This window comes from Grus americana, chromosome 15 (genome assembly GCF_028858705.1).
Source record: "Grus americana isolate bGruAme1 chromosome 15, bGruAme1.mat, whole genome shotgun sequence".
Lineage (NCBI taxonomy): Eukaryota > Metazoa > Chordata > Aves > Gruiformes > Gruidae > Grus > Grus americana.
The window spans coordinates 5385397-5446344 of record NC_072866.1 but is presented as its reverse complement, the minus strand read 5'-3'; the positions used below and the strand labels follow the sequence as shown (position 1 = coordinate 5446344).

The following is a 60948-nucleotide window of genomic DNA, read 5'->3' as shown; positions in this document are numbered from 1 at the left end:
TCCTCAGGTCTGTGGCAAACAGGGAAACATGGGTGTGATATGAGTCCTGTACACGTGTGGGCAGAATGGGACAATTTAACACTGGCTTAGTTAAACAATAGTCAGACAGCAGCCATAAAGACACGACTACTTGGTCCCAACCATGATGATTTCCAAAGCTGCGAGGAAATGCGAGGAAAGGGACTAATACTCAGGTCCTGGAGCTGGGAATAAGCAGACAGCCAGGGTTCACACTGACAGCAGCATGGAAGCCTACCCCGCAGCAGGCACGTGGCAGAGGAGCAGGCACTCCCACCGTGGCAGGATTTCAGAGCTATGCATCACAGGCAGGCACGGGAGGGTAGCTGACAGGGATCTAGTGCAAGCTGGCATGCACGTACCTGTATGACACCGCAGTCTCATGTGTCTATAGGCCATACTGTCATAAATGCATCGGTAGGGCTACATGAGTCTCTGAATTACCAAAGCCAGCAAAGAGAGATCCATATATCCCTCGTTTCATATGCTTTGTAGTTCAGACAATAAGAAATAAATACCGCTCTTTTCTGAAGATAAAGATATTATTTTAGAATTCAGGTCCCAAAAGAGACTCTTGGATTATTATGGGTGAGAAATAAAAGACTCCCAAAACTCATCTTAGAGGGCCTGAACCCTATTGCTTCAAGTGGAGGGCGGTACAAAAAGCTGTAGAAAACCTTCCTGTTCAATACCAGACTGCAAGATCAGCTATTTAAACTGCAGGATCAAAGGTCTGTCTAGCTCAGCAGCCTGCCGATGGCACTGGTCGACACGTGATGCTGAAGGCAGGCTGCAAGGGCAGGCAGATCCTGAGCAGTCTCCCTCGTGTGCTGTCCCCCTTCTAGACAGTGCTCCTAACTTCCACCTCCCAGCAGTTCAGCATTTTCTGAGCCAGCAGTTGCAGCCTTCAGACCACAACAGCTAATATGCGCTATCTGTATGCTTTACGCATGCATTTAAATGTCATTTGAACCCATTTACAAATGGCAGCCTCAGGAAAGGAGTCCCACGGTTTCATTGTGCATTACACTTAATGAGACATGTAGAAGAAACCTGAGATGCAGTTTGTCCTCTAAGTGGTACCAACAACCTTGTAAGCACATGCTTTGCATTCACAACTGCAGCTCCTTCGGGTCCAACAGAAGCCATTAGTCCTTTAGCTGGGCCTGGAGTCCAGCTGGACCGTCCCTGGAGACACTGTGAGAAAGGGGTCTGACCTTGGCTGGCTGCCGGGCGCCCACCCAGCCGCTCTCCACTCCCCTCCTCAACAGGACAGGAGGAGAAAATAAGAAAGAAAAGCTCGTGGGTCGAGATAAAAAAGGGAGTTCACTTACCAATCACCGTCATGGGCAAAACAGACTTGACTTGAGGAAAATTAATGTAATTTATTGCCAATTAAAACAGAGTTAGATAGTGAGAAACAAAGATATAAATCCTTTTTCCCAGTCTCAGACTCACTGCTTCACTGCTGACTCCTCTACCTCCTCCACCCCGAGCGGTGCAGGGGCAGCCCCGCGCTCTCCTGACAGAGGCCCCGCTGCCAGCGCCTGGGCACAGACACCCCGTGCAAGGACTCTGCCATTCGTCTGTCCCGCACTGGCAGGGTGTACGATGCACAGAATCACCACCCAAACCTAAATCCTGTGTGTGCATTAGTGTACTGTCTCACACACACACACACACACACGAGTATTTCATTTTTATACATATACAAAGGCCCTTTGTCTAGAGTGGACACCGAAGCATTTCCTCTCTTCCTCTTGATGAGGCTGGAGATCCGTAACTTCCCGGAAGATGCGTCTTGGTGAAACCTGGGCGATTTGCTGAAACCCTGAAACAAGCAGTTGAAGGAACAGAGTGGGGATTTGTTTTCCTGCATCGTGCTTAATCTTTTAACCTGTCCGATGTTTTAATGACCTCCCCTGCCCCCAGACTGCCTTCTCCACCATTCCCAGCGTAAACACCAGCCCTTCGATTGTTGCCAGGCGGCTTTCATGGAGAAGGCTACTTTCTCCTGCACAGCATATAAGGGATTTACATTGGATTGCAAAGGAATGATAAAGTGTATCATGATTACAGCAACAGGCTTATCCTGTAGATTTTTCCTTCATAAAGCAAGCTGCCAAGGGAGCAATGCTCTTGCGAGGACTGCAGTGGCAGGGGCTGCTCCACCATCGGGCGTGCTGCTCCGCTGCAAGGCGGCGGCAGGCGATGCTGGGCTTTCGGCATGCTCAGCCCTGCTGGCGGCTGTGCCACCCATTCCCTCGCAATCAGCTACTGTCATCCTCCCCTGTGCGTGGCGAGGAAGGAATCAGGGCTGGATGCGGTGCTTTCTTTGTAGATGAAGTTCTCAGGAATAAGGTTTTAGCACAAGTTTATTCAGGGTTAGTCCACCTGTAATTGACTGTGTTTCAGTGCCGCAAGGTTTGTTCCTCCAGAACAACTCTGGAATAATTAAATAATGAGAGAGAGGAGATAAAAAAGCTGTGGGGTTAAGTGAGCTTTGGATGTGTGCTGTCCCTAAGCTTTTTGCAGCCCCAGTACTTCATACGCTGGTTCAGCAGCTGCCCAGCCTGCGGTAGCAGGCAGGTGAGGACACTTTAAATCCTCACTTGTGACTGGTGCTCCCAGGCGCTCTGATGTGCTGATGCTTCAAAAGCAAAAGATGAGATAATGACAACTCACTTCCATCAGGATGCAGTTCAGATCGTGTGGTTTTGAATTGTGTCTGCAACAAAGAAATCACATCACAAAGCGGCTTTAAGCGCAATGAGCAACGGAGGAGCTGGAAAAATAATGAAACTCTAACTGATCTACTGCAACTTTTTCAGGCATGCTCTTTTAGAGAGAAGCCCAGGTAATACATTATCATAATTTTGAACTTGAGGTATCTTATAAATATTTACCAGTTACAGTTCTTGCTAGCAAACAAATAGTAGTTAAAATCTCCAATTCCATCTTCTTCATTTGCTCAGCAGTCTTTCAATTGAACAAATTCCTCCTGGGTTGTATTTCCTGTCTGTAGCTTCCCCCCAAAGATGATAATTTCTGAAGAGCTTCAGAAAAATGAGGATAGCAGTTTCTGAGTTATGTGAGGGAAGGTAAAAAATACGCTTTTCCCATATGTTGTGATTGAAATGTTGCATTTGCATAAGTCAAAACCAGCTGTAGCTATAAAATTTTTAACTTAGCTTGATTTATTGCCCTTATTGAGGAAGGAAAAACAAAACATGTCTCAAGACGACCCGTTCAGTGGATTTTGAGTTAGGATATGAATGGTTAGGTCTAGCATATGTGCAACTGCAATATTTTCTAGTGGGGTTTTCACAAAGCCCTTGAACGAGAACATTTTAGCTTGCATAGCATGCACAGATCCAGGAGCCTTAGCTGAGGATGACACCATTAAAGGATACTCAGCATTAGTTTGCACTTAGAAATAATATTATTGCTTACAATTGTTTATTCTTCAGTAGTGTTTAAATGCTCCACAGTCATTTGGCTGCGAGTTGTGATGGTATCTTTACTCGAATAGCATCAGTAATAGCCCAGCTGGCTTCAGTGGGACGACTGACAGAGTAGGATGCTACTGAAACTGATTCGAAGTATCAGCGTGACCCAGCGAACACCCTGCCCCAAAGATCTTAAGCTGTTAAGAGCAAATATATGGAAGAAGGTGACAAATGAGACAGGGAACAGAGGCGGATACAGAGAATGCAGGGCAGTTGAATGACACCATTTCCTGTACAAACACAGGAACCATTTAATAATGGCTAACTACTTTTCAAACTGAATGTCAATATATAGGCTTAAGAACATCCTGGCTTTTCACAGAAAGGACTATAGTTTGGTCTCAGATTTTTTGTTTTGGGTCCTGATTTTTAGTTCACTCCTCCCTTCTTGTCTTCCATTTTTCATCTTAGATGCAATAAGATAAACTCCCTTGGAATAAGCGTTCCCTTCCCCTCTTCATATATTGTCAGAGGAGTCACCCTGTAAGTAAGAGATGCTATCTTGCTCCTCTCTCCTTGGCGCTGCAGTGAGATAGGAAATGGAGCTATACTTTACTCCACAGCAGCTGAAGTCTGTTCCTGGTGAAGTAAGAGACAAAATTTTCCATACATTTTGATGGGGTGAGCAAATCACACAGAAATGGCTGAGTCACTTCACTCATCTCTGTAGAGTGCTTTGAGTTCCTTAGGGACACTGGTTTATTAGTGCAACATATGCATTTGTTTATCTGTGCACTGAAAAGCTTGTCTAATTTTTTTCAACTATACCAGTTGGTCTAATGAAAGATATCATCGTTACTTACAAACCCTGTCCTACCTACGTCCTTAAGATCATTGAAGCTGCAGCAAGATACCAGTTTGTTATCAGTAGGAGTCAAAGATTGACACTGGGATAATGCTGAAAGCAGGCATGAAAAATGATATGGTCATTGTCAGCAGAAAGATTATACAATCACAATTGCATCTTGCTTGAGAAATTTCAAAAAGGGAAGAAGCCCATCACATAGCTGTTAAAGAAAATATTACGTTAATGAATAAAACCATACTGAGCTACAGCCACTGAAATGTGGCACGCTTGTCCTTGCAGTGTGTCAGGCTTTGACATCCCTTGTCACCTTCTTGCCTCAAAGACTTCTGCAAATAAAATCTTGCTGAGGTTTAAGAAGCAATTGGGGTCTGCATGAGAAAATTTGGCTGCCCTCACTGTAGTGGTCAGGGTACTCAGGGCACACACGATCGGTCCTGGGACTGCAGCTAGTGCAACTCTATCTATTTGGCTTTCTGTTCCCCACCCCATGCTCTGCAGGTTTTGCTTTTGCTGGCAAAAGTTGTTTTCTCAGTGTCAAAAAATGAGCCAAAGTCTACAGTGTAAAATGATTTTTTTCACCTCTCTCACCTTTCCGTGGCAATTGGCAGGATTTGCAGGTTTCACATTACGTGTCAAGCTGCTTCCAGAGGCTCCAAACTCCCAGACTCTTAAAAATCAATGAGCTAGACACAGTGAAAGCTCAGGAATTTCTTGCTTCATCACGTACCATACAGCATATAACGGTGTTTTAAAAGAAAGAAAACAACACACGTATACACAAACCTACCCAGAATTACAGATTCTCTACATTTTGGAGGGCTGAAATTTTGGGGAACTTGACAATATGTCTGACTGCATTAAGGCCAGATCTCACCAACAAAGAGGGTACCAGTTAGGAGCTATATGTGGGGAAGAGGTAGCAAACATACCCCTAATCTTATAGCTTTCCTCAACATTTAGGATCTGTGGCTTGAGTGGAAACGAGGGAATCTGACAGGAGTAAGTGTGATACCAACATTAAGGTTGCTTTGGTCAGCACAGAGGACCCACTTGTCCTGGAGAGGAGTCCTGGTATCTGGATCATGGTAGCAATGGTGCCAGTGGGAACACATGAAGAGAAGCAAAAAAAAAAAAAAAAGTAAATGAGCTCTACTCATGTGCTTGTTCAGCAGCACTGAGCCTCGTGGTGACCCAGACCTCAAGGGAGCTGGGGTGGAGGGGAGTGCAGGCAGGTGCTCTCTTGCCTGGAGGCCACCCTACCAAGGAAGGAATTGGGGGGTTCCTATCTGCCTCTCTCTTTTGATACACTGGGAAGGGAAAAGATAATAAGCATGCAAGTGACTTGAAAAAAAATCAACTAGCAGACAGGAAAATGTTTATTCATTCACCTAGAAAAGAAAACCTTAGCTAACTATTCATACATTTCAACAAGATCTGTTTTCCTCTGTTGGTGGAGTAATGAATCACTATTTATCTACATACGAGAAGTATCACCTTACAGTAAGTGGATGGAAATGGAGACTAATTTGAAAGTGTCATTTTGTGAAGGGCACCGGTAACATTTGTGACACATTCTAGTTTTTGACCATCTGGCAACATTGAGGGCTAAACTAATGTATAAACCTTGAGAGACCCCATTTGTAGCAGGAACTGCTTTAGACTTCAAATTTTAATGGAGATCTCAAATCAATGCCACCCTAATAATGCAGAATGGATTTGGGCCAAGACACAGTGCTGTTTATACTGGCTTTCTCTGAAAGGCCAGAATTACAAATACAAAGACTAAATCTTTCTCTCCTAAATTGAAAAAGATCTGTTAATAATTATTGTGAGCCAAGAGAAAAATCCAGACTTCTCTAGAGACAAAGGAACAGGCAAATACAACCGGGAGGTCATTAGCTTAAGCTTTGCAATTGCTGTCCAAAAGGACTCTTTTTTCAAACCTGTCAGGAATTTCTTTCTAACAATTCAGCTGTTCAAAAAGTGTCTGCTCAGATATTGCAGAAGTCAGAGTCGTACACAAAGAAAGGACACAGGGAAGAAGACATGAAATTTAGCAGTGAATCCTAATCTAAGTCCAATGATTAACATCTAAGGAATAATTCGGGGAGGCAGCTAGCCTAGCGAGTGGTGAAGTGGTGTGGGATGATGAGACTGGAGCTGAACTGGTAGTGCTGGGGTAAGTCTACACCCTTGCCTGCCTCAGTTTCTCCTTTGCAAAACAGGAATAATGACAGTGACCTTGTGAAGTCTTTCCCTTGACTCCAGCACACACCACAGATGGAAAGTGCTTGCAAAGGGAAAGTGCCGCTATTTCGGGATGAGGGAGGTGAGGCACTGAGCAGCTGAGCGACTTATCTGCAGGCACACAGCGAGTCAGCGGCAGCTCCAGGAATAGCACACGGGTCTCTCGGCTCAATGAGAACAGATAATGCTTAATAAAGAATTTAAAGCAACAATTAAGGCGCACTTCTACCAACTTTACATTAAAAGAGGAATTCCCCAGCCGCTTCTGGAAGTACATAGAGCTCAGAGTGAATTAGGGGTGCAGACCTGGGACCTAGAGAACTGCTTTGGACGAACAGTGTCACTTGAAGTGTTTTAGCAAGCGAAAACCAAAGTCAGTGCTGAGGATTAAGATTTGAAAGCAAGTACTGACATACTGAGGTCCTTGGAAATTTTGTCTGTGAGGAAATCTACTGTATAATTAAATCTGCAGTTTCCTTAGTGGGACCATCATTTCCTTCCATGAACAAAAGGATAAATTTCTTAGATATTCTGTCATGGAGTCATCTAACGTAACGAGGCTTGACAGACTGAATAAGTAACTCTACAGCTTTTAAGAATAATCTTTTTGATAGCAGTGATTCCCTGAGATGATAACCTTCCTAAAGACAACTAAGGAGTCTACCAATGAGCTGAGAAGCGTGGTTTCGCCAGCCACAGAGGAATTGCAGTCATGACCTTGTCCAGACTCTCTGACAGGATTTTGGCAACGACTGCAGGAATCGGAGGCTCGGGAGGAAACGCAAACTTCCTGGTCGACATGCCAGTTGATAAGTAATTCAGTGGGAGTCCCTGGGCCGTGCTGGAGGGGGTGCGATGTCGGCAGTACATTCAGATGAGATGAGAGTAGTCGTATCGTCAGAAAGTGTCCTACACCTGAGGCAGCCTAAGAAGAAGAGGTCTTTCAGAAAGACCACTACTGAAATACAGCTTGCCTGTGACAAAATACCTGTAAATCATTTTCTTCTCTCTGTGATGCAAGTTAGCCACAACTTTTCAAAAATTAATCTATTTGCAGGTTATAAAATATCAAAAACGTCTACGTTTGCTTCCTCTGATACCTCCCATTTGTAACTGCCATTTATATGGATGAGGCTGCTGCCCTCCAGGCACCAGAGCAAGGGTTGTTGTCTTTATGTTTGGGAAAACCTCACTGGAGGGTTTCTCTTTAAATTCTAATTTATTCAGACCAGATGAGCAGCCTTAAGTCTTTGGGTAAGAAGGTTTAGTAGTCTAGGTTTTTCTTTTACAGGAATAAATTATAACCAAATTCAAACCTGTGTGCTATCTGCACCAATCTAATTCCAAATATAAGTCAACAACAGTATGCAAATCATTTTCATCAAGGAGCATTTAGTCACGGGCTTACAAAAATACAGGGGAGGGGGTTCTCACACTGGCAATTCATGGCTACAGAGAGAAACCAGACCGTCTGCTCTGCATCTCCTCTCCCTCACTCTACCATCACACCAAGAGGCAAAACAAATGGATGAATATATTTAGGTTCCTCCACATCTAAAGCAGCTATTGGGAAGTATATTTCTGCAAGCACAAACTAGAAGTATCTATAATGAAACAAGCTATAAAAAAGCCCAGTTATGCCAGTTATTAAACCAGATTAAGTCCAGATTCACATGTCCTTTAGTTATGCTTAGAGGAGGCTCCTACTCTGAATTGATCATGGTGTCAAGAGAGGCAGTTAGTGCACTTTGAGTCATTTAAATGTGTCTTTGGCAGAAAATGGCCCTCTCAGTACTGGAATAATATCGAGATTTATCAAGTTTGAATGTCTTGTTTGCTGTAGCTGGAAATCATACCTCTGCTGCATGTCACTCGTACTAGACAAGGAGGGTACTCTGCTCACTATAGACAATCTTTTGGGGTGCAACCAAGCTCTGGTAGTTCAATATCCCACTACTGACGTTTGTGCTTATGGTTCAGTGTTCAAGGAGCCATGCCGGAATGGCTAATTTTTTTCTACTGCGTTTCTCTTAGTCTGCTATCCTAAAGTAAAGAAGGCAGAGTTTCCTGCATCATAGTTTCTTTTCCCTTCAGTGCAAAATCAATCCTAAATTGGCCTGCACTGAACTCTGATTATGACGGTTGGCTACAGGCCGACCCGTGCAACCCTGCATCAGAAATGCTCAGTGCTGCAGCTGAGAACAGACTTTCAGAAGAACCAGTACCCAGCTTCTCAGCAGGCATTTTAGCATCTGGATCCAGCTGACATTAAAAGGAGTCCAGCCCCAGATACATTTTAAAAGCTGGGCCTGAAGTCTTATGGAGCTGCCTGCATAAAGCAGCCACATCCTGAGAAAATGGGTCGTTCTCTCTGGGAACTAGGCTAGTTTGAATATCCATCCGTTTTTTTAAACATCTGAATGGGTGCTGCATGTATGGCAAACACTCAAAGCTGGTTTTCCCCTTTTGACGTCTGTTTGGTAGCTTATATGAAATAAACCATATTTTTTTTCTGCTAATTGAGTTCACGTAACAAATTTTAGTTAAAATGGAATTCTTATAGGAACTGAATGAAATTACCTAAATGAACTACATGGCTTAATCCCAGGAGAAAATACTTTGTTACATCTGAGTAGTGTTTTCTGACAGTCTGCAGTGGTGCATTCTCTTGGCAGGGGTCCCTCCATAAATCACACACTACAGAGTGTAAAAAAATGACTGTTTGGTATGTTACCATAAGATTCCTTGGCAAATCTACACGCAGGAGAGCTACTTCACGTGCCTTGGCAGTTACCTAGTGACAAAGAATGAAAAATAAGTTCACAACAAGGGCCCTCAGGAGCTTCAGAGGGACAAATGGTCCTCTGATCACTGTGAAGCTACTTGGGCATAGGGAAAAAAATTGTCAGCAAATTTCCGTGAGCCAGAAATACATTCCAAGAAAATCTGAAACATTTCTGTAACCTCATCCTGCCAGAGTGTGAAGGATTCAGATTTAATCCCAAATCCAGCAAAACACGCAATAAGGAATGAATATGAACTGAAAGCATACCGCAACTTCAGGGCTGTGGAAAGGGGCACACAGCATAAAAAAAGGAAACCACACGATCCTTTCTGCGTTCTGCCCATAGTCGGAGAGCAGGAAGTATGGTCATCAAACAGAAAGCAAAAAATTTCTAACAGCTAGTAGCAAACGTGGTCACTCAACACCTAATTAGACCTTTGGGCCTTATAGCAGCAAAACACGATACAAGCCAAAATAGTACTGAATTTTGAAGAAAACTGCTTTGCATTCACTATACAAAGGACAATGTATTCACAGTTACATCAAGGGCTTGCAGACCAGCATGCCTTCAAGTATCAAGCTATTGTGATATTAATCGTACCTTCCAAGTGACTGTGAGAAAACCTTTCCTGTAGTCACTGCCTTCCTGTGTCTTGGCCAGAGGCAGAAGGCAGTATCAGTAGGACCACTCAGATAATCCAAAGGACTGCTTTTGCACTCAGAGGAGGAACAAAATTCCGGTACGTGACCTTCACATGCACTGCTTCACACAGCTAGATAGTTGCAGTAACACTGTTTCCCTAACTTCATTTTGAGTCAGTACCATCACTCCCATTAAGGATCTTCATCGTACTTAGGAATGAATAATCTGCTGTTATTGTACCACAAAAGTGAGCGTGTGCCATGGTACACCAGATGTTAATGGCATTGTTGTATGGGAATATATGGGAGCATAACGGCACCTCCCTGGCTCCACCAGCAGTTGGCAGTCCATATGGTGGTGGCACACACCCCATACTGATGGATGCTCAGCAGATGCTCTTCAAGAGCTAAATAATGCAAACAGAGGCTGATGTGATCAATATACAGCCCTCATAGTTCAGGCACTGCTCACAGCAGTAATCTGGGGGAGGGCAGTTTCAAAAAAAGGAATAGTCTTTAAAAAAAGGCCAGTAAACCTTTCGGCATTTAAAAAAAGTAGTTACAGATGCTGCTGGAGAGAGAGTTTTACTTTGTTACCAAGCTTCTGCACCATCATTTATATATATACATATTTTGGAGAAACTTCCTATTTAAATCAAATGATTTCTTGGCCTTCAGGAATCTATATTTGTGTACCTCTATCTGGGTTTGTTCTCAAGGCACCCATGCGTGTGCATGCAGGCATGTGCACGTATGCATGCTTATGCATTCATAACATGCTTATTCTCTCCTCTGAAAATATTGGATCCCTCAAGACCAGGACCCTCCAACTGGAGTGAATATAATTTCTCAGCTCCTCTGTACTGCTCAGACAGTTACATGAAATTATCAGAATCCGGATCTTCCCGGGATAATGCTAGACTTACTCTTATTGTCATGCTTAAAGAAAAATAACCTCTCTGCTCATATCAATATTTTAGAGCATCTTCAGTGGTTGAAATTAGGTCAGGCGCAGGAAAACCGTGGGTAGTTGAGGTGAAATAAAGATCAATAAGGTTACCCGATACAAAGACAGCACAGCCAGCAGCAATCACAATATTAGCACAATATGCATCAAAACCCGCTTATGAGGGGGAGTTGCAAGAAATGGAAACAAATACTAAAACCCACACAGAAAACATAATTTATGATTCATGGGATGAGACAGGAATGCAATTTTCAGAACATCACTGAAAACAAAACAATCTAAGGGAAAAATGCATTAGGTATCAGTCCATTTGAAGGAAAAAGGCAGAAGAGCTGCAAACATTGCCCTGTACCTCCTCCATTTTGATACAGCAAGCAGCCACAGGGAACTTAATATCCAAGGTCATTAGCGTTCTTAATAACAGATTATCCTCAAAAACACCTTAAAGAGGAAAACTGTTTTAAATATAAAATTGGAATAAGCCAAAATTAGCCGATAAACTTGAAATAAAAACCCGAAAACAACACAAACCCAACAAACTTCTGTGCGTTGCTAACACTTGTTAAAAAGAGCAAAAACTACAAGGGGTTTAAATGCTTAATGTGAATTAACTCAGCCGTGTGTATTACACAGCCAAAGTCATAGAAATGGCCATTTAAATTGATTCTGGAACTGGAAGGCCTGCAGCAGATTTGCAAATGATAATGCATATATTAATAGATACTTTCACTAATTTCACTAATGACCAATTTTAATGAGAAATTTGGATTTGTAGATGAACAGAAACATTCCCATTCCATTATTTGTACACGTGCAAAGAATGCAACATCCCAGGACAGAGACCGAGCCAGTCACCATGCAGACTCATCCCTCCAAACCCACATCCAGTGCAGCACAAAGGGTCACTCACTGCCCTCGCGGTGCCGGCCCTCCTCAAGCACCTTCACAGATTCATGTCTTGCAAAATGCTGCTTGGTTCCACAAAATTGATCCCTTTCAGCTTTAAGGACGAGCTAGCTGATGACATGGGCTTGTGGAGCTGCTGGAGAAGGAGTCACATACTAAACTAGCTGACAAAATGAACGCAGACTGTTCAAAGAACTGCAAACCACAGCCCCTGAACCGCACGCGCAAACTAGAAGCTTGTGCAATCACGACAGATGTGCCCTATCCTTGCATGACGTTGTGATACTGCAGGCAGTTGGGCTCTGCATTGCTGTGGGGGAAGGACACACCAAGTAGCCTGGTGTGGCTAAGTCTGATCTGTTAAGCAGGGAAAGAGGCATCGGCTGTGTCAGGAAAAAGCTCCTCAGTCTCTGCCTCACCCCCCGACTCCATCAGCTGAGACGCACCCCCTTTCGCAGTCCAGCAAGTGAGGACATGGAAATCTCCGATAAACCCCCTGTTTCAGGGTCCAGAGGAAAGCCACCAGAAATACTTCAGGGGCTTCTGAAAAGAGCGGCCTGCTGAACTAGAGTGATCCTGCAGGCAATCTCTTGTTTCCTACAAGGCATTGCTAAAAAAGCCCAAACCAACTTCCAGTGTGTACGACTAGCTTTACCAGTTACCACACAGCCAGACAAATACCCTGACTGATATCCTTCGCTACCATTTTAGCCTTGTCCTCCACCACCTCAAGGATTCAGTGAGCACCCTATATCTGAATGAATGGAGAAATTATTTCAGCTGCAACATTAACTCTAGGGACTTAAAGGGTTTTTTTTTTTCTAAATTTGATTTATCTTGCAACTAAACCAGCTTAACAATGAACACATGCAGAGACTCATTATCTCTGCCTCTGGCTTCAAAAGGCTCTGGGAGTTCCTCGGACCCGTTCAAAACCTCGTCCACTTTCAAGTGCCATCAAACATTATTCACTAACTGTGACATGAATATCCAGACACAGTCTCTGTGTCTGATCTTTGTGGCCACCAAATTGTTACTTCCTTTCTCTCCCCATTCTCTCTATATATCGTATTTTTATGTGCTGGGTTTTTGTTTGGGGTTTGTTTTTTTTTTTTTTTTTTAAATACCTCTGCTTTCACATTTACTTGTAAGATGTTTCTGTGTCACATTCATGTTTGAATAATTGTGCCTTCCTGGGCATTCAATAAACCATCCTTGAAAATTTCCAGGTTTTATTACATTAGTGTGACTTGTCAGGAATGCTGACAATCTCTGCAAGCTCTGAAAAAAAAAAAAGCAGATAGAGTCATAGAATAATTCAGGTTGGAAGGGACCACAAGAGGTCAGCTAATCCAACCTTCCACTCAAAGCAGGGTCAACAAGGAGTCAGCATACTCATGCCTAAAGAGGTGCCTTATTCTGTGTGCACTGAGGAAAGGGTCAGATTATGAATATCTAGGCAGCAGCTACATCATTGAGTGATTTACCTCTCCAGTGGAAAGCTTTCTCCTAACAACTTCCCACCCCTCACCCCCAACTTCAGAAACTAAACATGTAACCCAGCTTGAATTGACCCATGATGAGTTTTTCTCCCCATTCTTTGCAGATGCCTCCTCAAGGAGCATCAAACAGCATGCCCTCCTTTTTTAGTTTACTAGAAGACTTAACCTAATCCAGAGTGTTAGACATGAGGTGGAAGAAATCCGCTAACAGTTCATAGTGTCTCTGATACAAAATAACCCATAATTGCCTCTTCCCCACTTTGTACCCATACCCACGTATTCCAGCATTTTTTCGTGCTAAGGCTATCAGCATTTCCATTTCTTTCACACACAATTCCTCAAATTATTTGGACTCTAGAATTGCTCTACAGATAACCAAAGCTGTATCCTTTACATTTCCATTTGTGATTGACTTTGTCATAGCCCCAGTGTTTCATTTGTAAAACGCTCCAGTGGAGCTAGCTACTCACCAGTCTTTCACATAAATACAGATCATGGTGCAAGCTTTCAGCAAGAAGCCACGTGGGAAAGAGGAACGGTTCAGAGAAACGGTGAAGTCTCCCCTCTTCATTCTTCCCCCATCCCTCCCAAAGATCATTCCTGTAACTATGAAGCATAATCCTATAAATCAGCAGAGAATTTGGTCTTGATGACTGTGCCATTTTGTTTTATGTATTACCTTGAAATGCTTTCAGCTAATTTCAGCTTTATGAAAAAATCAAAAAAAGTCTTTACAGGCTTCATATATTGACCTAATCACTTATATCTATCTTTTCTTTTTGGTAGATTGTAGTCTTGCTTTCCTCCTTCCATGTGAAATAAATCAGTAACTAAATTTCCTTTAAGAAGTGAGGTGGTAAGCTTCCTTTACTCCATATGCCTAGCATGATACTAGCTTCACACAAGCAGGACACTAGCACACATGCACGCACACACACACATAGATGGGTGTCTTGAAGACACATACAGTCCAAATATTACAGAGTCGTTTATGTGCACAAGCAAAGGATTGAAGTTGCCCTCTAACATGATCTTTGTTAGTTCTAGGTGCTCTTGGGTTCCAGAGAAACCTTTCCTGCTACTCTCTGAAGCTGCTGCCCCCACCACAGCTGGTGATCCCCTGGGAAAGAGTCTTGTACCTTCTTCATAGTCATTGGACATGAACTCAAATCAAAGCTATCAGGGACAGCACTATGCTAAGTTGCTTGCCGATGCTGCTATTAAACTTTATACTCACCACCTTGCAAAAATTTCCATTGCAGGCCCAGCAGCACAATGTGCCAAGACTGCAAGGACTTGGGTTCTATTTATCTGCATGGATTACCCATATTCCTATTTTCTGTAGGGGAAGCTCAGCTGCAGCAATGCAATGCTTTCCTCTCTTAAGCTGGCAGCAGAGGATTCAGAGAAGGCTTAATGTGTACCAAGGAATTATTTTTTTTTTTTTTTTTTTTCCAGAAAAAATAGGAAGCAGAACCTTGCAACAAACTCCATGATGATACATCTCTTAGAACCTGAAGATACCAGTTTCATTGGTATAATCACACCAAACAGAAGTGGAATTGAGGCTAACAAGCCCTTAAATTGATAGTTTCTCCTTTTAAGGATAAGGACATTAAGGACATCTTAAGTTGAAAACACATAAAGCTATGTTGGTCACGAGCAACTGGAGAAGGCGATGGTTGTCTACATTTGTGGAAAGACAAATGGCATTAGGAAAATTTTCTACCAGGGTAATCACTAAAAACACAATACACCAGAAGAGTTCTAATTAGCTCTTTTCAGATTATTGGTCTGAATCTCTCAATGATGGAAAATATGTAGGAGACTATTTAAACTTGTTTAGTTTTAAGGATGTTCTTAAAGTCATCCCTGGTAAGCGAAAAAACCCATTCCAGGTGGACTGGCTTAAAGTTAGCTGTGGCCTTCTGAGAATAGAGCTATCATGTGCAAACACACTGCTAAGTATAAATCTGAAGGATCATACCACTCACCTCTTACCCAAGTGTGGGTTTAGGTATCATAGGCTCTAGACATTTCCCAAAGAAAATATTCCAGCATTCCTATATGAATGCAATTACCGTTGTTGCAGCAGTATAAGATGTACAGAAGCCAGCCCCGAATGCTGTATAGGAGACAGCACATTAATACAAGAGGGTGGTGTAGTGTGCCACACAACTGAGAAACATGGCATTTTGACCAAACACACCAGGTTTAATACAAGACTGCTTTTATGCAGGAAGGGTGAAGGATAGTCCCATCCATTCTAGGACTCTTATCTATTTATTTTAAATCTAAGACTTAAGTGGAGACTATGAAAGCATCCACTTGCTCCTACAAACACTGTGTTGCAAATTATCTTTGCTCTGCAGTTTATGACACCAAAGTGGTACTGAAGTTCTTCCTGAGCACAGCAGCATGGAGCAAAAAGTCCAGTTTTCATCTCCGTCCTGGCTTCGGCAGGGAAAGAGTTAATTTTCTTCCTAGCAGCAGGTATAGTGCTGTGTTTTGGATTTAAGATGAGAATAATGTTGATAATACGCTGATGGTTTAATTGTTGCCAAGCAGTCAAGGACTTCTCAGCTTCTCACACTGCCCTGCCAACAAGAAGGCGGGGGGCACCCAAGAAGCTGGGAGGGGACACGGCCAGGACAGCTCATCCAGACTGGCCAAAGGGATGTTCCATACCATATGGTGTCTCACTCCATATATAACTGGGGGGTTGCCTGGGAGAGAGCACGGCTCAGGAACCAGCTGAGCATCAGCTTTGGGTAGTGAGAAATTGTGCTGTTCATCACTTGATTATATTCTTTTATAATCGTCATCATTATCATCATTATCTTCCTTTTCTGTCCTATTAAATTGCCTCTATCTCAACCCACAAGTTTCACTCCCCCCTCCCCAACCCCCCACCGATTCTCTCCCCCATTGCACTGTGGGGTGAGAGGGAGTGAGCGAACACTGTGTGGTTGGTTTAGCTGCCAGCCAGGTTAAACCACTACAGTCTCACAGGACCTTAGCTGCTGTCACAGTGGCAACAACGTGCAGTTGAGTTTAGCAGCAAATCTTGGTCTGTACCAATGTTTGCAAAACCAGTTAAGGTTGCTAAACATGTCAGTCAAGGACTCAGTACAGGTCATAGAAAACAGGAGGTACAAAGGTGAAGCATTTGAAGTAAGAGCTCTTTGGAATCAAATATTCAAATGTTTTTATTAGAGACATGCCATGAAGAGAGACACTAACTTGAGAGAATGGTTGAATAAGGCAAGATTTTGGAAATATGAATTAAAAGAATAAAGAGGACACAAGAAAATATAATACCAACTTCAACTGAGACACTCCCAACCTTGTTGGTCAATAGCTTGAAAATACTACAAAGACAACTGGCAAGAGATCAGCAGTAGACTTTTCCCTTAAGCACCATGATAGAAATTTAATCATAGATACAGTACCTTTCAAGATACCAATGAAAGCAATTTCTAAAAAGATGAAAGATAAACAGCTGGCAGAGTAAATATTGAGAACTGGAAAGGATAACAAGCACACTCTAGATGCAAGTTTACACATGAGAAAGCTTAACTTGTGCTGGTTCCTGTTGCTGCATAGTAGAGTAGAGGAGATTAAGACAAGGGTAGCTCTTTATGGACTAGTACCAGAGTCAAAGGTACGCAACAAAAAAGAGTATTTTGGGTAAAAGACACCACAGAGTCTGTGCTCCAATACAGTTAGAATTGTAACCTGTGAATGATGGAAGCATACAGAAAAATAACTCTAACAAACACAATGACTGAGATCAGAAGAGATGCTCTTCGCTGGAAGATCTGACAGTATCGGATGGATGCCAAAACCCCCTCTAAACCAATCTATAACAGGAAACCAAGCAGGGTGCAGGTAGCCCTGGAGAGGCCCTAGCAGACTTCTGTTCAATAAGTTCTGCTACCCAGATGTTCCTTTGTAGTTCTCAAAAACCTTTAAGGCTCCTGGTCAGTAAAGAAGTTTGGAAAAGATTCAAACTTCAGCTCTGCAGTGTCAGCATATTATTCCTATCTGTGCTAACTAAAGCACAGCGTTAGCAAAAAAAGCAATTCTGTAAAACAATGCCATGAAATTCCACTTTCATTCCCCCTGTACGATTTCCAGATCAAGCACTTAATCCCCTGAAACCTTCCTCTGACAAGTGTCCCTTACTGGTGCCAATGGGGATTACCCAGTTGCCTGGGAGCTGTTTGTATGTGACACTGGAGACACAAAACTTGATTCATGAGAAAGGAACTGAAAGTTTCAAGTGAGAAATACTCCTAAGAAGGTTGAAGAGGGGATAAGGACCAAAAGATTAGCTAAAAGAGTCCTTGATTCTGGAAAGCTCTTAAACCCCAGACTTGCCTTTACAGCTGTTAACTCAATGGGGTATAACTTTTGCACCAAGGTCAGAGTGCTTGGCTTGGCTCATTTAAACTGAATGGAAAAGCAGAACTGGAAATCTTGCTACTTGCTTGCTCAGGGGAGGGTGGCAGTGTCTGTACAAAAAATTAAATTTGGTTTAAAAACCGAACTACCCTAAACCTGCAAATTGCCACCAATGCACCACAGCACCTTGTCATTCCTGCTGCAAATCCTTTGATTGGAGATTTTCCTGCGCATTCATCTCACCAAATGCTGTCCTTGGCTACGTGTACAATTTCCGCTCACTCTCCCGGAAGTGGTCATCGCCACTGCTTCACAGCTGAATATTGTATCAGAGCTAAAAAAAATGACAGCCTGTCATAGGAGCTAAAGCACTCAAATTGCCTTGTGTCACCCCCATACCCTCCCAAAAGGAACAAGGCCATGTGGCTGATAGCATGGGGGATATAGGTACCTAAGTAATATCACATCTTGGCGTTAAGTAAGGAGTAACCATCAGGCCCCAGATGCTGCAAGTCCACGTAGTAGTGCACCTCACATGTATTCACATCTGTATGGCAAGAATCATTGAAAAAAGAGCCAGTTAGCAGTGATGCATCGTTTGCATTATGAAATCATGAGCCCTGACCACCTACAAAATGTGCTATTTTGGCTTATAACCAAACTGAATGATGGGTAAACTTAATGCACCTAAAAAGAAATAGCGACTATTCAAACGTAGGCAGGAAAGAAAAATTGTCTGAGAGAGGATAAGCTACAGAGGAATGCATAATATGATGGCAATAAAAGCGTTACAATGTTTAGAGACCTGAAGTATGACCCCCTTCCTTTCCCACACATCTTTTTTATTCAAATAACTGTGCATTGCAAGTCTTTCCAATAGATACAGGAACAGTCTTCAGGATGTCTTTATGGTCTTTTCTAATCTTAATCTATTTTTCACTTTAGAGATGCCAAATAGTGTTTACCAACATATAGTTATCTCACAATTGCAGTACCTCATGAGCAAATCAATATAACATTTAAGTGCATTTTCTTGCTTGTATTACAACTAGTTAACAGAAAACTTTCTGGATGTGCTTTTACCTCTTCCAAAATACGTACAATGTAGAGGTACACAACAGGACTGGAAGACGAGATCAGACATGCAGGAATAGGGCAGGTGTCTGAAGTATGAGATTTATATTGGATCAATTATTCCCAAATCTGTTAACTATCTCAAATGGACAAAGGTTTCTTAAAATTCGAAGTCTGTCTGTATTTGTGTTCTATTTAGAATTTCTATAACCCAACACACTCCCTGTTATATTGCAAATCTTTACAATTAGTAGCTTGCAAATGGAGATAAGACCTCAGCCCATCAGTGTGCATGTGTTCTGGTATTGTGGGGAGAGTATTACAGTTTTTTAGTTAAGTTCTTCACTTTTTGAAAATCCAAGCTGTTGTGAAACAGCCCGCTGTAGCAAAGCAGAATTAAATGGCATTAATTTCTGGACTCCCATTGCACATAGCAAGTACTGGAGGCCAAGAGGTTAGCGTGTTTTGGAGCGCCAGGAATGCAGCAAACAATTTCCACTGTCTTCACAAGAAGCACTGGTCAAGTGGGGTTTAGAGTTAATTTGGTTTCCACCCATTAAAATTATATGTTCCAAACAAAAGAGTCATAAAATGCCTATAAAAGTGAGAGCACTCGCACACTGAATAACTTTGGAAATGGGGTTGGCTCACAGGTGAGAAGCAGCAGGCACAAGGGCAGCACAGGCAGTCCTCCTGACCGGTGGCACGAGGGCTGTTGGGTGTGCAGGTTCCCCAAAATTCACCCTCCCTCTATTATTTCAAGTTAGCCGAGCAAAGCAACATACAAACCAGGACACAAACCATCACAGAAAGCAAGGGTGCTTGCCCTTCTCCGCCGAGTGTTACCTGGTGATCAGAACTGTCCAGTTGTGGATTTGCATGTGCAGTATACGGTGTGCTGTAAAAGCTATAAGCAGCACACTAACTGCCACGTTCTTAAAAAGCAGGCTGCTACCACACGCCAAGGACTGTGTCTTCAGATGATGTAAATCTGCTTAGCTTCATTGAGCTGTGGTAATTTACACTAGCTGAGGGATGGACCAAAGGCATTTATTAAGGCTGCAGTGTATTTAAGAACAAGCACAGATCAATAGTGCAACAAATATTCATTTCACATCACTACTTTTCAGAAGAGAGGTCAAATGGATCCTTACACAGGTTTGTGGGTTTTTTTTTTTTTTTTTCTAAAATTTCAAGCAGAGACCAGTGAAAGTCAGTAATTAAATCCCCTTTGAAGGAAGCACTGGCAATGAAGAACAGGCAAGAGCTGGTACTGCACAGAAGCGGTAGTTCTGGCTCCCCGGTGGCAGTAAGGGCTATGAGAGAGCATGACTTACCCCTGAACGGTCTTCTGGGAAGCCTGGTATCTCATCAATGAAAGGCCAGTTGGAATGAATGTAACAAATGAACAGTTCGGTAGGTTGGTCCCAAAGTAAACCAATGGAACTCTGGAAATTTAGAAATCAGTACCACTCTCTGGTTATTTCTCATTTTAATGTACGTTACTTTAGTCAGCTTTGTATTGGCATTGCTCTCTGCCTGGTTATGAGTAAGAAATACAAGCAGTGTCAACAGGGAAAAATACTCTCATGAGATTTCCATCCTAATTATGCAAACCCAAGATGTTAAGATTTTAATGAAATTTCCAAGCGTATTGACATTTTCAAATACAACATGACAAACCTGACTTTGGGAAGGAATGCAGTGCTTACTGGGAACAGAGCACACACAGCCTACAACTGAGCAATCATGCCAGACCCTGGGACAACTTGTATCAACAATCTGCCTCATCAGAACGAGACAAGGAATTGTATAATGAAAACACCTCCTTTAGTGAAAGAAAAAGAGAAGACAGACCATCATACGTTGGATGCTAAAAATCGGGGACGCCAGCGATGGTAATTTCCTGAACCTACAGCAAATATGTGAGTGATAATTTTAGGTCAGCCTCTATTCCAAAATATGGAAAATTATTTGTCTCGCAGGTTGATTTTAAATTAATATCACCACAGACCACTCTGTTTTGCTGTATAGCGGTCTGTTCTCTCAAACCTTTTCAGAGTAGAGCCCCGGCAGCTCTCCTTACAGCTTATAGCAGTGGAAAAAAAAAGCCATAGGGCTTTAAATTTTTAAGTCAGTGTTTTGAAAATACTGCTGTATGTATTAGGCTTCTCCTGTTTTAGAGGCCCTTTCCTGGAGAGTCTTCCAACAGGAATATCATTTACATCAGCAAGGCTTTTTGGCAGTTTTTCTTTTTTTCCTTTTTATAACCATGTTGCAGTGAGACATCAGTTTAGGCAGCCAGCTCTGCAATAAAACTGACAACAGGTTTATTCTCCTGCTCCTCATGGGACCGATAGGAGTTTTAGAAAAGACAGCAGGAGGGAAGGAACAGCAACAACATGTGTGTATGATCTGCTTTGTCCCAGCATACCAATTCTGCTGTTTTCAGAGTGACTCTCATTTAAAAATTCAAAGTTTTTCTTATATTTAATTAGATATTTTATTAATTTGGATTACTCTGCAGGGGCAATATATCTAGAGCAGAGGTATTAGGAGGTCTTATTGACTTCAGAACTGCCAGGATTTTACCTGTGGTGTCAAACTGTCCACTGCCTTGTTCTTGTCACAATTATGGAAACCACTGTGAAACACCAGTGCCCTGGAGCTCTTCTGCCAGAGGGAATCCCCCCAAAAGCATCAGAATCTTTTCAGTGGAAAGGCAGGCAAACCAAAGCCAGTCTTTTCAGTTCATTGTGGAAGAGACTTTTATCTCAGAAGGATGTTATCAGAGGGAAATTGCTGAAACCTGTCCTGGCTGCTGTGCCCGAAGTTCAAATGCTGCTCCTGACCCAGAAAGGAGCAGTGGCAGTGGGAGCAAAGACTTTGTTTTTCACTGGGCGCACAAAGGGTCATTTTTTGACCACAAAAGGATGGTCTTCCCTTTCTCACCATCAGATAGATGATTGAAACTCTCCAGAGCATGCAATGATGGTCTGGGTTTCCACTTCAACCTATTTCATTCTCCAACAGGTACTGGTGGAAAAACCAGTGAGCACGATACCCAAAAGGCTGGAAGATGAATCAACGCTCTAGGAGGGTCTCATGGCCATGCATGGGCATTCGCTTCCACGCTGCCTGGAGCCAGGGGGTCGTAGCTCGCTGATTAGCTGGATCTGGTGCAGACCAGCATGCTTGGAATAGACATGCTGATAGACTAGAAATTCCATCTTGATTTAGTCCCAACAGTCTAGGACATAATTAAATCTTTAAAAAAAGATTAATCCATCTTTACTACCTAGCATTTATCATCTCTAAACACTCATAGACTGAGTGTGTGTGTTGGGGGGGTATGAGCACATATATTTATTTAGAGAAAAATACTATTTTATTAGTCGGAACAATTTTCAGTTTTGGCTAGGCTTGAAAAAGTTTATAATCTCTTACGTGATTCCATTTATTCCAGTTGCAAACAGACTTTATGCCCAGATGGTGGCGCCTACAAATCACAGATCACTTCTACATAATTATTAAGTAATTCATTTCTGGCGGGTTATACATTGTGGGCTTTATGGTTTATCGCAGAGGAAAATAGAAGTCTCATTGTATTGCAACCCCTCAACCACCAAACCCCCCAGCATTGCAACCCCTACCTTCCTTTCCCCAGAAACCATCGACTGTATCATGGTGCTGTGTTAAATTAGCTTTTACAGCTACCTTCCATTTGGGGAGAAATAGTACCAGAATAAGATATAAGAAAAGAAAATACAAAGGGTTTAGACTAAAGATTCTTTGTCCCATGGGAAATGCATAATTCAAGGTATTTGTAAATGTGTTTGTGATGTGCTGAAAAGCTGAACTGGAACAAAATAAATAAACCCAAGAAACCAGACCTGAGAATCCCAATCTTTGATGGAAATCAGACAGGCAGGTTTAGATGTATTTTTGAGGGGATTGTAGGATTAGGGTCAGCACACTGAAAGGTTGCCCTGGTCAGCGATAGCCTCACACCAAAATGAAGCTCTGGGTGTTTTGTGCCAGCCAGACTGACTGCTTTTTATACAGTATAGTTTATGTTCATTTTTTGGGGAAAAAAAACAACCAAAAGAATTAAAGCTATTGAGAAAATAACAGTGTGCAGGAAGACAAGATTAATTAATTCTAAGTGAATCACAAATGTTTCAGGGAGTCAGGGTCTGTACACAGAGTAAAAATAAAAAGCTTCAGACCTAGCGTCTGAAAATCAGCTCAGTAAAGCACTTGAGCTTGGATGCTTATCTGGGACTGGCGTTTTCAGAAACAGGGTTCTCTCTGAAGATTATCTCAAATAAATGGGGATACCAGAACTGTCAGCATGCATCAAATCGGTGAGAAAATCCTGTTTTCTAATATGAAAATGTTTTATTTGAATTTTGTGATCATTGCTAATAGAGGTTCAGGTTTAACACACCATTTCCTCTAAACGTATGCGTTCAGATACATAAATGTTAATTCTGACCTTTGTCTACTAAGTACATCTAATGTTCCTTGCGTATTTCAGTCACCTATAACAAATTACCCATTCCTTCCAATCCTCTATGTTCATTGTCCTTCTAACGATGCCCAGAAGATGGGAAAAAATAATATCTGAGGAGCAGAGATATGCAAAATTGATTTCAGATTTGGGAGAAATCCCACATTGTTTAGACTGTTCCTTGCAAGGAAAAAAAAAACCCCAAACCAAACAACAGAAAAATAATAAAACACCCCAAAAACAAACTTCATGAGCTTTTTCTGGCAGGGAGGATTTTCCTAAGAGCTTTCACATTTGCCATTTGCTGGCCCAGAGAAGTATCACTTCTTCTAGGTCTTGTTCATAGGTAAAAGGGCTTGGCAAGGTTGAGAAATCACTAAATCCCCTGAGGCTCAAACATCCAAAGGCTTCAACTAGAAACTTGGCAAAAAGTAGCCAGAAACTATCCATCAAGTAAAACTCCTGGCAATAGCTGAACCTCAAGACTCCTTTCACAGTTGTGCATGGCCAAGACAGTAAGGCATGCTGGTGCCACCCATGTCCCTCCTTCTCTGCACCTTCTCAGGGCCTGCTCTCCAGGGGATGTTTGGGCTGCTAGGCTGTCTCACTTGTGCGGACGCTCCTTGTCTTCCTCTGGGACTGTGCGGGGCCTCGCTGGGCAGCCCCAGCTACGCATGATCACTGCCGCATCAGCCCAAGCTCTCCCAGCTCTGTGCACGGCAGCACAGCATCCACATCTGCCCTGCTGCAACAGTCCATGCTGTGCGGGAAAGGCCATCGCGCTGGTACAGCTGCGCCTGGTATTTGTATTACAATATTGCAAACACTTAGCTATGAGTTATAGCTCCTCAGAGACCGCCTGACTGCAGGTAACATGCATAAAGTGAAGCAAATTCACACGTTCTTGTCCTCAGATGATTTCCAGCCTGAATTCTAAAGAATCTAATTTCTTTCTCAGCACAGCCGGTATCTGGTGGCTGTTAGAGTTTCTACTCCGGCTGGGCAGCAAAGCAAGTATTTCCCAGCTTTACTAGTTGGGTTGCAAATAGCATTCATGCTAAATATGATTTCAGTTTCAAGGTTGGAGGAATTTTCTTCATATACTTAAAATCAAGAGTCTCAATATATGAAGACAGTATTTGATTTTAAGCAATTGTAAACAACAAGAGAGACAGTGCAGAAAGATTCATTAGGAATGGCAAAACCAGGAGTATATCTACCTATCTTGTGTGACGTTTGATTAAGTATTACAGACAACTTTGGTTAAAGAAACCCCTTGCTTAGAGATTAACATATTTTTATCCTAACAGTGACAAATGTTGTCCATATACCCTCATCTGTCTTGCAGAAAAGTCAATACATGTGCAGTGTGGGCTACGAGTATCAGTCATTTTGGACGAGGTTCACATTTGCTAACTTACCACCTACAAACTGAGTGCCTGGAACTATCAAGCGGGCTCTCCTAACTCTTGTTTTTCCAGGGCCAGTTCAAGAGCCACAAGCCTTGTTGCTGAGGATTTAAAGATAAAAACAAAAAGCCGCAAGGAATGTACAGTTTAAAGCCACAATTCCGTAAATGCCTTAGTGTGAATTTCTTTCACTAAAACAGATGATAGATCTATTAAGTTATTTTCTCCTCTTAAACACTGAGAATAGTTTAGTCCCAAAATGGCATCTGTGACTTACTTAAGCATTTCTCTCTTTCCATCTAAGCTTTGGGGATGCATGTTTTTTGAAGAAAAAAAATAGATAGTCTATTTCAGCAACTAGAAAACTTAGTATATGGAATCAGAGGTCTCTTTGAAAGAGTATGATGAACCTCTGACAGCTGTGCCAAAGACTGCTTTTCATCAGCTCAGCATGGATCCAAATTCCCTGGGCACTCCAGAAGAAAGATGATCTGTTCGATCAGCAAAAGAAATGGAGAAGTCCTGCTTGTTATTTGTTGGTGTCTCTTGGATGACTTTTTAAAAAAAACCCAAAACCAACTAACAACTAAATTATACTAAAGTTTTTAGCTGCCGTAAAATTCATTAGGCTAGGGAGGATATGAGTGGATCATTAAGTCCATACCGAAGCAGAGTTCAGAAGTTATTAGGACTATTACTGGGAGTGCTCAAGCACTAGTCTCTTGTATCTAACTGACTGTTTTCATGAAAACTTGCAGGAACGTAATGATCTTTTTCTTTTAGTACTTCTAACCTGTGATAGAGTGAGTTGAAGTCTGTCAATAGGCTCAGAAATTTCTAGTGGAAGAAAAGCACACACACAGTGTCATCTGCAGAAATCAAGTGAGCATTTCTCTAGAACACCAGACTGTGAAATTTCCAGCATTTGTCAGAAGTGGTAAGACATTTTTAGAGTCCAGCTAAAAAGTGCTTAAAAGATTTCCAAAGACTTGTTTCCAGTCCTTTGTAATAGTTAGGCTTCTTTAGTCCTGTCACCAAAATCACTAGTCGCTGAGAATATGAATGATATCTGGAGAGCTGAGTATTCCCTTTAATTAATGCATTCATAGCGCTGCTGCCAGCACTGCTGATGGCAATGCACAAGCAAAGCAAGACTAGGAAACTTGGGTCTAAATATAAATATCTTCATTAATAGAGGGGGATACCTTTATTGTATTCTGCCTACACAGAAAATCAGCAATACTGGACTCTACAAGCCAGTCAGATATTGCAAGAGATTTCCTGTACTGCCTTGCAGCGAGCAAATACCTGAAATGCTGTTACTGGGCACAAAGCCGTGACATAGCTTAACATCCCTTGGGTGGAATATTACTGAAATTAAAATAGGTGATATGAGTGAGGTATTTAATTTTTCAAAAGCGCTGACATTCCCCAAAATAATGAAACACACTTCAGGATATGCTAAGGTAAATACAGAATCAAACACTGACATCAGGGTTAGCAAAACGAAAACATCTCTCTAACTCCCCAAACATGCTGCAACAGAGTATACATTTATTTATACCCTGTTAGAGGCTCAAGCAAGAGATTCAGATTTTCTGGAATTTATGATTTATTTGTGAACTGAAGGCTAATATATTCTTAAGAATAAAGAAAAAACATCTCCAAGCCCCTCAAGGTTTTATTTGATCTACAGTAATCCTGTTCTTACCAATCACTGTGTTCAAACAAACTTCAAACGTTCCCCAAACAAACAAGCAACACTCTCCGCTCCCCCCCTCGAACCAGCAACCTTTCCCTGCTTTTTTAAATCTGACAATAAAAGCAGCTTCAATTGCAATGCATAGTAAGAGAGAGTAGGTAGAGGACCAGGCATTTCCTGCGATAGCCTCAGCAAATGGGAGCAGCCAGCCCTGCAGCAATCCTCCAAAAACCTCCGGAGCAGAAGCACAGCAATTCTGTTATTAGAAGGTTTCTCAGCTGTAAGAGCTAAGAGACACAACAGATGTATTTTTTACCCCAGATGGTTCCTCAGAGGAAATCTGGGAATCCAGAAACTAAGGACAAAAAGATAATGTAGAAAGAAAAAAATCCCACAAAACAGTAAAATACAGACTGACTATCAGGAAAAACTTGCATAGGAAGAAGCTGTAGGATGATCTGTGAAGAGGTCATTTTTGGTGTGAAAAATCTCACTGTTAGAGGCATATAAAGCTAGAACTGGATGAGACAATGCCCTTGAAATTATAAGTGAAATTATAACTGTAGGAAAGGCTCATGCTTGCTTTTTCTCAGCTGCGTTAGCGCTGCTGAGGCAGGTTGCCACACAGGCGAGGATTATTTAGGTCTGCAAGAACAACCGAGATGATGATTCTTATGTTTGCATGGCAAAAATGCTAAAGCTTCAAGATTCCTCTTGTTCAGAAAACTCTTATTATTGCCGGTAATGAAGTGTGAGCTAGAAAGAACACAGCTTGACACTGAGATCCCAAGCTGAGCTTGTGGATGGGCGGGGGAACCCCCTCTCCTTCCACATAAACCAGCAAAAACCTCCCCACTAAAAACCTCTGCAAGACATTAAGCGCAGAGGTGAACAATGGCATTTATTCAAAATCCCCTTTCCAAGGTGAACTGAGTTTCAGCAGTCCAGCAACAGCATGAGCTCAGCAATGCTCATGAATAACTTCAGCTACTTGCACAGCTGGAGCGATCGGCCTCGAGACATGGACTGATGGAGGGCACGTGGTCCTGCCTGCCACTGCTGCTTCCTGTGCGAAGGGGTCCTTCCATGTGCAGGCAGGATCGGGTGCCTGCACGCCAGCTATCCCCCGTGTACAGCAGCCTGCAGGCACCGACCCTACGGAGACCCACTGGAGGGGCTGCGCTGTGATGCTCCCCGACGGCACAGGGCAGGTACCTCCATGGCAATGGCGTCAGTCCCTGCCATCAGCACCCGCTGGCAACAGAAGCACCATTTCAGAGTGAAATGGATGGGAAATATGAGGAAAATTAGTTAAGTTTGCAGCACCGGACTGACTCTTTATGCGAGAGGAGTTTCTTTTCTGGTAATAAAAGTTGCTCCTAGAGAATTCCACTCTTTCTTCAGTACAGCTGCTGCTTCTTAATGGAGCGACAGACTATGCTGTCTGTATTAGTCAGCAAAAGATGCAAGAGAGTAGCTTTGCCTGGTGATGCCAGGCCTCAGCGTAATTTCTGCAGACATCCTCATCTGAAAACACCTCGGGTGACAGTTTGGCAGGCACGCTGGCACTTCCAGCCGAGTCCCTGCTCCTCCTCATTGAACTTCAGCACTGCCTAAAGTCACTAAATGAGACAGAAACCCCTCTGCAGTAAGATGGGTACAAACTGAGTGAGGGCTAGTCTTTGTCTGTGTGTCTAGATAAAGCAAATAAACTAAAGGAGAATAGGAGATACAGAGAGCGTGGCCAGAGGTCACATCTTTGGTCTGTGGCAGGACACAACTTTTTGACACCCCCTGTCCGGGACTGAAGGGATGCTGGAGTCTGAGCTGCTTTTCCAGCCCTGCAGCTGTGTCCTCACTGCTGTGCTGGCGTGGTACCGGCACCCCTGATGGTAACACCTGGGTTGGGCTGAGCCCTTGCCTCTATCTGCTCTGTCGTTCAGGTACCTCTCATCAGCATTGCATCTGCTAAACTCAAAGGAGAGGAAAGACCGTTCTCACATATTTCTCTGAGCGTTGCTTTCTTGGCCCCGTCAGTGCGCAGCCATGGCAGCATGGATTTTGCTTTAGAGACCTGACAGCCCAAGTCAGGCCTCTTTCTAATCTCACTATTCCCCTTGAAAAGCAAATGCATTTCTTTTGAGACCACAGAGAGCACTTGTTCTAGCCTCTTGGCTTTCACTTGCTGCAGATACTTTGAAAGACTAACTCCTGTTAATTAGAAAAAGATAAACAAACCCAGACCTTGCAAGTGCAGGTCTTGCACTGGCCAGTTCCAAAGGGGAAGAGGCTTTGGAAGTTGGTTTACCAGACACGTTTCCGAAACATCACCTGAATTAAAACAGACCCCATTTATTTCACATGCCTTCTGAAAGCTACGTTCCCAGTGAAAAGAAAGCAACATATTGATAACAGCATGCTCTGCCACAGGAGAGAATCGAGAATCACCCACGCGTTGCCTTGAAAACAAACAACCCCTAAACAATTGATCAGTCACTGCTAATACAGAGACAGTCTATTATGGATAAAAATACAGGTGGAAAAAATTCATCAGGGACATGCAAATACCTTTATTTAAATTCAAGAAAAGTAAAGCAAGCTCTGTTCCTATAAACAGGAGCATTGGATTATGGATGCATTTCTCTCAAGTCTTGGCAGAGAGGGAATGCATTTCCAGGCTAGGGGAACCAGAAAACTGAGTGATTTCCCTGCCAAGGCTGGGATTTCTGAGATGGCTTAACCTGACTGCCAGGAAAGGTGGAAGTGCATCACACGCTACAGTATAAATTGTTGCTTTGGCTCCCTGCACGTAATCTGAACAGAGCCCCACAGCTGAGCTCTTTATCCAAGCACCCTGGCAGCACTTGCAACACCTCTGCTGAAACATCAGCACCTGCGGGGAAGTTGTGCGGCACAGTGTCAATCGCACAACGAGCCATGGTCAGCCTTAGAAACTCACTGGATATGTGAAATGTTTGATTAAGAAAAACAAACAAACAAAAAAGGTTGACAGAGCAGTCTATGGAGGAGAAGGACATCAGGAAGGATGAAGACCATCTATGTACGTGGGAGGTGCTTGTGTGCATGTGTGAAAGAGAGCCAGAGCAGGAACACTTCAGCTCCTCGCCTCAGTTTCTAATTCCTTTCCCATCCTTTGCTGTAACCGCCCATATGGATGATGTACTTCTCAAAGGAAAGTATGTGCATGACATACTATGTCTGACTCAATATTGTCCTAATCTCAAGTAGACCTTGTCTTGAATGAAGAAAGATATTAGCCAGATTTTTAAAACCAGAGCTAAGAAAAATGCGAGCTGAGAGTGGCCACACTGTCTTTTGGTTTTGTCATTTTAACTTCCTTTTTCAGCTATAGGCATACAATACAATGTCCAATTTTAGTTTAGTCTGTCCACCACGCACCTTCATTTTGACGTCATTGCTTTGGGAATCTTCACAGCTTTCTCAGTGGAAGTATAAACTTCAAATGTCAAAACCAGACCATGGCTGTAGAGCTCTGCCACTTTCTGACATTTCTGCCTAGGAGAGAAAATACCACAAAATATCTCAAATAGAAAGGAATAATGTCAAGAATTCACTCATTTCCTTGCAATAGAAAGGGGGGAAACAGAGAACTTGAATTTTGAAAATTCAGGTAAACAGCAGTAACTAAAAGCACTTAATATGATTCCACCTTAAACTTAGGAAAATGAAAGAAAAAATTCAGCATTTTGACTTCTCATTCATGACCATGCAGACAGAGTTATCCATGTGTGCTGGGTTGACCTTAGCCAGTTGCCAGACACCTGCCCAGCTGCACTCCTACTGCCCCCTCCTCAACAGGAGATTTTGTAGTCTGTCTACAGAACAAACTATTTAGCCTGTAATATCTAGTGGTATCCAAATTACATACTGTGTGAAAGACTCTTATGCAGTGGCAGAAGAATAGGGTTACCATAAAACATCAGTACATATATGGTCAAAAGCCTTCCCTATGCGTAGTCTGGACGATGTAACCCTAAGCTTTCCATAAGTGATTCCTCTGTGAACAACATGGTGCTCTTGCATTGCAGATTGAGCTGGAAGCAGAGTTATTTCATACAAGAGAGAAGGTTTAATCCATTTCTCAAGGAGCTGCTCATTTCATAATATATCAAATCTCTGTAGATAGAAATTACTGAACTTACGTAGCAGAGAGAACATTTTCAGCATTGAGGACAATAAGAAAAAGCTACCTTAAATTTTGCTACTCAGCCATTGATGAAGTAGAGTGGGTTCTCTTGTATCCCTAAATTATTTGGAGTTGATTTTTTTTTTTAAAGAACAGTAAATCAATATAAAACAAGACTATGCCTATAAAAGGAACCAAAAGAAATTTATCACCTTGTATTCAATCAGAAAAAGAAACCATACAGTCTGCCAATTTTTTTATCCTTACTATTTTCAATCCTAGAGTTTTTTTTCCAGCAACATCAACGTCATTGAACAATATATAGCATCAGCTGCTGAATGCTTATACTTCAGTGTGGGCAAATGATATATCTTGACTTTCCTTTCTTGAACTCTGTTCCATCTCCACCTCTGCAATATCAGAAACATGAAAGTCCAAAAAGTTATTGCATTAAAAATTAATATAAGGGAAAAGCAGGTTATTTGCTTTAACTGAGCGAGCAGGGTCCCTGATGAGAAATCACAACTCAGCAAATTCTGGGATAACTTCCAAAGGCAGAAATAGGTGCTAGGGCTCGTAACCATGGGAAGTCAAAGGTAGTCAATAGCTTGATTGCACCACTCTATCTAAATAGTGACAGTCCCGCTAAGCTGAATTACCATTCAGGTCTGGAGAAGCTGGCAGCCATTTTTACTCTCCAGTATCTCTACCATCATCTCTTCCTCCAAATATATGAGTGTTGTATAACTCATCAGTTTACAGATACACAGATACACTATAGCTTCTCCTGGTCTTGAAGAACAAGTTGTTCCTTCAGTAGGGAAAACCACAAGGTGCTGCAGGCACCGTGGGCTGCGGTCACTACCCCGTGTGAAAGCCAGGCCCAGGCAGGCACACCAAGAAAGTGAGGCACGGAGACACAGAGAGGGTAACACTGCTGGTCTGTCCCTTGAGCGTACATAGAGACTCTTTGCTGCTATTTGCATGCACACCTTACTCGTGACATGCCTTATACAGGGGCATCATTCGGTGCCTTCTGTCCTTGGTGCAGAGCTCTTTGGAAAAAGTCCTACACTCACTGCTTGAAAACAGGATTTTAAAATAAGGGATGGGGAAAACAAATAAAAAACACCATAGAAAAGAATAAAAAGCCTTTGCTGCCTGCCAAATTTGCCATGCCTGGCTAACAGCGAGGTCATTCTTTGTTTTGGTTCAGACAAATTCCTTTCTGAAAGCTATACTTTACACAAAGAGACTTCATTCAAATATGCAATTAAGTACTGCTTTCCTGAACAGAAGTGGCCACACAGAGCATGATGTCAACACATCCCTGCAAGATTTCTCCAAGAGTTCAGCAGAATAATTAGCTTTGGTACCGTTGCACAGTAGTTTTTATCTATCAGAGTTTTATCTTGCCTTCTCTCAGTGGTGAGTCTAAGAGAAATTCTGAACGTTTGCCTCATGGGTCTAATCATCTTATTGACGCTCAAAGCGTTTAAATGTGATCTGCAGCCCCTTCACTCTTTGACATTCCAGTTCTTAAAAGAAGTCAGATATTTTGGCAGGTGCTTAGCTCAGACTTGTTCTTTAGGCTATAAGGCTTTTGCCTGTCTAATTAGCTGTGGCAAAAAGCTGAGAATGTTGACAATCTGGGGATGTGAGGTAATAAAAAATAGATTATTTACCAGCAGCAAATTAAACCCTCTAAGAACCAGTGCGATGAGTTGTGCCCCTCTGACAATTCCCTGTAGCAGATAGATACTACTGTCTCCATCTGCCTATCTTGTGCACAGTGTACCTGACGGCATGTTTCTAATCTATTTTCCCATGCAAAAGAATTGATCCACCAAAGCCTTCAGAGACTAAAGAAAGTAACCTTTCTGGTGACAGGAAGCAAAATCTGTGTGCTTCCAAAGATGTTTTTCCCAGTTTCCTTTGGGGCAGTGCAAATAATTGGCCAACATCACCAACTGCCGTTTGCTGCTACTGGAGATGCAGGGTAGTTGCGCCTTCTTGTTTGGACTGGCAGACGAAGGCATGGAGGAAGAGGCAAGTATGAATTATGGATGAGGTCCGGCTCTTCAGCAGCAAGCAGCCCCATTACTCAAGATGCTGTGTGCTCTGCTCCGTGGCAGCTTTTGTCTGGCTCTGGCTGTGAAGAAGCCAATGCTGCTGTGGGGCCAGCAGTCTAAACTTGAAGAAAGAAAGAAAAGTCCATATCAAAAGTTAGGAATGGAGGTAATGTGGCTTCTTGCCTAGGCACATGGTGAGCAATGCAGAGGCACATGCAGGTGCTACAGAAGATTCTTCCCCTTTTTAAAAGCAGTCTCAGAAGAAGGCTAATAAAAACAATGGGCTAAAATCCACGGCTCATTAGGGTAGTTACTTTTATTTCCCTCGGACAGTTTACCCCAACTAACAATCTGTCTTGGGTTTACTCCTTTTTTAGACCACACTACTTTTCAAATTCCTCTCCCAAAATGTATTTTAAGGAACGCAGTTTTGAAATGCTTTTTGCTTTACTCAAACTAGGGATTCTCACAGCATATACTATCCTCTCATCCATATTTCTTTAGAAATGGACTAGTCACACTTTCCTGTATGTTTTCCCCATGTTGTTAGCACAAGGCATTAGACAAACTTTCAGGTCCTGTAAGCCAGAGCAATAGTCTGTTGAAAAGGAATGGCAGTAAAACTACTTGGGGTTAAAATACTCGGTACTGTACTATACCTTACTCCAGAAAATGCTGTAAAGACCATCTTTGGATCTAATGTCTGGTCACGGGCTTCAGGTCATGAGCTGCAAGGAATCCCAAAAGTCCAATTCTTTGTCAATGTGCTGTTATTGTAAGAATATTATTCTTTTTCATAGAGAATTTGTTAATCAATATGGATGGAGCAAATGATGTTGTAAAGCTCATACACTTCATTTTTACAGAAATCAGAGATGGCAGCAGACCTTCCCTTTGGAGACGTCGCACCAATGATAATATAGCACCTCAGTAAAGGTTATACGTATATGGATATTTTGCTCAAAGACTGCAAATTGTGTAGCATTTTCAGATATACCAACTCTCTCGTGGTTTGGCTTGTCTCATCATCTACAAAAGCTAAATAGGATGTCAAAGTTTATTGAGATGATCACAAAGCAATATTTATTGTATAACAGTTAGAGATGTCTGAATGAGTTGAACAAACTGACACAGACAAGTTAAAACCCCATTCACACATATATGCTAAATTCCAACAGAATTTTCTCCAAGATTTGCTCTAAAAGTTATACAGCTAAATCCTTACAGAGATGGACAAGAAAGCAAAGTGCACTTTCTCCCATCCACGTAAAAGGCTAGAAGTATCACAAATCTCATGAGTGTGATTATTGCCAAGAGGTTGTCAGTTCAATTTTAGAGATCAAAGACAATATAGAAACATTCTGCAACTCTGTTTTTTAAGCAATGCGTAATGAACAGGTAGATATAATATAGCTTAGCAGGTTTCAGAAAAGGATTGAACATTTCTGTGGAACAGGACATCTACAATAGTAAATAAGACCACTTAGAAAAAGCCTATGAGTGGACTGTGGGCACAAAGACTTCTGTAAGCTTTGGATTGGGTGCTAACAGGTATCAATTAAAATGAAGCTTTCTTTATAGATAGGTTATCCATAATTTCCTGCTAGTAGAGGTTGCTACACTTCAAATCACTTTGTCCTTTTCAGCAAAAGACCTGATGAGAGACAAATCTTGATCTGCTGAACTTAGAACAGAAGGAAACAAATTCCATTTAATAATATATGGTATTTTGTAAGATATTTACTGAAATAAATTTCATTGAATCTACTGTCTCACTGGTGATCACGATTGGTACTAAGTGTTAAAAGGACAGAGAACAAGTGAGCACACAGATTCCTTTTGATTTTCAGCTCTTCCTTTCAGAAAATACCAGTAAAGACTCGAAAAGCTAACTTTCCAATAATACAATTAATTTGAAAGGAACTTAAGGAGCTGTATGTGTTTCATAAGGCTCTTAAAACAGATACTGACAATGAACTTGGCAGCTTTTTAGAAAGCTTCAACATAGTGAAGGAAAAAAAATAAGCTAAAAGAACCTTCTCCCTATGTGTAATTCACTAAGAGAAAGAAAGTATATTCCATTATATCTTCTTCCTTCCAATATCCGACACTACGTTACACTGCACTGAAGAAGCCAAATACTGAAGCAAATGAACTGTCAAGGGGGTTTTATCAATAAATAATTGAATTTGGTTTTCAAGAAGGGCCAAGGCTGGTACATTTCCTTCTACAATTGCATTGGTGTCTTGTTCTGTGCACTTTAACTGCTACTGCATCACCAAACCTTGATCGGGGAGGCAAAGATTTGGGGTACAGAATTTGGATCTAAGGAAAAAAAAAAAAGATGAGAAAGGAAAGAAGTTGTATTTTTATTCTGGCTTCTTATAGTTACATCGTGTGTGTTCATCTGTTCCTAATACCTTCTGAACATATTGACTGATCTGATCCATATTTGAGAGGCACATAGCTACCAAATCAAGTTACTCTATCTGCAAGTAACGGAAACTTCACTGAAGAAAGAGATCTTGCTAAGGGGAAAAATACAGCGTGACACACCATTTACACAGAGTTCATACACAAGGGGAGGGCGTAGAGGGTGGGCAGAAAGGAGAGAGGCCAACCCTAAATGCAATAAGAACTTGAGAAGGAGCTTACATCATCCTGGACACTAGGGAATCCAACCAACGAGATATAAATCTATTGAAAAGCAGGCTTCATTAGTTGCACTGCTCATGGAGCTGCATGTTTACAATTTGGGAGGAAATGGTCTGAAAATGAGATGTCAAAGCAAAAAAAACCCAAAAAAGATGGTTTAATGCAGGGTTTGTAATGGGTTCATAACAAAAATATAGCTTCTTAAAGCTCCTGGACACAATTACAGCCGTCATGCATTTAGTGCAGTGGGTATTCACTAATCAGGATACGCATACACAAAGCAACCACAGAAAAGGGTACCTCAATTTAAATTGCAGCAGGGGTGGTCAAGTTAACCTACGGGGGAAAACTCCTGTCTGGAAAGAACTGCTTGGGCTGGCAGCGAAGGTGCAGCAAAGATCTCCAGAAAAGCTCAGACGAGTGTCTGTGGTGTCACAGGTAGGGCTGAGCTCGTGTTAAGCCAGGAGACTTTGAGTCCAGCAAAAGGCAAGCAGGAATAACTTCATTATCAAGGCTGTTATCCCATTTATGCAAATTTAAAACAGTTTTGCCTGTCTCAGTTATCATAGAACCATAGAATGGTTTGAGTTGGAAGGGACCTTAAAGCCCATCTAGTTCCAACCCCCTGCCATGGGCAGGGACACCCTCCACCAGCCCAGGTTGCCCAAAGCCCCATCCAGCCTGGCCTTGAACACTGCCAGGGAGCCAGGGGCAGCCACAGCTTCTCTGGGCAACCTGTGCCAGGGCCTCAGCACCCTCACAGGGAAGAATTTCTTTCTTATGCTGCCTGATCTTTTCACTAGATGCCTTTCCTATCTGCTTTACAAGAAGCAGTGGGTAAGAAAAGTAGCTCCTGAAGAATTATTTGTGACTTGACAGAATCTAAAAGGTTGTTTCCGTAAGAAGCTTATACCACCACTTCTGCAGAACACTACCTACCCAGACAAAACACCAGATTACAGACTACAGCAGGCACTCTTTATATATGAAAAAGTGAAATGCATTGGTAGAGGTTTTTGGGTGGTGGTGCCCTAGAAGAGACACTCAGTCCTGCTGACTTGGTTCTACAGGGCCCATCACTACTCCCTTTTTTTTTCTTTTTTCTTTCTTTTTTAATTTTATAATTCCCTAGGAGTTGTTTAATCTAGTTGATGGCCATCTTTCCATTTAGCATTATCAGTTTTGGACAGACTCCTTGCAGCTGGTTTGTGTATTTGTGTACTGGATACACACACACACCAATTACACTCACATTCTTATTTTTGTAGTGGCGTTTTCTTGTCCATTTGCCAAAGGTGGGCTGTGCTGGCACAATATCATCAGTATGTGCATCGCTTCTTGTATGCGCCCTGTGGAAATAAAGACACCTTTTGAACCTAAAGGAAGACATCGTTCAGACTAAGATTTCAGCTAGTCTCAGACACCCATGCAGCAGCATTCATTAATATTAAAAGCATCGTAAAAAAGGTTGGACGCTTACATAATTAACATTAAAAGATATATAGAATTGAAATGCTAATGTTTACACTAACAGCCAAAATCAGAAAAAAGAAAAAAAAAACCCTCAACTAATTTAGGATGCTTCAAGGCTCAAGCTCTATAGCACAAACAATTCCTAGCAAATGTAAAATGTTTTCTGTTGTGTGCAGGTTTTTCCAAAATGGTTTCTATACAGTTTCTTTCAATTGTTCGTATGGGCCGGTGTCACAGACATTTTTTCTGAACCAAACAAGCCACTGATATAATGTAGTAAGGCTACTCTGACCTATAAAAACCTCAGTGTGTAATGGCATACAGCTCGCCACCAGTCATCTCTTACAGATTGAACATTTGCAACAAATTCCCCATGCAGCCATCAGTTATGGTGCAGAGGACAGTTCCCCAAAACATATCTGTTTTCTGGAGCTTGTGTTGTACAGGGAGAGTAGAAAGCAAGGCTCATGTGGAAAAGTAATGCCTCATTTCTTGCCTGGGACTATGAGAGAGAGTAGAAAACATGTTGTTTAAAAGGGTCAAAAGGAGCGATAAGCCTTTGGCTCCTAAGGCACGCAAACTCATACACACCCCCACCCTGGCTTTGGCATATTTAAGTGGGTTCCCATCCCAGTGCCTGCGAGCACTGCTCTTTGGTACCAAGCAAGGCAGTGAGCTCTGACTGCAGCTTCCTGGGGCATTTGAGATGAACATGTCCTGTTTGCAGATCGGCTGCAGTCATACCTTCCTCGCCATTGCAGTCGGCATAATGTGCTTTGGCACATCAACACCAACAGGTGCGATGCAGCACGGAGCCCCGTGTAGCACAGTGTGGCATGAATTAGTATCCTACTGCAGGCAGGAAAGGGATAAAGAAAGCGGCAGAAAAGCAGCTGATAATGACAGTAACTAAATTAGCAGGAGATGAAGCTGCCACCCTAAACCTTGGGAATATTCTTCACTTTCCCACATGCTTTGATACAGGAGAACACCTGAAGTCGGCTTCGCATGGGGCAGGGAAGATTTTAAAGCACTTTTGAGCAGCACTGCTCAGCCAGTGAGATGCTACAAACAGCAAATGCAATGCGTAGCATTCCCTTTCTCCCACTCCTTTTCCTCTTCCCCCTTTTGGGAGACATTAAGCGGCAGCACAAAGAATTTCTAAGCAACTGAAGTGAAGCACTGGTTAAAGAGCAACTGCAAAAAACACCAAGACATATGACTCAAAAGGATTTTGAAAGAAAGATCCTTAATTTGAATGGAAAATGTCTCTAAATCCTTTAAGCTGCTTTAAAAATCTCAGCCTCCATGATATGGTTTACATCTAAGATAACAGTCTTATTCTGAAAATAGGCAGAACACAAACTTACCTAAAAGAAAGAGCAGAAAAAGCCAGAATTCCCCCGTAGTTTGTTTGTTTGTGCTTTTTTTTAAGAATCAATTTATTTAGAGGGCAAACTGAAAATCTGAGCCTGTGCTTGCAGTATGGGAACCACTTTGGAGTAGCAGCATCAGGCCACAGGCAATACCCAGATAAGCACCACAACAAAGGGGCTGTTCCTGGGGAGCAAAGCTTCTAGCAGAGTTTTAAGCTGGGCTCAAATGAGTGGTTGAGATACTTTGAAGCACCTGCAACTACACAGGAGGCTCTGGATTTGGAAAGAAACTTTATTGTCAGAAGATTATGTCACTACCTAAGACAATTTAAAACAAACCAAGTGCTGCAGCAGGGATTCAAATGACAAAGAAAATTCACAAGAGTTTTTTTATTTATACAGATGCCTGCTGTACTGGCACTGTGAGCTGCAGTGCTCACGTATCTCATACTGGAATGTAGAATATACATATATATATCTACCTAGAGCTCTTTGCATTTTAGATTCTGCTTATTTATGTACCTAACCACCCTGGCAACAAAACCTCATCTTAAAATTGCATGTTTCTCAGGTAGGAATAAGTTCATCAGTCTTTAAAAAAAGAGGGGTAAAAAAGAAGGTGACCAAGTGTTATACAGAGGGTGATGTTGAAGACACATTTGAAAGTAATCTGGAGTGTGAAATGACCAGGGTGTTTAGTATTAAAAAGTTCCTTAGAGAGCGTAGAGAACAGTATAAAGAGAGATTTAAGCTTCACTTGTGGTGGAGGATTTATTAGTTCTTGAAAAGGAAGATTTCAAAGAAACTAGTAATGAATGAGGGAGTAATTACATACTGAGTTTGCAGAGAATAAACTAATTATAAAAATATGGTATGCTATAGGCCATCTGCCCCCCAAAAAAAGAACTGAATTGTCAAATTACTGAGCCAGAGATGACACATTATAATTATACTGTTACTATGCAAGATTTAATACAAAATCTAACAACATTTTGCAATAACACCCATTTCTCTTTCTTGTTTGAAAATGAGAGTCATTATATGCTATCATGAGATTTGACGTTGCTTGTCAGTATCCCAATGTGTCAGGATAACTGCATTACCCATCTTTTTGGAATGAGGAAAAAAGCTAGTGACAAACCCAGCGGAGGCATATTCCGGTGCTAACTGGGGAAATAAGTGAGTTTCACCACCATTCAGAGCACAAAGTAGTCACTTAATAATCTCAGCCAAATTATTTCATTATATTAATAGGTGCACAGACATTTAACAGAATGCATAAAGCTGGCTGAGTGTCCCAAATCATTTCGCCTTGCCTTTGGGCTTTCTTTTATTAATTAAAAATAGAGATAAAACTTAGACTGCGTTTTGCTTTGATCTGCTGTTGTTAGAGTCCTTCCTTTGAGAATGCTCACTTAAAATCAAGTTTAAAATCTAGTTTAGGTACAAACAACAAATCTCACCATTCTGTCTGGCTTGGGACCATTAGCCCCTCCTGGTGGTGAAGATGCTTGGAACCTGGAGTCTCAGCCATTAGGAGAAAGCAGTGGTGGTGTATCAGAGCTAGGAATTAAATAGTTCAAAATGGTGAAGGCTTCATTTTATATTGAACAAGTTTTGGCTGTTACTTACGGGTCTATTTTCACCTTTCATGATTCTTTATGAAGCTCTGCACAGTAATTTCATAAACTTCCTAAGATTCAGTGCCTAAGATCATCCTACGTATAATTCAATTCTACTGTATTGAATGTTTTCTTCAGAATTTTAGTCTCAGGAGGCTTTCAATTCCTATTGCTGAGTTTCATCTTTCCAGAAAAACACACAGAGAATAATCAAATAATCAGTAACCATTGCTAAAGTATAAAAAATGAAGAGAGTGTTGGGGGGGAAGGGTACAGGAAGCCAAAATGGGCTGTTTTCTCTTTCAGTTGCAAGAGATCATGCCATGACTGTAGGCACCATCTTCTTAAATAAAATTGTGATTTTGCTTTGAAGCTTTGTACAGCCGTGAGCCCATCGCCTTCTCAGAGCAGTTTTTCATGAGTCATTCACATCTTCCCTGGACCTGGTAAAGCTCTTAGTTTCAGGTGAGCAAGGAATCCTATCAAAAGACAGCAGGATCCTCATGGTCTTACAGCACAGTTGCTCATGCGCCTTCTTACCTCCAAACGCTTCAAAAAAGGCATCTAAATTCAGAAACCTGAAGAAAATCAAAACCAGATCATTTTTCCTAGTTTTGGTACCCTGAAATTCCAGGTGCACAAACCTATTTGGGGGCCAAATACCACTGGCGGAATGCTTCCATTGGCTTCACTGGTCTTTAGATAAGAACCAACTATTGGCGAGCGCAAGTAGGAATAAGAGGTGAGGATATTTTTAAGCAATGTGGTTCTAACCCTAAACTACTACAGCTAAGCAAAAGTCTGCTTCGTGATCCTTCCCCTCTCTCACCAGTGATTAAAACCAGTAATTCCTATTTCTATAATGTATCTCTATAATGTAACTCTTACAAAGGGAAAACCCCCACATATTGGGAAGAGTTTTAAGTGGTATTTTCAATTCCTGATAAAGTACAAGGAAAATCTCCAATCATGCAAAAGGTCTTAATATATTAAAAAACCCCTCCAAACAAACATAAAGCAACCACAAAAAAACCAAAACCAACAACAACAAAAAAAACCAACCCAGAAAAGAAAGAAGAGGCAAAAGGGTTCAAAGCTTTTGAATTTTTGTCGCAGTGCCCATCAGGCCTAAGAAGTCCTGCATGATTATGGCTTCCTCTTTGCCCAGAGCAGCCTAGATAGATCTAGATTCAGCTCTCCAGCATCAGTAACAGTGGCTGGGGGAAGCAGAAGACAATCTGGTCCTTCAGTCACACACAGCTGAATTCCTACATCTTTTCATGCCATTTTTTCTGTCATCTTGGAGAAACCAAGCTTTGGAGTTGAGTTTGCATCAATTCATACGTTTAATGCTTGTTAACATTAAAAGTGGTTCAGCGTGAGATTAAGGATTGTAGTTTAATAAGTAATTACACAGCGTTACTGAAGTCCAGCGTGCTGTACTTTTCTTCCTACAGCACTGACACGCATACAAAATCAGTGAATCCATTCATGCTGACGTCTTCATTGTATGCTCTGTTCATATTTGCACCTCCTCAAATTAAACATTTAAGAGGCAGTTAATAAAACTAAGTTAGATGAGACAAATTAAATAGAATTTCTGAAGAATGTATTAAAATTTAGCATTAGGATTATTATAAACCAAGTTACATTTTCTTCCATTTATTCTGGTTCCAAAGAATTTTTTACAGTACTCTAGTATTTAACTAAATCCTGAAACAATAGCTGTATTTCCAGTACAGCAAACTAAATTGGCATATTCCCGGTGACATTTTCAATGACATGAAGATGTACAGCTGCCACTGTTTTCAAAGACAGAAAATTTCCCAGAAGTTTAAGGTGTTCAGACTGGCTTTGCTTGTTCAGCTCATCTCCCAGGTGGGAAACTAGACCACATCTGAACAGATCAAAATAGAAAAAAAAATACATTTATGCTGTATATCCAGCCTACTAAGTTAAATTCATACACTAATTCTTCCTCACAAATAATACTTATGTAGCCCTGTATACGGCAGTGCACTAAGAAGCACTCTGTTCAGTTGACACTGCGGGTTCCTGAGTCGTGCCATCATTGTTAGATGGAATCGGCTAGTAATTACTTTTTTAAACTGCTAAAGTTGTCCACAGAACAGTGTTTTTTCACCATCAGGTGAACAGCCCTTTAAAACTGGTACGCAATAACATAGCTACATGTAGCTTTTTGGAGCTGATGTCAAGCCTAAATGGCCACTACTCTAGAAATCTTTTCTCCTCTGGTCTGCATCTTACTCTCAGCACATTTTGCGCATAGCACGTGTCAAGTCTGCAATTTTGCACATGTGAATAGCAAACCAATGTCATCAACTGAACACAGCCCTAGCTGAGATTAATTGAAAAGCAAACAAACAAGCAGAAAAACCCTGAAGAGAGATTTTCCCCATCTCAGTATATTAGAAGAGGGATTACTACTGACAGCAACTTGAGAGAAGAAGAAATAAAGGACAGCAAAGGGGGAAGTAGTTTGCAGCATTTAATCAGTATGCAGCATCAGACTCTTAATTTGCAAAAGCTCTGCTGTAGACGACATTCCAGCACTGCTGATAGCCACTTTGCTTCCAATGACTGTAGCTACTGCAGATGCAGTGTAATGACTTCTGTAGTTGTGGAAAGATTTCCCCAAATGAAAGTGCATGCTAAAACTTTGTTTCCCCACTTCTTGTTCAGTAAAACAGAACACACGCAAAGGGGAATCCATTTCTACGAGTTTTTGTATGGACATACGTAAACTCTTGGTTGGGATACAGCATGTGTTTGGCTTGCTTGAATTAGCTTTACCTTTTGTTGCGTACAGGAAAGGCACAATAACTTAAATTGTGTTGTTAGCTCCATCTCTGAGCAACTCTCTGTGTATCACCTGTGAGGTACCATGATTCAGACATAACCCTTTCCTTCCTCATTACTCCAGCCCCGGTAGCAGGAGTGTAATACTGTCTCCCGCTGAGCTGTATTAGCTGAAGCTTGGTAGGGAAGCAGGTTTGTATGGGATCAAAGCTCTAGCCACCGCTTGTCTACCTGCTCCTGGTCAAAAAAAGAGGTCACCTGGCTGTATTTTTAAAATAAACTCAGTATCTAGTTAGCCTGTGGTAGCCCAGGGAATATTTTAATTTCCTTTCACAGGAATAGAGTAGACACCGCTGACCTCCAGGAAAAAATAAACAATAGCAACTATATTAACACCGTTTAAAGTAATCTTCTGAATTTCCAGTAAAACAATATAAAGTAAGGTTAAAAGTCTCCCAACAAGTTTACTCAATACAGACTCAATTATAGACCTACTAAAAATGACCAAGTCCTGAAAGCATCTTGGTTGTAAAACAGCAGATGAAAGCAGGGAATAAATGCCACCCACTGCAGACTGTATTGGCTGGGTACCAGTACACTGCTAAGTTAATAATAAACAGACAGAATAGATACCCAGACCCTGTGCTCTGCACCTTCCATGTGCATGGTGAATGCACTGTGGCATGAACTGAACCCTAGGTCATTGGATTTCTCTCTGCCTTTCTGCCCCAATGGGTTTAACAAGTGTTTTCTTCTGGCGTTAATCCCAAGCAACTGCTACCAGTATCACTTCAACCTTGAAATGTCTGCTTAAAATGCTGCTCTTCCTCTAAGTAAAATCATTTTGATCAGATTCTGTCCTCTGAGTTTCTCATCTCTCTCTAAACTGAAATGTGAAACATTTAAAACAATAAAAATCACTGTACTGGAAAGCCGCACTGTTTATTTTTTGTACACTGCATGCAAGTGTACAGCAGACCTTTAAGAGTTCTAAATTCATTCTGACCTTCTTCATCGGTTATTTACTTTGGGCCTTGAGGAAATGCTTAGCTTAAATGGCCTTTTTCCCTTTCAGAAATCTAATCTTCCAGAAAAATTCCACTGGACAGCAGGTTTTGTAATGGAATTACTGTAGTTAATTCCTATCACAGCAGTTCCTTAATGAAAGGCTGGAAGAAAGTCAACAGGTACTGTATTCTGCAAAAGGTGCTGTAAATATGAGTGCCTTAGTTCAGAAAGGTGTGTCATCCCCCCATCAAGATAATTAATGGTCTCTTGAGTCAGGCAATTAAAGGTTGCAATAATAATCTATAAGATATCTCCCTTTGTTTCCCAATTAAAACTTTTCAGACTAATTAAAAACATGGTTGTGTCATGCAGTGTGGTGGTTTCCAACCGGTGCAATAAAATAATGGGACTCAGCCAGAGAAGATAAACGCTTGAAAAAAAAATTACCCATTTAGCACCATTTTATGTCAACATTGATATATGAAGTTTTGCTTCACATAGTGGAGGAAACCATCTTTTCTTTAAGGTAACCCTGCAGTAGCTTTCATATGAGCTGAGAGCCTCCTCTTATTATTTCTCTTCAGGGAAACCTTTACCCATTAACGTCCTGTAACCAGGAGCCAAGTGCTTGGGTTCCATGGAACAAATGAGCCCAAAGTAATGTCAATTATATGAAAAAAGGGAGAAAGATTAATTAAAACTTTTCAGAAATCTCTTCAATATCATTGTCTGATGCGCTTGCTATCAGCAGAGCATGTCTTCCATCTGGCAGCTTTAACAATATAACACTTTTAAACTGTTCTTAAGGTAATTATGTCAAATATACTGAACACGATGGGAAGCAATTGGTATTAGTTTCAGATTAATCTCTGCACATTCTGGCATTCTAGTTCTGTCTTCAGAGACCAAGGTTGCTTTTTCTGTGTTGCTGGTCAACAGGTTTTTGCCTTTCTGGCTGGCTTTTTTTGTCCTGCCAGCTGGGATTACACAGGGACTCGGTGTTACAAAGCAGCTGGGGCTCTCCCAGAGGAATCAATGGGGCAGAATACAGTACTGTGACCTGGTCTCTGAGATGAGGAAAACAGGACGGACTACAGTACCTACACCCCCAAAGACATCCTGTAACCTTTTCTGGCATTAGTAAAATCATTTTTAGACTTAAACTTCTCTTTGCCCACTGCAGAGGTCTGGGGATTTATTGCTCTTGTGGAACATCAGTGGAGTACAGCAAAATCACATCACTCAGCAGTGAATGACTCCCGTCTCCATTTCTATCCCTGATCTCACTACTTAATTAGTGGTAGCTAATTACTGTAAATAGCCTTGCATCTTTAACTAAATGAATGTGTGTAATACTCTCTATTTTTCTATTAAAAAACAGGCGTTGTTGGTATAACACAGATAAATACACTGCATGGGAATATCTACCTGGTGAATTGTAGGCAATTGGTTCCCATCTTTGCTGTGCTCCCAGTTTCTGGGGAAGTGAGTCAGAAGCTCTGGGATCATTGTCGTGCTGAGCTGAGCTCGAGGAAGTACAGGAAGGTAGCTGGGCTGTTGGCTGCTAGGTGACACCGAGGAGAAGCAGAGCTTGTTCACCTCCACCTGTAATGCAGAGCATTAGGATACTCAGACAGGAGTGGTCTGAACCTGCTGGGCAAAGCCTCTCCCTCCAAGACCACAAGCACCCACAGGAGGATACATCTGTGTTTCCATACCTGATGAGCCACTAACAAGGAGATATTGTCATTATATGTGGAGATGCTAGTGCCGTTCACTCTAATCAGCTAACATTTCACTGGACCATAATAAACTCTGCATAATTTATACTGAACATAATCTAGCTTTGTCCCTGTTTAAAGCTTTCTTACACCTTATTTCTGCCCTCTTTGCTGCTCATCCCCTGGCTCCCTAGCTAACATGGGCAGCACTATGTGGCTGAAGTTGGCATCAGAAGTCCCCAGGTGCAGTACTGATGGTATCAGCCTCTGATATTCTTCTCCTCACAAAACTCCTCTGCTCATAGGTCTACTTGCCATTTGTCAGGCTTCCTAAATTTTACCTTACTAAAAAGATGTTTTCCAATATATTTGGGGATTTTCATCAATGCTGGTATAAAAACAAAAAAATGCACCAAATCTGAACAGTATTTTCCTAAAAACTCCATTTTTGCCATGGATGAAAATAATTCACTGTAGAAAAATGCATCTGTCCTTGCTCCAGAAATATGACCTTGATAAAGGGGTCTGACTAGAATTACACACATGATTCTCAGTTTGGGGTTTTATGTGCGTACAGCACCAAGTCTCTGAGCCACTCTGAGCTAAATCAGGTTCTTGTTACCTGGATCAATGGTATGAAGCGAGATCAGTTACTATCAACTGCATTGGAATGGGTAACTTCAGCCTGTACTCCTTTTATCTTATGGCACTATGCAAACATCATTATTTGCCTCTCGTAGAAAGAAAAAAAATGAAAAATGAAGGACTTGACAGAAGGCAGCTAGCTGGCTTCTTCGGAAAGGCCAGTAATTTCTTTTAATTGAGAGCTATAGTGGATCAAAGAGACAAACTTCACCCTTGGGTCTTCCAGAGAGAACGATGTTTATATATAATTTTACCACTGAATCTACGAACAAGAATGAGGTTCACTTCTAATATCTGACTCAATATGAGAAAACTATGAGCTTACTAGCCTGATCAATTATTTCTATTCTTACATGTGTCACTGTTAAGTCTCAGTACTGGATTCATTTAGTTGTATGAGAAGGCCAGCTGCATTTAAAAAAGGAGACAGACCCCACAGATTTCTAGTTCTCAGTGTTGCAGAAAAAAGATGACACAAAACTGAACCCTGAATACTCAGCTACAGTGAGAAAAATAAAATTTTAATGATCTCATAAATTTGGAGGCCTTAATCCTGTTTATTGATTGCTTTGGGCTAAGCAAAGCAGTGCGAATGAACAGTATATCAAGTTCTAGATAAAATTTCAGGGCAAGAAACATTATAAACCTGTGCATAAGCAACCAACACCTTTGTGAAAAAGATAAACGGGGACACTGCCATGGGCTTGTTCATCTGTACCTCTGTCTCTTTCCTGGGAAGATTCACATCTGCTACAGCTAAATCATATTTTCTCTGTGTCTAAAAGCTACATTCAATGTGTGAAACTCATGGTCTGCTCAAAGACAACTCATGAAAACAAAAGTTTGTTTAACTGGAAAAGAGTTGTTTGCTGCAAATATTTCACTCTGCTCTATGAGCTAATTCTTACCTAATCTGAACCTGAACCAAATCCCACAGACATCAAGGAAGTGGTTTTTTTTTTTTATTGGTGGGAATAGAGTTTGGTCAAATTTTAATATTTGTTGTTATGTAGTGTATCTGATGGATTGCCCAGTGCCCACTTAGAAACATTGGGTTTGCAAATAAATATACAGTTGAAAATGAAGGTACTTTATTAGACAAACTGATCAGCAAACACCTTGGTCCACAACAGCAAAAGTATCTCAACTTCATAGAAAGGACAATTAAACAAAACTTCCTGAGAAAACCTTTTCCAAAAGTCACCTTGGAAGCATGCTTAGCAGGGCTAATTGCAGGGATAGCATTTCTGGAACAAACAAAGAGTAAAAGGCTGGTGTGAGGGCAAACCCCTACTGCTGGATGGGCTGGATGATGGGTACCAACACAAGACTCTGCAGGTGGGTGCCCGCAGAGCAAGGGATGTCAGGCCCTGTGCTCTTTGGTGCTGCAAGGAACATTTGGCCAGAGCTCTGCTTTTTAATGGTCTTTTTCTTCCTTTTTTTTTTTTTTTTTAGTTTAAATAGCAATTCATTTGCAATTTATTGCCACTTTCCAGGCTTCATATCCAAGGATGGCTGTATATCCATCCTCCTGGCTAGAAAATATCATACAGAGAAACTTGTTGACTAATCTGGAAGGAGATGTCACCACAGAAGTAGACACAGCAAACTTCACTGGTGAAAATTTCCTGTGCTGCTGATGGCTAATTGATCCAAAGCTTCAGAGATAGGAAGGCATGAACACATTTGTAAAAAACCCTGGTCCCTAGCCTACTGCATTTCCTTACGTATCTGCCCTTTTCCAGCATTTAATGTATAATGATTGTGAACTGTCCCCCATGATGTGTTTCTGATAATACATTGTCCTGGGGTCCAAGAACTGATTCAGAGGATCAGAGACTGACCAAGTACCTCAGGTGGAGTCAATCGAACATTTGTTGAAGGGGATAATTGGTTAAAATGGATAGAAGCACGAACTTCAGTATGATTCATGAATAGAATCTGTCCACTCAGGCAAACTTAGATGCTGCTTCTAATATGCTGATAAGATCTTTGGGAAGTCAGGAATTTCCTGCTTAAAATGTAGACAACTGAGTCTGACGACTGCATTGATATTACCACGACTGGATCAAGCTTAAGGTCTTGCAGGATAAACAAGGCAAGTTTGTCCACTGCAGTCATTACGTACACAAACTCAGGCATACATTGCTGCAGATGTCAGTTCGGTTCCTGTTTTGAAGGTCATTTCTGCAGCCTAAAAGAGTTTAACTATATGCTTAGAGAAAACCTGACATTCTGAATGAGAAGCTTCCTCCAGAGAAGCGGTCTTGCTCATATGCCCATCTGCAGTTAACTGTCCCTAGTGCTAATCAATCACTGGATTGAAAGCTTAGGAGACATACTGAGTATCTGAAACTTTTACTTCCTGTGCAGTTCTGATTCCTGCTTCAGCTGTAAAAAAGAAGGTGAAGTTTTCTGTTTATATAACATCCATCGTTAAAGGATCTGTAGGGGCTAAACATCTGCACACACAATCGATGAAGACAGGGTTTCATGTTTGAGCCCTTAAATTCAAATCCATCTGTACTCTGGGAAAACAGAGACGTCAGAAAGAGATCCAAAGTCCTGTGCAGCAAATGACTCATAAAGCTGGACACAAGGTCAAGATGCTTCGTTAGGAACATTTTCACCTTCTGCTAGTGCACATTTAAGAAGCTTGGGAACAGCCTGTTTTTGGAAGGCAGAACAGCAAGCTACCTGCACGCACAACACAGATCTGCAATTATATGGTCAACTACAGATTTTTAAAGCAATGAAAGGACAGAGAGAGAGAACAGGACAATTTATTTTGAACACCAGTGTCTTCTGGGATTCAAAGCCATAACTTTTTTAATTTCCTTCCTAAAATGTTCATTCACATGTGCAACTAAGTAAGTGCCAAAACAACTCGTGAAACTTTTAGTAACCCCACATTGACAGAAAAGAAATATTGCAGAAAGTGCTTCATTCCCTTTGATCTATGATTTATTGATGTACAGTATGAAATATTCATTAAAACAGACTGATGTTTCCCATTGATTTGTCATGTTTTTAATTCATATTTTAACACATTAATAAAACTGACACTATTAATTATTTTTTGAAATAGCAAATATATTTGAGATGTAAAACTAGCATGGGTTATGTTTGATATTAAAATAGCAGGAGGAATTAGTTCAAGCAAAATATGATCTGCGTGTGCTTGTAATCCTATTCTATTGCCCCAAACAACTCCCTAGTTCCCTTCACTACTTTGAAACAACTTTAAATTACAAATGCAATCTTCACTTAGAAGCAGTTGTAACATTAAGCTCATGCTGCTTCGGCATTTCATAGAAATACGTATGTTCTTCAGTCTTTGCTTTGGCTATAACATATAAATATATTGGAGGGGCACAGGAACCTGTTTTTCTGAAATGATTACCGATCTTGGTCTTCAGTGGTGTTTTTTTCTTAGCAACAGTTTGGTTTAACAATCCACAAGGCAGCTCTGTTCTGCCGCTCCATCTGCTGTGTGGTAATAATAGGAAGGCTTATTCATTTTTAAGGGCAACGTAGTCTGTCTTATAAAAGGCAGACTCATAATTACAGCTTCTAACTTGGAGGAGGGCATGTTGAAATGTGCCTGTGAAAAATTAAAGTTCATATATTGGTCAGAAAAGCACTACTGAGGTATGTTGATTTATGTCACCCAATTACACTGTATCTAGGTGCTGAAGTTGTGATGACTGAAATTCCTCAGAGGTTGGTTTTGGGACTGGCACTGTTTAACACCTTTGTTGGTGACATGGACAGTGGGATCGAGTGCACCCTCAGCAAGTTTGCCAACAACACCAAGCCAAGTGGTGCGGTTGACACGCTGGAGGGAAGGGATGCCACCCAGAGGGACCTGGACAGGCTGGAGAGGTGGGCCCATGCGAACTGCATGAAGTTCAACAAGGCCAAGTGCAAGGTCCTGCACATGGGTAGGGGCAATCCCAAGCGTGGCTACAGGCTGGGAGAATGGATTGAGAGCAGCCCTGAGGAGAAGGACTTGGGCGTGTCGGTTGATGAAAAGCTCAGACTTCCTTGCAAACATTAAGTGCCGCATGGGAAGGAGTGTCCTGTAGGCCTCGTACTGCTCTAGCTTTGGCAAAGAAAGGAACAAATGATGTCCACTTACTACACACATATTATCTGCTAGTCCCAAACCCATGTTTTCTACTGACAATGTGGAAGCTCAAATTTTTCAACCTTTTTTCTTCTTTTTTTGGTATTGATTTGTTTTATAGTAAATCAGCATTTCATCTGACCTTTAAAATTGAAGTATCCATGGTTCAGCAGCTCCCAAAGCCTTTTCCATCATGTAATTATGGAACTGTGCTTCAGGTCTGTTTAGCAACCAATCTCAGACAGGAAGTTCTGCAAATATGTTGTAGCTGCTTCTTTATTAACTGTCAGCAACTTCAGCTACTGGAGTTCGAAAGCCACCAATACTCCGAAGACACATTAAAAGCTGACTGAAAATAAGAAAGAAACAGAACAGCAAAAGGCCAGGATCACGCAGACCATTCAGCAAGGGCACGCCTATCTGATTCCTGATGTTGCACTGCCCATGTCGTGGCTAAAATTTCAGGGCTAACCCAACAAAGGGACTGCACAAACTTCCCTTTCAACAAAAGACACTGGAAAGCACTCACTGGTCTAGAATAAGCATCCCTTTCTCTATTGTGTTATGGAGAAGGCTTTAAATGCAAGTAAGATCAGACCCTATATTGGGATGGAATGGATGCTGGTGAATTATCCTGTCAATTATAATTTTCTCTTCACTAGAACTGAACAAAAATGTAATAGAAAAACCCTCAAAACGTGTGCAAAGTTCATTATTTGAAACATCATTGCAAAGGGAAAACAATCCTTATTCTAGTAAAATTGGGTTTGCAGCTGTACGCATACAATTTGTGCTATGGTGCAGCATAAGGATATCTGAAACCAGTTTTGAATAAGTTACTGGAGACAACTGCAGCAAGAGCTACGGGACGTAAGTTGTAAGTATATAAATAACTTTAGTTCTAGTTGTGGTGTGGCTGGGTTTCAGGGCTGTGCTCGTGTGCACGCCCAGGGTACTAGTACCCCTAATTCTCTGGGTGCCCCAGGAAAGCCCAGCCAGTCTCCGCACAGATGGGATAAGGGACTGGCACAAGACAACAGACCAGCTGGAAAGGAGGTGATTGACTGAACCATCACAACCGAGTTCTTGAATGATTGTTATAGGAGCTCTCTGGGACGTAATTTCGGACAGTTGCAGAAGTTGCCCTAGGCAGCTCCTGCTGTGTTTAGCCCAATCTGAATGCCTAAATGTGTTGGTTAACATCCTGGGCGGAGAGTACGGCTCAACCCTCCAGAGACTCCCCTTGGTGATTGCTGCTGCAGAAGTGATCAAATTGGGCATCACTAAGACATTTGTAAATAGTTAACAGAAACTGCTGCTGCAGAAATGGTACATGGGAAGTCATTTGTATGTAGTTAAGCTATTTAAGAGATGTTTTGTCTTTAGTTAAGATATACCAGCATTGATGAATTAAACACGGGCTAGAGCAGTCCCCTAGGATTGCAGGCCAGCTGAGTTACAAGAATTTAGCAGCACGGTAGTTTGGAGAGTCCCACCTAAACCAGCTGAAGACACTTCTGCAAGGACACTTACAGCAGAGACTCCCACCTCCACCCAGACAGTGATCAGCCATCCTTTCTGGGAGATTTTATTCCCCATGAGAGCATTACCTTATGCAAAGGCCCCCTAAATTACTTCCCTTGTTACAAACACTGTAAGTGCCTGTGCAATACAATCCAACCGCAAATGAGCGGCCCCTCCAGATGTGCTGGTGCGTTCTTCTAGTACCCAAAATACAGCTTATAAAACTTGTTCAGATTGCACTAATTACCTTATAGTACCCTGCATGTATACATCCAACAGGAGCTGTGCTGAGCGCTAGACAGAGTGAAGGACCCTACAAGAGCTACTGGGCTATTTGCTTTGTATATGCCTCAGTTTCCCTCTCTGTAAAAGGGGGTGATGTACAGCACTTTGTGGAATTTGTGGATGAATTAGTAGTTATACATTATTATTATTAGTCTTCTCATCTGGTTTTGACAACCAGTGATATTAGGTCAAAAGCAAAGCAAGTTTTCATTAATGAAACATGAATCCTTCCCTAATACAGTGGGACTGAGCAGTCTGTAGGATGATTTTGTTGTCTGATATCGTTACCCTTTATGATCTCATATTTTATGGTAGTTAATGCCATTGGAGGAAAACACGATCAGAGCAGAAAGCAGCTTCAAAGCAGCCATTGCTTAGTGCATTCATCACACTTGCCGCATAGCTGGATTTTTCCTCTCTACAAATATAATCAATCAGTGCAGGTAAAGAGTTAGTTGCAAATAGAAGCACTTTATGTGAACTACTGTGCATCCTGTTTTTATCAGTGTGCTGGGAAGTGTAGTTAGAGTGGGATAAGTTATGTGGTGTGGGCTTAGGCATTAATGAATATGAGAAACTAAATTATTGAATTTTGCAATGCAAATTATTTTTTGAGCACAAATTCTTCATTTTTGAATGTTAAGGACTCATAAAAAATGTCAATGGTTTATGAATTAGGCCATTAGCATGCAATTTGTGATTCAAACAGTACCACAGCCTCATGTAATAAGTGACTGAATAAAGAGCAGCATTCCTCTCTACATTTACAAAATAGTTTGCCAGGAATTTCTGAAGGCAAATGCAGGGAGATGTCACACGAGGGACTCATTCACTCCCTCTGGAGATACATGGTTACACAGCAGAAGGGTCCTGTGTACATTCCTAAGTGCAGTGCCTAGAAATTCTATATTTTTGTGGCCCATGCGATCATGGCAATGGGGCAACAGGCAGGGCATCTGTACACATTAAACAGGCCCAGTGCTCTCCAGGCATCTTCGACCAGCTCATGGGTATATAAGCACACACACAGGTGCTACTCCCTTGGTCTGTCAGCAATAGCCGTGTGCCTTTTGCTAGAAGCGCAGACAAGTTCAACTGTCTTGTGAAATCTCTGGAGACTCAAAAGAAAAAAAAATTCACTCATGCTAGGATGAACATTGTACCTTTTGAATAAATACTTATGTCTTGATTGAAAACAAAATTTGTGCTGAGCAAGCATGTCTGAGAAGTAGGCTTCTCCCCTGCACGGGATTAGGCAGCACAAAGTAATCTAAAGGTGTCCCAAACATAAATGTGTGCTGCAACTGCAGGGAGAGAAGTGCTGTCGAGGTAGGTAATTCCCAATTCAAACAGTAGTACACTTCTGCTCCTGGGCTAGTACTTCCAAAGGTAACAAAAATGCACAACTGTTATGGATTTTGTTATGGATATAAAAATTCACACTTGGCCAGTATGAGAGCAATTTTGGAGAGAAAATGCTAAATATGAGACAATTTCTATGGCAGGTTAAATATTGCTGTTATCTAAAAGATCTCTGTTTGCAGCTGCTCAGTGTTTCAGAATCTGTGCTGGGGTAGAAAAATTAACCAGAAATAGGAGGAGGCAGAGGAATAATTGAAGAGCTATGTTAAAAGCTTTTGATACATAATGTACAGTCTTAAAATAGTATATATATATTATACATTATACTGTGGTGTATGAAACTCCAAGAAGGGAAGGGCACTGCCAATTTGAAAACACAGTTCTGTTTAATTTGTGCCTGTGGCATCAATGATCCTCCCTTTCTCTGCTTACAAATCAGTGGCATGAAGGCTCAAGCTTATTCCATTACAGAAGTTGACCTTTGATATGGTCTCTAATGAGGCAGAAGCTATCAATTCCATGGACCCCGGTAGGGGATGTGCACTTCTTACAATGGAGAGGCATTCATCACAGCGCTAGTAGCAAAAATGGATAGGGGCTGATCAGCTGGTGGCAAAACAGAGGATTGGAAAGAAACCTTTGATTCAGAATCAGAAACTACAAGGATTTTTGGCTGCCCCTGCTGCTGGCTGTGGTTAGCACTTAAGGCAGTGCATCTCTTCCGTCTGCCTATCTTAGCTGCGTAACAGAACTTGCCATGGGCCATATCCCAGAGTCTCTGACCTGGCTTTCAAGGCTAGAACAACTCATGTCCTGGATTTTTTTCTCTCTCCCTTCTTGCAACTGAATACACACACAGGTATTATATGTTTGCATGTACTTACCAGGCAATTAAGAGATCAATGTGATGGAAGTGTTTGAAAGACTGATAGATCGGGCCAGTTTCAAATTTCAGGAGAACACTAGATGAACGTTCACTAACAATATAGACTGCCAATGGGTAATTATTAGTCTTCAAAAATAATTAGCATTACATATGCAAATCACTTATCCCTTAAGAATCTTATTCTAAATTAGCTGTGAGCATACAGCAACCATGAGGTTGGTGCAGGTAGTTAGAGCTAATTCAGGGTGGCCCAGCTTACGAGCTGAGCTCTTCCCTACCTTTCTTTTGCTTACCGTTCGTGGTGTTCTGCTCATAGCCCACCTCTCCAAAAGGAGCTCCCACCTGCTTCGGACCATTTATTTTTTTGAGGGGACCAGCATTTCACCAGACAACTTGCTTGCTTGTTCTGTGCGGTGTATACACACACACATATAAATATGTATAAGAAACATGTATGTTTCTTTTTGTTTCATCATACATCTTTCCTGCCTGTCCTATAGCCTTTTTTCTTGCAGATTTTATTACATACACATTTTCCTGTACCCCCATTTGCGCATGTATACAATTCCCCAGTGACTGCTTTGCTGTTACACATTATTTCTATATTTCTGCTTAGATTTGTCTGTTTGCTGTTTATCCTGTTAATGGTGTTACATCAGGATATACTTACACAGTGTCATCAGACACTCCTTTAGCACGCTTATGTCCAGGTTAATATTGGACATCTTAATACGCTCATACTTTATAGGTGCAACAGGCCCCTGCTTTGGCTACGTTTTCACATTCAGTGGAACTATTTTGTGGTCTTTTCTAATGAAACTGTTGTTACTGCTAAAACCGTAATTGAGCATGATGTTTTTCTCTCTGCTTGCTTTACCCAACTGATGGGACATTTGCTGCTTGTAGAGTAGTCACAGCTTACGGCTAACCTCCTGCCCTCCACAGTTACGATGTGGCAACTGTCTGTGAGTGGTCCTTGTCCCTTTTAAAGCAAAATTTAAAAAGGTATCCTCATGTTTTAATGGGCTTGCTGCTATCATCAGACGCAGAGAGCCTGGGCCAATGGCTAGCAGCTGAAGTCAGTGGGATATAAAACATGTTAAAACCCAGGAATGCTGATTTACGACTGCTTTCTGTTACCTAACTGTAACCACATGATCCTGTTCAGTATTACAAAAGGCAGTGTACCTGCCAGCACCTGTCAACTCCCATGACCAATGTTAGTATTGGAGCACTTCAAGGACTTGCTTTTGCCGCTCACTACAATATCACATGCTAATATAGACCATATCCCTCCCTCATGGCAGGAAGCAGGGGACCAAGGAAAGCAGGGTCTCTCAGGCATGAAACGTTAATACTTGGTATCTCAAAGCACTGTCAGACTGCTTATGCCATGGGAAGAGGCATCTCTCCTCTTCTGGCCAGTTGTTGAAGCTCAAGTATTGCAAAGGTCAGAAATCACAAAAAAAAAAAAATCTTAGAGGGGACATTTAGTAGTTTTGAATCACTGAAAAACCTAAGTGAAGTCAAATACTGCTGTGCCACCACCTGAGCCTCTCTTGAAGTAGTCAACAAAAGCCCATGAAACAATGCCTCTCCCTGCATAGAAACACATATGGGTACAGATCCTCTTGAAAAATAGCACCTTGCCTGTAAGAATGGTAAAACTCAGGGGATGCATCCAGTGCTGCTCCCTGAATCCTGACCAAGATCCCATTCTCCAATGCTTAACATGCTTGATGTGTTCTGGGGTGGCAGTGCCGGGGAGGCTGCCTCAGGGTGGGGGCTCCCAGCAGATGGGCTGCAGAGAGGTGAGGGTGGCTGGGACGGAACCCAAAGCATGACACTCACGTGCTGAAAAACAAGAACTTGGACGTGTTTGCACTGTAACTAATCACAGAGGCATAGAGTTATATTCTACCAATATTATCTAAAATTTAGGTCAATACCAGTTTTTAAACTAGTAAATTGTGGGGAAAGGTTGCTTTTCCAATAAAAGACAAAGCAATAAACCCCAACCTATGGCCCTTATCATGATTAATCATGGTCAGAGGGTTGTGCTCATGCTCTAGTTTACCAGAACATGTTTGATTCATTGCAGCTGTATGGATTTACATGACACTCGTGGAGATGTGGCAGTCAATTTAAAACTATCCTTGTTGCTTCGGATTTTAGTTTCATGATGATGCTAGCATAGAATGCCAAGCATTTTATTTCTTATTATAATACCACACAGTAATATAGAGTATGTTACAGTCAAATTCTTGTTTATGGGTAGAGGAAGCACACCTTTTTGCATTATTTTTAACTGACCACTAGTGAATTGTTTACAGTCGTTGTGTCTCCAATGCCAAGCCTGTGCCCTGTATCTTACCCTCTCTGCTGCATCCCACACCTCCTTCTCAGTGTCCCTGCTGTCACACCACGCCTGCATTTCTCTACACTGCATCATTGTGCTGGAGTCATAAATATCCCATTCTACCTAGAACACCTGCTTGCTACTGCTCTCTATATAAAAGTGCAGATCTCCATCACAGACAAAGAAAAGTAAAACAGAGATAGACGCCTGGTTAATTAGAGAAATTGCCATCATAGCTAAACCAAGTAAAGCAGAGGCAGATCACAGAAGAGTTCAGACAAGGCAGACCTGACATGCCTCCGTCCTGAGGCCTTGCAAACTCAGGACAAAGCTTATGGCCTATTGCCTGCAATGGCAATACCATATTACAGGGCTTCGCTGCTACAAATAAGGAACTAATTGCTTTTTTGTTCCACTGTGTGTATTTATTATTGACCGGGAAGAACGGTCCTGCAAAGCTCAGTAGGATCCATGCTGTCCTGCTCTGCTCTGCATGGGCAGCTACAGTTGCAATGAACCACGTGGAAAACTTGTACCTGACCTTGAAACAGGTTAACTAGAAAACTTTATTTCCAACTAGATCAACTTTTAATTTATGAGAATCAATATGTAATCATAACAAAAAAGTAATTAAAAAAAGAAAAATATCACAGCCAGGGTGTGCACACGGAAATGAAATCTGAAAAACCAGACCAGACAGCAATAGGCCTTTCTTGGAAGTATGAAACTGTTGTTTAAGTGATTACACACTAAATACAGTGCAAGAATTCCTTTCCTGCAATACTAACCATCCCAGCATCCTGGCCTTTCAAAACCACAGTCACATACTCTTTCCTAGAAATGAATGATGGTTGCCTTGTGTAATAAAATATTCAACTTCACAACAATGCTTTATAAAGAAGAAGGTTCATGAATTTTTAAAATTATCTTGTAAATCACTCTGAAAGCTGACAATGAAGGCTAACACCTCTGCTGGCGTACAAGTGCCAAGTTATCCTCATATTCAGCCTGACACCGGGATTTGTGGGAACTGTTCCCCACTGATGTGTCAGAAACCCTCTTCTTTCCCTGATGAAAGCATCGCCCCCACACTTGGCAAGCCATCCCACACACTGAGAGCTGCTCAGGCACTCAAGGGCAATTCTGTCATGCAGAGATGATTTGGGGGTTATCTGATAGAATGCACCTGCCTATGGAACAGGGCCGTGGGAAGTACAGGTAGCAAAGCTCATGAGCTACTTCCAGGCAGAGTCCCCAAACAAGAAACAGGCAGTTTGAAGGCAATTTGTTTTGCAGTACCCATGACTGCTTCTCTCCTTGGAAAGAAACTGGCGAGTGACTTCGTTTTTATCTATAAACATTACCAGAAGTTATAGCAGTGTCTAGATCATTTTTCGTGGAATCAGAGAAATCCCCAGCACCAATGACTAGAGCAAATTTCCCTCTGTAAGATAACAATCTCTGTAAAGCACTACAGACAGGACTGTACCATGTGGGAGGAAGAGCAATGCTTTTCACACTCCCCCTTCTTCCTCTGTGAACCATTCCACAATTCTATGATTCTCTGAACTCACAGGGAAAGAGCAGCCTGTGATGGCTACTCAACATTGCAGCAAGAAAGGAGGAGGTACACATCAGCAAAGCTGAAAACAGTCATGAAGGTGAGCAACAGCACCTGGAGGAGGGTGGGAAATGTTCACACATCATCAACTCAATATATATCAACACTTTAAAAAAATTAGTTACTATGGTTGCACCTGTGGAAGGAAAAAAAAAAAATCCCTGCTAAATTGCAGGAAGTAATTGACTGGCGAGATCTTTTGCTTTGACTGCACTAGAAAACAAACTGGCCAAATTTTTATTGCATGGTGCTAGGTAAGTGAGAAACTCCTCCCTCCTCATCACCAGTAGGAAAGCAGCACAAGTGACAATAGGTTTATTGTGCTTCTTTCTTCCAGGACTGGTGCAGAAAGGGCTAACAGCCTCCTGGTGCTTGCAGCACTGCACGTTCTGGGTTCAAACCCTGCTGGTGACCCAGATGGAGAAGTTGCTATACTGTGTTCTTTAATTGGCAATTTTCTGCTCTGTTCTCTTCTGCATCTGTTATTTATGTATCGCAGCTTTCCTGCATGCTGGTAGGCAACAAGGAACTACAGCAGTGGTATCCCCTCGTATTTAAAATATTTAGACAGACAAAACCCCAAAATTCACATCACAGAATGGTTCATTACACTCAAAGGAAATTCTGTTGCTTTACAAAATATTTCTCTGAGATGATGAAGTAGGCCCACATGGCTGCTGCACAACAACTATTGAGCAACAGAGGAAGAACAAAGAATAAACCAAACAGCAAGATGCTTAGGCAAAGATGCTGACCCAATATAGCAGCTTCCAACGCGTAGAGCTGCAACCACAGCACCGCCTTGGAGTTAAGTGCCGATGAGCTTGGTGTTATGCCAACAAAACCATCAAGAAGCTGGATCTCTCCTTGTTATTAAATTGGGCAAGCAAACAAATGAAAGGAATCAAAGCAATAACAGAGGGCAGATAACCCCTGGGCTATCTCGTAAGCAGTGGCTGACAGATGTGGATTACTGAAAAAGTAAAGAGCTTGCCACTTGTATGTAATAAAGCCACAGGGACTTCAACAATACCCTTTTTGTTTTAAAGAAGAGCAAAGGCATGTATTGTCAAAACCATAAAGCTTGCCACAGTGAACTGCTGTACTGTTTCTGAAGCTATATAAAGACATCACAGGCTTACGGTTTTGAAAGGAGTGACAGCTATTACATGCTGAAATGTTTCAGTAAGGCACTGCGTGGAGTAACTAAGGATCATGCAGGGAAGCATCATCTATTTGTTCCTTGACAAGAACACCTGGATGACCTCTCTGAACTGGTCAGTTGGACTTACCGGCCTGGACATTTATCACTGCTGCAGGTTTTTGGCTTTTTAAAAGTGAGCTCTAGGAAAGCAGTATTTTAGTTTCATAAAGAACCCAGAGGTAGAAAAAAATGTCGTCTTGCTTGTTTTCCATTCTTGTGCTGACCAGGTATAATTTGTCATCCGAGGATGCAAGCTGCCATTTGAACCAGAGCTTGTCCGAATTTTGGCACAAACACTAGTAGAGCTGTAAAAGCTCCACCTGTCACCATTTTCACTGCCTAGTCAGCTTACAACGTTAAGGAAGCGTTAAAGGTCTCTGAAGAGCTCCTGCCTTTGTTGCTGTTGTAACAGTCTTTAAGTCCTTCCTTGTCAAATTCAAACATATGCTGTACTCTTTTAAGACTGAGATAGTCCTGTCTTATTTAACCCCTCATTTCAGTTTGTAACTGCTGTTTTTCAGTCTGTGAAAAAATAAATGTGATGGGTATGGAATAGTAGCATAACAGGTGACTTTTTTTTGGTACAACACATATGCGGTCATTTGATACACACATATAATCAATACAACACAGAGAAAACCTACCTGATGAACAGTATGTTCTTCTGTTCATCTATTTCCATTACGTGTACCTCTAAAAGCTTCAATAAAAAAACGGGAATATCATCTTTAACAACCTGACATATCTTAAACTTCCCATATGCCACAGAGCAGATTTCTCTCCCTCCCTTCCCAGTATTGCTGTTCAGCCTTTCACATCATAACCCATCGGTGCTACCACTGGGAATTCTCAACAGGGCCGATTCCCAACAACATGATGCATGAAACTTGATTCTAATCCTGAAAAATCCCACGATGTCCAACTTAACATTTCCCGGTTGATAATATTGGATCTTCAGCTGTGGCAATTTGCAGGACATATTAAACTGCAGCAATATAATGTGTAGCTCCAAAGTTTCTAAGATTTTCTCTCACATGATGTAAATCATAATCCCACAGCTACATATAAGGTCCTATTGCATCACAATGAAGAACACAGAAAATATATATTTAACTAATTATTTCTAAAATGTGTTTCTGTTGCATCAGTGTACCTAAGGCCTAGGGCATTTCTTTGCATTTATTTGGGATAACAGCCCATAAAGAATTGCTATAAAGGGTCAGTCTGTCAAAGCTGACGTTGTGCCTTTGTTGGTGGCCTGCACTGGGTGTTCAGAGAAAGACAGCAAAGCAGGTCTTCACCTATGTGTAATCCCTCTCTTGCCATAGTTAAATATTATCAGTATCCAACCATTCAAAATCCAGACCAACGCAACCTTTAAACCAAATTGCAATGATCTATAGATTATGTCAACATGCGTTATTTCAACTGTCTCATGTATCATCTTCCTCTTTTTCTTGTCTGTCATATCTAAATGAAAACATGAGATGCCATTTCTGCATTAGAAAATGAACAGCAATTCAGTTCTA

General features: G+C 41.6%; 1 long non-coding RNA gene across 1 annotated transcript; it reads right to left on the bottom strand.

Moving 5' to 3' along the window:
- Positions 1 to 1737: 1737 nt before the first annotated feature.
- Positions 1738 to 36721, bottom strand: LOC129213378 (uncharacterized). The gene is made up of 3 exons (XR_008579427.1): positions 36637 to 36721; positions 29910 to 30026; positions 1738 to 1849 (listed from the first exon to the last, which is right to left on the bottom strand). It is a non-coding gene; the product is annotated as an uncharacterized LOC129213378 (long non-coding RNA).
- Between the last annotated feature and the right edge of the window lie 24227 nt (positions 36722 to 60948).